This window comes from Arvicola amphibius, chromosome 7 (assembly GCF_903992535.2).
Source record: "Arvicola amphibius chromosome 7, mArvAmp1.2, whole genome shotgun sequence".
NCBI classification, from domain to species: Eukaryota; Metazoa; Chordata; class Mammalia; order Rodentia; family Cricetidae; genus Arvicola; species Arvicola amphibius.
This window is the reverse complement of record NC_052053.1, coordinates 94281137-94351428: the sequence shown is the minus strand read 5'-3', so window position 1 is coordinate 94351428 and position 70292 is coordinate 94281137. Positions and strand designations below refer to the sequence as shown.

Here is a 70292-nt window from a genome sequence, read left to right as displayed (position 1 = left end):
TTGCACGTAACTCAAGAGTGTTCCTCAAGACACCTCAACTCCTCTCTCTATTACTTAACTATACAATATGAGTGCTGTGTAAACTGCATGGTTGTGTTATTATTATATTATGCTGTATTGTTAAATGACAAGAAAGATATGTCCATGTTCCTTGAAGGTGCAGTTTTTCTGAATATTATCCATCCGTGCTTTCTTGAATTCATGACTGTAGAACTCATGGATATGGAAGGCCAGTGTATTTGACAGGGGCCCTAGGTCAGTCTCCTAAACAGGAAGTTTCTGTATCACTCGGTCCTTCCACTCAGGTCTGGGCCTGGAGTTGCAGTGGTTTATAGGAATGGGGCTGACTGGTGACTTCCATCTTCCCCAGGACCCCTGACACCCATCAGCATCCTCTGACCCAGTCTGGTCTCTCCAGTGTCCCCCATAGAGCCCAGAACACATCCATCCATATTGCAATGGGGGGTAGGGCTAGGAGAAGCTCCCAGGCCAGTCCAGGCTGTGGGATAATTTGATATTCAAATCCTGGCAAAGACCTGCTTCAAATTGCTACAAATTAAGCTGATTTTGGCCCTCTGGATGAGGGATTTGCTTCTGTGGATCAGCCTTCCCAGAACTTGATGAGGTCAGATGACAGAAGAAGGGACAAGAGAAAGAGAGAGCCCAGAGGGCTGGGAAATTGCAGGGTGTGGGCAGCCGAGATCCTGTAGTTAGGGAAGATTCCCAAAGGCTCAAAAAACAGCTCTACCGGGGTGGCAGAGCATCTGGTCCCAAATGGGTCAGTGCTGTCCCCCAGATGTCCAGGAAAGCCCAGCCCTTTGCTGTACACAAGGCGGTCAGTGAAAGGCCACCGTCCAAGCCATCCAAGGCAGAGCTGATCACCTCATTTCCCTGGGGAGGAAAGAGGCTCTGAGGGTTGAGATGGGGGTGACTCTGCAGACCAGACTTGCAGTGTGACCTTGCGCCATTAACCCCTCTTATAAGGTGTATTAGCCATGCACACACGGCAAAAGGCACACAGCCAGTATTCTGTAAACACTGGCCAGGGTTCTGGGCAAAGCCTGAGGTTCAAAGTGGCTGAACAGGGACCAGAGCCGGGGATACTCTGGGTCTGTCTCAGTTTCTCAGGGAAGCATCAATCCCCTGCCTTCTCCTCGCTCTGCCTCCCTCCTGAGCAGACACCCCCTCACCCCTGCAGCACCTCATTTCCATCTGCTTGATCAGGGCCTGGACTGTATATTGCAGCAATTTCAAATTGCACCATTAAAGATTTTATGCTGGAGACGTTAAAATTAAAAAGATCTATGTGCAAAGAGTCACAACGAATTTAATCAACTTGATTTAATAGAAAACAGCAAATGGAATTTATGATGCTCCAAAAGACAACGGATTTTTCCCCCACAAAAAAATTATAATAAAAAGCATTTTGTAGAAAACAGAAAGTGGAATATAGAGGAGGGGGGACTCCCCATCTGAGAGTTTACCAGAACCTAATCTGGGGAGAACAACGTTGGCTGGGGCGGTTTGTCTGCTAATCCCAGCTGCCATTAAAATATTAAAGCTAAATCTAATCGTCTCTTTATCCAAAATAAGCGACTTTTGTGTGGAGAGAAAACGTCTAACCCCTTAGGAGGAGAATTAGTCCTAATGCATCAAATGGAATTCGGTCCAGGCTAAGGCGAAATAGGGTTTAGAGGCAAATGAGACGGTAATAGAACTAAAACCCAGAATGACAAATTAAAAACCCTCATTTACACGAATTAAAACGGCTCACAAAAGGGATAGAAGCCCAGCCCTGCCCTCCTCAACCCCTAGGCTGCTTCACCATCCTATGCACCCCCATCACATCACCTAGGTCACTGTCACCCACCTGCAGGTCCCACAGCGTGACCTCATCCTGCCCACCTCTGCCATCCTAGATGTTTCCAGGCTGAAGTGCATAGCATTCTCCGTGCAAACCCAAGCCCAGGCCCCAGAGTCTGACATAGCTTCACCCATATCCTAGTGTGTCCCTCACGGCAGCGAGTGCTTGTTTGGTTTTGTTTGATCGGCTCTCACTATGTGGCTAGGCCACGCTGGCCTCAAACTCATGATCCCCCTGCCTCAGCCCCCTCAGTGCTGGGATTTATAGGCATGCTCCACCATCTCCTGTCAGCTTTGGGAAGTAGGGATTATAACCCCTGTCCTCATGCAACTTCCATCGCCAGCCTTGGTCCCTCAGGGTTATCGCCTGGCCTAGTTCCCATGGACTTCATGAGGAAATGCCATATGGAAAGCTCCAGAACAGGCCTGGTACGTGGCGACCACTTGCAGGTTCTCATTTATGGCATCCTTCAAGACCCCACAGCTGCTCAGACACTGAGATACCTGGGGAACTAGGCCTCTGTGCCTGGGGAAGAGAGAACATTTAGCAAGGATCCCACGGAGAAGCATAGTGGGTGACCAGCAGCCAAATCGGAACACCAGCAAGGAACACCTCCCTGGGTTATCACTCAGAGGGGCCAACCCATATGTTCTGGCCTCTCATCAAGCAGCCCCCTGTCTCAGCGTTAGCACTGTAGCTCCTCCTTCATGCCCAGTCCCCATGGGACCTCCGAGCCCAACTTGCTTGTCAAGCTCTGAGTCTCCTTACATTAAAACAAAATCCTGCTTCTGTGTATCTCAGGAGAGAGACTGTGTGGGCAGAAGTCTCAAGGGCCTCTCCGTACATACCCCATCACGGATTCGTGGAACCTGGGTACTCACGAACCTGACAACTTTCCTCTTCTGAGCCTATTTGGACTGCAGAGAGGAGAGGGTGAGGGACTTTGTGGGCGCTTCAGTTGCATGGTATCCTTGAATCCTCCCACCCCTTGTTTTTGCTTTTATTTCTGTTTTTGTTTTTTTTTTCAAGACAGGGTTGCTCTGGGTAGCCCTGGCTGACCTTGAACTCAGAGATCTGCTGCCTCTGCCTCTGGAGTGCTGATGTTAAAGGTGTGCACCACCACCCCAGGCTTCTCAGCTTCTCAGGATTTTTTTTTTTTTTTTTTTTTTTTTTTTTTTTTTTTTTTTAGCGTAGTTTGTTTTTCTCACTAGTTTTTGGGTTTTTGCTCTTTTACCTAGACTGGCCATACCCCCACTCCAGTCCTGTCAGGTCTTGAGCTTGAAATCTTCCTGTCTCAGTTCTCCAGGTAACTAAGATTACAGACTTGGCGATAGTTTTCTTTCCATCTGTAATGTCTCTTTTCTTTTCTTTTTTTTCTTTTCTTTTCTTTTCTTTCTTTCTCTTCTTTTGCTTGTGGGTTTTTGTTGTTGTTGTTGTTATTTTGTTATTTTGTTTTTTTGTTTTCTAGATAAGGTTTCTCTGTGTAGCCCTGGCTATCCTGAAACCTGCTCTGCAGACCAGGCTGGCCTCAAACTCAGAGATCTTTCTAGGGAGCTGGTGACATGGCTCAATGGTTAAGAACACTGGCTGCTCTTCCAGAGGACCTGGGTTCAATTCCCAGTGTCCATATGACAGCTCATAACTTTCATAACTTTAGTTCCAGTGATCTGTCACCCTCACACAGACACAGATGCAGGCTAATCACCAATGCAAATGAAATAAAAATAAATAATCAGAGATCCTACTGCCTCTGCCTCCTGAGTGCCCGGATTAAGGGCGGGCGCCTCTGCCACCTGGCAGCGTCTTACTTTTCTGCACAAACATGTGCGGTAGTAACAATAAATCTGTGCTTTGTGTGAGGCTTCCTGGCAAGGAACCATTCAAATTCATCTAACTCACAGGCAGGGAATCTGCTATACCAGCAACACCAGACTCAGCAGGGTCGGAATCCCATGATCCCCTGCAGGAGGAAGGCAAGAAAGAAGTGACCATGACTGCTCAGCGAGTGGGCAGAAGAGCGGCCCGTAAGGCTCTGCCCCTCACACGAAGGCTGGAGTGACAGACATTCCTAGTTGTCAACATCTGGAACGGACCAAAGCCCAAGGGCTGGCTGCACCCATGTGGGATTTTTCTTGACCAAATTATTTGAAGTGAGAAGACCCACCTTTAATCTGGACTACAACTTCTGCTGTCAGCCTATAGGAAAGACACAGAAGGAGGAAGCTTGCTTTCCTGGCCCGTTTGCTCTCGCCCTTGCTGGCAAGTTCATGCCTTTCCCAGCATTAGAGTCTACTTCGTCAGGAATCCAGCGTATACTGAAGGCCAACTGAGACATCCAGCCTTGTAGACTGAACAATTACGGGATTCTTGGACTTTCTTTTGGTAGACAGCCATTGTTGAACTAGCCGGACCACAGCCTATAAGACACGCTAATTATTCCCTTTTACATGTGTTTGTGTGTGTGTGTGATATGATAGAATGTATATATGTATATATTATTATATCATTACTATATATTTTCTACCCTGACTAATACAGTGGGGGAGGTGAAGGGGTTCACAGTCACACAGCAATGGTAGGAGAAGACAGGAGGCCCTGGGGCTCAACTGTGCATATAGGTGCTGTATTAGGGTTCTCGAGAGTAACAGAACTTATAGAATGAATATATACATATATGTGTGTGTGTGTCCCTAATAAATTCTAGTAAATTGATAAATTCTAATAAATCATTTATATAAAGGGGATTTATTAGAATGACTTGCAGGTTGTCATCAGCTAATCCAATAATGGCTGCATATAAATGGAAGGTCCAAGAATCTGGTAGTTGTTCAGACCATGAGGCTGAATGTCTCATCTAGTCTTCAGCTTGTGCCGGAATTCCCAAGAATTAAGCTCTAATGCCACCAGTGGAGGAATGGGCTTGCTAGGGTCGGCTACCAGCAGAAGGTGAGGTCCAGATTAAAGGGCATACTTTTGTTCCCACCTCAAAGATCACCATTAGAAGGGGGTCTTTCCACTTCAAATGATATAATTAAGAAAAAAAATCCCTCACAGATGTACCCAGTCTTTTGAGTTGTAGTTAATTCCAGATGTAGTCAAGTTGACAATTAAGAATGGCCACCACCGGTGTCTTCTGAGAGGAGGCAGAAATGAGCCCATAGACAGGTACCCAGGGTTCTTTGCGTGCTGGATTGAGGCACTGGAAAAGAAGGGAGTGACTCTGAGACGCCAGAAGCTCAGGGCCCAGAGCAGATAACCAATGGCCCTGAAGAGACGTGTTTGTGGAGCTGACTTACCCTCAGCCAGATGGGCTTAGTGAGAGGAGACTCACAGAGTTGGGGGGCGGGGCTTCGTGGTGGGCGGGACATCGTGGTGGGCGCCTGCCTAGCATCCCTGCGTTCCATCTCCAGCATAAGCAAAAGAGAGGGCAAGAGAGAGAGCTGCAAAGAGCCTGTCAGCCAGGGGTTCTTCTCACGACTATTCTGAGTTGGGTTTATTCCGTATCTTCATCTTTCTAACTTTCCTCTTTATTCTCCTAGAGCATACGCTCAAGTGACTGTCATTTCTCATTCTTCAGTGTCTTTATGACAGCCTGGGGACAGAGTGGGGCTGTCGAGGTGACCAGACTGGCTGAAGAAACTGGACTTTCGGAGTCCCCTATGACTCAGTTCAAGACCCATCTCTGCCTCTCACTTCCCTGTGTCCCTGGACTAGCCTCTGTCTGAGTCTTCTCTCCAATGGGAGTTACGACAAACAACACGCAGAATGTCTTAACAAAGTTCTCCTTTAGCTGCAGGTGACAAAACCCAACTGAGAGAGAACACTGGAGCGTGGAATGATCTCCAGTAGGGTGCAAGAGACCCTTGAGCTTCCGCAGCAACAGGACAAAGGACTCGTGGTGTCCTGCTTCCCCCAGTTGGGGGTGGGGTTGGGAACCTACCCCTCTACCCTGATGTTTTGGATGCCTTCATCCAGAAAACACAAGTTGACCCAGCTCAACCTAAGGACCTAATGTGATCATGATGGTGTTTGGCTCGGTCTCCCGTCACCTTAACCTCTGCCAGGAGAAGGGCACATTTTGTTCATTATCAGTCTCAGAATGAGCCAGGTGAAGCTGACCTTGAACCGAACCATAGTTTAGGCAAGGCCAGAGTCTTAGGGTTTTATTGCTGTGAAGAGACACCATGACCATGGCCACTCTTATAAAGGAAGACATTTAATTGGGGCTAGCTTACAGTTCAGAGGTTTAGTCCATTATTGTCATGGCAGAAAGCATGGCAGCATGCAGGCAGCCATGGTGCTGGAGAGGTAGCTGAGAGTTCTACATCCGGATCCACAGGCAGCAGGAAGAGACAATGAGCCACAAGGCCTGGTTTGAGCTTCTGAAACCTCAAAACCGACGCTGTAATAACACACTACCTCCAACAAAACCACATCTACTCCAACAAGGTCACACTTCCTAATAGTGCTGCTTTTTATTGACCAAGCATTCAAACATGAGTCTGTGGGAGCCATTCCTACTCAAACCTCTGAGGCCAGGTACCAGGGTCGATTCAGGGACCCTGAGGGAGAGAAGTCCCTATGGTGTAGAGATCATTTGCTACATAATATTTGTACGAGTTGTGAAGTTGCTAAATAGATTCGGTCTTCTTGCTGTACAACCCAACTCATTGTGTCCAAACACCCGTGACACAGCTACTTAGCTGCCCAACTGTGGCCACACTGTGGCTCAGTTTCCTCATCTGTGACAGTAAGAAGAATCAGTGCCAACCCCTTCAGTCTCTCTGTGACTGTTAAATGAGATAATCCATGTATTAATGCCCCACAGAATGGCTGGCACCTAGTAAGCACTCCAATAAATATTAATTGAGATTGAGAAGCGACTGTAAATCTCAAGCACGAATGCTATGTAAATGCCAGATAGTAAAATACCAAGTCAACAGGAATAAATCTCAGGTGGGTCTTCACAAGACCGAAGCGGAGAAAGGCAGGCAGAGGAGCTGTACCTGTGGACGAGAACGAGGCAGAAAAAATAACTAACACGTGTGGGTAGAGGGCTGGGAGCATCTGGATCACCATCTGTAGTCAAGAAGCAGATGAAGGGATTTCTAAGTGATCCTGTTCCATCTCCTGGGCCCTTCCATGAGTGTTTGTCTCCCAGAGCCTGTGAAGAAAGCCAGGGCCAGCATCACTGTCCCCATTTTACAGATAAGGGAACTGAGGCACAGAGGAGTTTAATGATCACCCAGCTGGAAGGACACCTGCTGTGGGATAATGCTCTGGTACCCTGTAAAGATTTGTCACTCATCTTGGTTTAATAAAACGCTGATTGGCCAGTATCCAGGCAGGAAGTACAGGTGTGGCAACCAAACTAGGAGAATTCTGGGAAAAGGAAAGGCAAAGACATAGTCATCAGCCAGATACAGAGGAAGCAAGATGAGAATGTCTTATTGAGAAAAGGCACCAAGTCATGTGGCTAAACATAGACAAGAATTATGAGTTAATTTAAGTTGTAAAAGATAGTTATTAATAAGCCTGAGCTAATAGGCCAAATAGTTTATAATTCATATAAACCTCTGTGTGTTTCTTTTGAACTACACAACTGCAGGACTGGGCAGGACAGAAACTTCCACTCACAGGCACTGCAAGTCAACTGGGATGAGAACCATGCCCATACTGTCATTGGGCAAAGGGTGCTAGGCATCAAGGGAAAGATTCCCCTGAAAAAGCAGGAGGCCAAGGTTGGTGAAGACCAGGCCATGGCCCCCACAACAATAAAATCCATCACAGGACTTTACAACAGTATTTCATGAAATCCACATGATGACCCCATAACTGAGGTTTTGTCATTCCCATTGAGCTGTGGGTGATAGTTTATGCCTATCAGGGTGCCCTCTGTCCCTTGACTAACCCTGTCTCCTGCTAGACCTCAGTGCCCATGGCCCTGCAGTGCTCCTTTCAAGGGCTAGCCTCCTCTCAACCTTCCCCTCTGGCCTGTTTGCCTTCTGGGTCATCCTAAGAAAAATCCACATGGCCTCTCCCTAAAGCCTGTACATCTGGATAGTGTGTGTTCATGTTTTGGTTGCAAGCTTGGTCCCTAGCGTGGCAATACTGGGATGCAGCAGAACCTCTCAGAGATGGCCCTGGCCATAGGGTAAATCATGTCACTGGAGCATTGCCCTCAGAAGAAAAGATGGCAGACCTGCCATCAAAAGAAACTGTGGAGCCCTGTCCCCATCTTTCTTTCTCTCACTTCCTGATGATGGTGAGGTAAGCAAATCTTTCTTTCTTGTATTTTCCCCAGGGGGTACTGCCCAATCGTCAGTTCAAAATCAACAGGCCAGCAATGAAGCATCTCAAACCTGCGCCAAAGTGATCCCTTTCTCTTCCAAGTTCATGAGCTCAGATTTCTTTGCTCTTTAGTTTGTTTTATTTATTCATTTGATTTTTTTTCTTTTGGTTTTTCGAGACAGGGTTTCCCTGTAGCTTTGGAGCCTGTCCTGGAACTAGTTCTTGTAGACCAGGCTGGTCTCGAACTCACAGAGATCCACCTGCCTCTGCCTCCCAAGTGCTGTGATTAAAGGCATACACCACCACCGCCCGGCCTCATTTGAATTTTTGGTTTTTGAAACAGGATCTCACTATATAGTCCTGGCTGTCCTGGAACTCACTCTGTAGACTGGACTGACCTTGAACTCATAGAGATCCACCTGCCTCTGCCTCTTGTGCTGGAATTAATGGTGTGTACCACCATGCCACGCTTCAAGAATTTTGTTACAGTAATGAAAAGCTAATTACAACAGGGGTTCTGCTTTCTTTTCTACTATATTATTGTCTTTTTGTGAAACAGGATCTTGCCCAGACTGCAATCTCTTGTTAACAAAAATAGTATCTTGGGGAGAAGAGATGGCTCTGTGGTTAAAAGAACTGGCTACTCTTCCAGAGGACCCACATGTTGGCTTATAACCATCTGTAACTCCACTCCCAGGGCCTTGATGCCCTCTTCAGGCCTCCACAGGCATGGTTCACATCCACATAAAATAAAAATAAATAAAGCCTTGCCAGGAGGTGGTAGCACATGCCTTTAATCCCAGCGCTCAGGAGGCAGAAGCAGATGAATCACTGAGTTCGAGGCCAGCCTGGTCTATAGAGTGAGTTTCAGGACAACCAGAGCTACACAGAGAAACCTTGCCTCAAAAAAAACCAATATATATTTATCTCCTTAAAATATAAAAATATTATCTCACAGATAGTAGATAACAAATATTTGTTGAAAAAGTACTTGCCAAGCATGGTGGCACATACCTATGATCCAGTGATCCTAGCACTTGGGAGGCTGAGGCAGGCGGGAAGATCTTGAATTTAGGCCAGCTGGGGCTACACTATGAGTTCCAGGACAGCCAGAGCTACATAGTGAGACCCTCTCTAAAGATAAAATAAAATAGAGGAAACCGAGTTACCCTCTAAAAAGTTCCATTACATCCTGACATCTCCTCACTTGGGCCTGCTTTTCTTCATAGTTCCATCCAGCCGGAGACCAGAGGTTCTCAACCTGTGGGTCTTGACCCTTTCCTAGGGGTTGCCTAAGGCCCTTGGAAAACACACAGATATTGACATTACAATCCACAGCAATAGCAAAATTACAGTTATGAAATAGCAACGAAATAACTCTAAGGTTGGAGGTCCCCACCACATGAGGAGCTGCATTAGAGGATCACGGCATTAGGGAGGGTGAGAACCACCACAGTAGGCAAACAAGGCGATGTGTGTGAACAGAGTGTTTTTCCTTTTCTTGAGGGGTGAGAAAGGGCACATGGGGCTGTGGGGAGCTAAACCTGGGAGAGGCGTCTGCCCAGATGAGACCCTCCAGTCAGTTCCGGATGTCCTAGCCAGGGTTTCTATTGCTCTGAAGAGGCACCAGGACCACAGCAATCTTAGAAAGGAAAGATTTAATTGTGGTGGCTCACTTCCAGTTCAGAGGTTTAGTCCATTCTCATCATGGCGGGAAACATGGCGGCATGCAGGCAGATACGGTGCTGGAGCTGAGAATACATGTGACTTGCTCTAACGGCAACAGGAAGTAACCTGAGAATCTGAGCATGGCTGAGCGTGGATGAGGCCCCAAAGTCCACCTCCACAGTGACACACTTCCTCCAACAGGGCCACATCTCCAAGAGTTCCAATCCCTTTGGGGGCCATTTTCTTTCAAACCATCACCATTGGCTGTCTGACAGGGCCTGGGATCTCCTAGGGTCAAGCCTCCAGGTACACCTGACTGAGCAGGAGCATCCGTCACTCTGTGCTTCTGTCAGGATGGTTCCTCACAGCCACAGGAAAAGAGACTTTAGTGACTGACAGGAGACAGCTTTCTCGGGACCGGTTGAAGCATCACCTACTCCTTCCCTTCCACGCCTTTGGACCCTCAGGGAAAACTCTGAAGAGTAGAGCTGACAGCCTGTGCCCCTGGAGAGAAAGGAAGGTGCATCGAGATGGAGGTGTTCAGGGTAAGATGCTCGTAGTAGCCTGCTTGCCTTCTTACAGTCAGTAGTCCTGTCTTGACTCCATCTTCAAGAACAGAAGTAGCCGCCAGTGTAGCACTGCACACTTTTGTCCCAGCATTCCAGAGGTAGAGGAGGTGGGCAGATCTCTGCATTCAAGGCCAGCCTGGGCTACAACAGAGTGAATTCCGGGACAGCCAGGGCTACACAGAGAAACCCTGTCTTGGAGGGGAAAAAAAAAGTTAAAAATCTTTCAAGGTACTTGGGAAGATTCGTTGAGATGGTATGAATAAAGCCAGGAGGCTGGAAAGGTGGCTCCATGGTTGGGAACATTAGGTGTTCTTCCGGGGGACCTGGGTTCACTTCACCAGCATCTGTAACTTCAGTTCTAGAAGATCTAGTGCCCTCTTCTGGCTCCTATGGGCACTGCATGCTCACGGTGCACAGACACATATGCAGGCAAAACACCCAAACCCACTAGGTAAAAATAAATAAATCTAAAAACCATTAAAAAAAATGCACCAGGTGGTGGTGGCGCATGCCTGTAATCCCAGTACTTGGGTGGCAGAGGCAGGTGGATCGCTGTGAGTTCAAGGCCAGCCTGGTCTACAAGAGCTAGTTCCAGGACAGGCTCCAAAACCACAGAGCAATCCTGTCTCAGAAAAACAAAAACAAAAACAAAAAGCAAAACTTAATAAATGTTCATTGTATGTAAATTAAACATGAGTCAAAAGCCCTCCTGAAAGGACAGAGTGTGAGCTTACAGATAGAGCATTTGCCTGGCACCAACGAGGTCCTGCATTTGACTGTTGATGTGGAAAAAAGGAAAAGAAAAACCCTCTCCTGGCATCAGGCTCTTTACTGAACAAAGAGAGCAGATCAGGCCCAGCATCTGAGGACAGAAGGAAAGAGCAGGCAGCTTGGGTGTGGGCCCATCCTCACGCTCGCTCTCTGGGGAGAACTGTCCAGCACGAGAAAGATGAAGTTCATCTCGCAGGAGCAAGCCCCAAACACATAAGAGCGGTTCAGAGAGCACAGCACAGTTCTGGGTGGCAGATTTATAATGGGATTAATGGTTCAAAACCTTCTCCTTTGCTTCCTCGCAGTGTCCAGCCCCTCCCAAAAATGTGTTGCTCGCTGAGTGCTGGGCATTGACTCCAGAACACAGCAGCTGGGGCGAAGGATTTGGCTTAGGGCAGGAGCCTGGGAAGACAGACACTGGGGCCACCCCGACACAGCAAACTCCCTTCTCCCTGATCTCAACCTCTGAAGTTGGTGTTTTATTCGAACAGACCTCCTGAACTCTCAGCATGGCTCAGTGGATTAAATGTGTTAAGAGGCCTGGCAGCCATGAATAATAGCAGGAAGGACTATAATGAATTGAGTCCTCAAAGCCAGGCGCCATGCTCCATGCTGTAAGACTGCCCACTCTGGGGCTGGAGAGATTGCTCGGCTGTTAAGAGCACTTGCTGCCCTTCTGGAGGGCTCACACTTGGTTCCCAGCACTGTCATGGCAGCTCTCAACCGTCTGTCACTTCGGTTCCACGAGGCTCAATACCCCCTTCCAACTTCTTCAGGCACCAAGCATGTAGGTGGTACACACGCATACACGCAGGTAAATATTCATATGTAGATTCTGAAGGGCTGGTTTACTGTGACCCCTGTTTTGCAGGTGAAGAAACTAAAGGTGCAGAGAGTTTGGATGGCTTTCCCAAAATTACTAAATTCTAGAGCAAATTCTAGAGCAAAGGTCAAAACCCAGGCAGCCTAACTCTAAAACCCATGACCTTGACCTCTGTGTGGACCCAGGGTCAGGGGATACAGACCACTCTGGGGTTATCCGATTAGGTGGTTGGTTGGTTTTGTGGTTAAATTGTTTTCATTGATTGTGGCAGGTTCCCAAATTGCCCTTGAAACTTGTGGCAATCCTCCTGTATCAGCTTCTCAAGTACTGAGGCTACAAGCCTGTCCCCATGCCTCTGCTTTATAGGTAAATCAAAGGAAGCTGAGGAAGAAGTTAAAACGACTTTGATGCAAGCAGAGCCAGGATTTGAATCCACTCTGATCAGATTAAACATCTCTGATAGGGCACAGTTTACTTCTCCCAAGACCTAGCCCAAGCTTTCGGGAACAACCTTTCTCTGTAGACATCCTCGATACCTCGCAAATGACTTTTTACGTGCGGGAGTTGAAACGGGGTCTCATTTGACACAGACTGGCAAAACTTGCTGTGTAGCTAGAAATAACTTTGAATTTGTAATCTTCCTATCTCTGCCTCCTAAATTCTCGGATTCCAGACCTGAGCAACCACACCCAGTGGGCAGCTGTGGGCTGCTGATCACCAAAACAGAATGCAGCAGCCCCCCTTACCCTGTACCCTAAAGTCAATTGAGGGTCCCAGCTCCCAGGGTCTCTTTGGCTTCTGGCTGATGCAGGCCCCTCCCTCCACCTGAAGCCTCTGGCAAAGATGTTTCTCGGACAGTCAATGGCTACTCCTGTTTGTAACCTCCTGGGACAGAGTGGTCACTCTTGGGATTGGAGACGTGCAGCTTCGGAAATAAGGACTGGTCAAGAAATTTCTCATCCTTGTCTCCTGGCAAGAGCCACTGCCATCACTCAGTCCCTTATTCTCCATTATTCATGCCCTTGCCCATCGGCTGGCATCTGGCTCAGTGCAGCGGCCTCACAATAAGTCAGAGATGTGACAGATGCCATTAGCATAACCTTTCTATCTCTCCTCCCAGAGCAGGCTGGCATGGAGCATGGAGAGGAGGCCCAGAGAGGTACAGAGTCAAGAGAAAATAGGTTTTTTTGTTTTGGTTTTTGGTTTGTTTTTTGTTGTTGTTGTTGTTGTTGTTATTATTGGTTTTTGAAGACAGGGTTTCTCTGTGCAGCAGCTCTAACTGTCCTGGGAACTCACTCTGTAGACCAGGCTGGCCTTGAACTCACAGAGATCCACCTGCCTCTCTGCCTGCTGAGTGCTTGGATTAGAGGCACAGCACCACCACCCTGCTAGAGAGAATAGTTTCTGACTATGGATGTTGGGGGCTGTCTGGCCTTTACAGCTCACTCACTTGCTGAAGTCTTGGGGAACCCAAGTTTCTGTCTCCACAGAAAGGAGATGGAGATTCCTCCTGTGCCCCCACCCCAAGTCAGCACAACACTCAGCATGGCTGGGAGCTCTGCTCACAGCGTTGTTACGTGAGCAGTTCTGAATTCCATGAATACAGGTGAAAGATACTTTGAAATTGCAGACCCCTGCTAAGCCAACTTCTACATGTGGTAAGCCAGGTGTTTTGGGAAATACACCTGACCCCAGAAGGGAGTTGGAGGCAGGAGGGTCAGGAGTTCAAGGCCAACTTGGGTATGTAGAGGAATTGGAGGCTGTGAGGATACAGGAACCCCATCTCACAAAAGCCTCAAAACAGTAATAAAGCCTTCCACAAAACCAAAATCCAAACCAAAACACATTCCCTACTAGGATGTAGTAGGGACCAAAGACTGGACTAAGGGGCCGGAAGGATGTTTATGCACAGGGACATGACAACATAACAGTTGTGATATGTGTTCTTGGAGTGACTGGCATTCATCTCCCGATGCCTTCTGCTCAGCGAGGCGCCCTCCCTAATCCCAGCTCTCCTGAACCACAGCCGCGTGGCGGGAAGGAGACACCCCACAACAATACTGTTAGCAAGGCCTTGCTGTATTCGGTTTTGTTTCTTTTTCATGTGTTCATGAATTCACCTGTGCATTCTTCACATCTGTGCAAATGTGCATGTATGAGAATGCACACACACTTAGAGAACAGAGGGTTAACCTAGGATGGTTTTGTTTTATTTTTGGGTTTTTTGTTGTTGTTGTTGTTTTGGTTTTGGTTTTTTTGGGTTTTTTGTTTTGTTTTGTTTTGGGTTTTGTTTTTTTTTTGTTTTTTTTTTGTTTTTTTTTTTGTTTTTTTTTTTTTTTTTTTTTTTTTTTTTTTTTTTTTTTTTTTTGGCTTTTCAAGACTGGGTTTCTGTGTTACAGCCCTAACTATCCTGGAACTCACTCTGTAGACCGGGCTGGTCTCGAACTCACAGAGATCCGCCTCTGTCTCCCAAGTGGTGGGACTAAAGGTGTGCACCACCACCTCCTGGCTGTGCCACCACCACCCCAGTGAATGTTCTTTCTCTGGACATCCTGGGTTTTTGGTTTTTTTTTTTAGACAGGATCTCTCCCTAAGACCCAGGGATGGCTGATTAAACTAGACTGGAAACTTAGTTTCTTTTCCTAATGTTGTGGTAAACATTCTGACAGAAGCAACTTAATACAGAAAGAGTTGATTCTGGCTCAAGTTCAAAGACACTTCTGTCTTTGCCGGGGTAATTGGAGGCAGAAGCTTGAAGCATCTGGTCCTGTTGAATCTGAAATCAGGACAGAGGGGATTGATGAGTGTGCCGTGCTGCTTAGCTCCTCCCCTTGTTACTTTTCTTCCTGTATATATAGGTTTTGCCTACATGTGTGTCAGTAGCCAAGGGGGCCAGAAGAGGGTGTTGGATCCTCTAGGACTAGAGTTATAGACAGTTGTTAGCCTCTGCTTGAGTGCTGGGAATCGACTCAGATTCTCTAGAAGAGCAGTCAGTACTCTTTTCTGCTCAGCCATCTCCCCAACCTCCTGACTTAGAGTCCAGGGCCTCAACCAGGACAACATACGGCTCAAAGTGGGAGGGTTCTTCCACCTCAATTAATGCAATGTGTGTGTGTGTGTGTGTGTGTGTGTGTGTTTAAATTAGCCGGGTGATGGTGGCACACATCTTTAATCCCAGCACTCAGGAGGCAGAGGCAGACCGATCTCTATGAGTTTGAGATCTACAAGAGCTAGTTCCAGGACAGGCGCCAAAGCTACAGAGAAACTCTGTCTCGAAAAACAGAAACAAATCACATGTTGGGTAGGAGGGTCCCAAAATAAATAAGACAATCTCCAGTTCTGGAAGGTGATAGAGGCACTAACACTAACTGGAGGGACCATAGCATGTATGGACACATGTTCACCTTGGCTGGTGACTCTTGGAACAGGCTCTGATCTGAAACCTGAAGAGACAGTATAGGAGAAACCAATAGCCCCGCCTCCAACTCTGGAATCCAGCATGCCTACTCGCCAGGTAAAAGTCCCAGGCTGCTTGGAACAGTGTCCCCATACTTCTCATGACGTTTCAGCTGGCACCACTGACAGCCCTTCTGCAGCCAATGGAGAAGGAGGGCATCAAAGGCACCCAACCAAGTGGGGATTACCCTTTTAAACGGGCAATCCCAGTTTCCGTGAACTCCCATGGCCCCTTGCCTTACTTCTGGTTTGCTGCAGAACTCCAAGCTTTTGGCTCAAAGCTGCTAATTGAATGACTAGACGACAGAATAAATAAAAACCATCTATGAGTGAGGTTGGCCACATTTCGTGCTTATTCTATTAAGATCTTCAGAAACACACAGTTGATCAGTCAAGTTGGCCCCAGATAAAATCCCGGCCCTTGGGAGGATAATGCGGGAGAATGAAGAGTTTAAAAATAGCCTGGACTACAGAGACGGATTCTGTCCTTAAAAACCAGGAAGAAAGCAAAAGAAAGGAAGGGCAAGGGAGAAAAGGGGAAGGGAGGAAGCCCCCATACTCGTTGTCAAAGAAAATCCTAGCTGTTCCCCTTTCCCACCAGGGTCTGATCCCCTTCCTGATCCCTCTAAGGTGGCCCAGTATTTATTGAGCAGCTCTTCTGAACTGGGGAGACAAGCCCGACCCACACATCTCCCTCTCTACAGGCTTAATCCAATTCCTGTACCCCCGTTCCCACCATACAGTTCAGGGCCCTCCAGCCTTCGCTGTCCCATATTTGAGTCTATTTGAGGCTGCTGAGTTAAGGGAGGGAGGAGGTCTCCTAGCCTCTAGTCTCAGTCTGCAGCCTATCCCAACGCGCCCCCCACCAGGGATCTATCTCAGTTAACCTTGGGACTGGTCCCAGGCAGGTTATACAACTCATAGCCCCTATCCACTGTGCCTCCTGGAACAACCTCAAACCTAGCTGTTTCACCTAGCCCCGCCCCCCGCGGGATCCCTGCCCAAGGGTACCCTTCAGAGCCCACCAGTCTTGGGCCTGCAGCGCCCTGGCCCCTAGGTGCCGGTGGCGGCGGGAGCTGCCAGCTTTTTGGAATTCCTAATCGCTCCTGGCCCCGGTGATTGGCTGTTCAGCTCTGACCCCACTTGGGCAGCCGCCTGGTTGGATAAAAAGGGAATCTCCTTGGGGCTCCAGAGCATTAGACACCGGAGGGGGCACCTGGGACCAACTTCGCGGAGCGGGGAGCCCGGCGGGGGGGTTGGGGGAGCAAAAGACCCGCGGCCTCAGCCCCTCCAAAGAACCGGGAGATGACGGGGAAAGCGGGGGAAGCGCTGAGCAAGCCCAAATCTGAGACAGTGGCCAAGAGTACCTCGGGGGGCGCCCCGGCCAGGTGCACAGGTTTCGGCATCCAGGAGATCCTAGGCTTAAACAAGGAGCCTCCTAGCTCCCACCCGCGGGCTGCCCTCGACGGCCTGGCCCCGGGGCACTTGCTGGCTGCGCGCTCCGTGCTCAGTCCGGCAGGAGTGGGCAGCATGGGGCTGCTGGGGCCCGGGGGGCTTCCCGGCTTCTACGCACAGCCCACCTTCCTGGAAGTGCTGTCCGATCCGCAGAGCGTCCACTTGCAGCCACTAAGCAGAGCGTCGGGGCCGCTGGACACCAGCCAGACGGCCAGCTCGGGTAGGTGAGGGCGAGGCTGCTTGCCTGCCACTCTGCTTGGGAGAGCCGCATCCCTGCGCCGTCGGCTCTCGCCTGCTGGCCACGACCTCCCCCGGGAGGAAAAGTTCGTGCAGGCCAACAGATCTCAGCCCAGGCCTGGTGTCAGAGGGCCCCGGCCAGCGATCTGGAACTTAGGGTTTTCAAATTCAGCTTGTCCGACCCCTGCTCAGTTCTTGTGAACTAGTGTCTGGCCCTGCTCGATCGCATCGGTGGGTTGGGGCCCCACTGGATGCTGGGCTCCGGGTGGCCGAGTCCTTGTCACATCATCTCCCAGGGAGTTTAGCTGGAGGGCCCCAGCTCTGCTGCTCCGCTGTGGCCTGGGCCTACGCTCCTGAAGCATGATGCTGCTCTTGGGCTTGCAGGACAGAAAAGAGGGGCTGGCCCTGGCCCTTGCCCCTGTGTTCAACGTTGTCTCCCTTTCCTCTCCTCTTCTCCGTTCCAACCCCATGTATTGCTCAGCTGAGGGTCGATTTCCTCCCCCTACGAACTGGGAAAACAAAGCCGCCAAGGCAGCCAAGGGGCATCCCTCAGATCCATCCTAAGCGGCACCCTGTATTGGATCCCAATTTTCTCTGGATCAGGGACCCTGGATGAGCTCCCCTTCGCCCTTTCAGAGCCACTTTCCCTGCAGTGTGTTCTAGCTCACCGGCTCTCAGTTATTCAGATTTTTCGTGCCTTTCTTTATTATGTATTAAATGTAGAAGGGACACCGAAAAGTGGTTTCGTCGCAGGCTCTCCGTCCGTACTCGAACAGAAAAACATTTCGTGGGTGCCACGAAAGAGACAGCGAACCCGCAGTCCCCAGATCTTGCCAGAGCCCGAACGCCCCTCCAACAGTCCCCCCCCCCCCGTTCTTTGGGTCAACTTTTGGACCTGGGACTTGGACTTGGCTATTGCCGCGGGGCAGAGCACCAACCGGGGTCCCTGAGACTTCAGAGCCTGCCTCTTTCTCCCACGATCCGGCCAGCCACCGCGCCTGGGCCTTGGCTTTTCTTGCAACGAAATTTGTTCAAAATTTCTGGTTTCAGAAGCAGACCCGGGAAGGGTCATCCTGGGCTTAGGGATGGGAATGGTCGCCCAGGCCCGGGAGGTCTTAGTAGAGACCACAGGCCCGCGCCACTCTCCTAGGCTGAGAAAGGTGGGGTCCTCACCATTTTTTGCGGCTCTGCGGAGCGCACTCCCCATTCCGCCTCCTGCCTCTCCGCCTGCTTTTCAGATTCCGAAGATGTTTCCTCCAGTGACCGAAAAATGTCCAAATCGGCTTTAAGCCAGACCAAGAAACGCAAGAAGCGGCGACACAGGTAAGGGCCGCACGGTTATTTCTTGTCCCCATCTCTAGCATCCTTCTCCCGGGCCGGGTCACCCAGATTTTGTTCTCTGCGGAGGGCAGATGTGAGGGCCCCCGGCTGCACCAGAGCAAAGACACCTGCGTGGTTTGCCGGAGCCTGTCCTGGGGCCCTGGCACCCGGTGAGGTTGACTGTCAGCCGGAGCAGACGCACCATGTCGGCTTTCTCCTTGTGCTGGAGAACGGAAAGACCAGTTGGGGGCCAGACCTGAGCAGGAAGGGCTTCAGGGCGACTCCAGACCCCTGCACTGATCAGAAAGTCACAGACCCGGTGGGGAGCAGATAAACAAACTCCCACCTTCCGCTGGAGCCACATTCATGCAACCTCGGCCCTGGGCGCCCCGTTCCCCCTAAACTGCCCCTGTCTTGTCAACTCTTCAGTTTTCGGTTGCAATCGCCCCCCCCCTCCACAACCCCTAAAAAAATATTCCCGGGACAGCTGCACTGCCGGATCTTTGCTTTCGGCCTCTGCTGGTTTATGCTACGGAGCGGACCTGCTACCCTTCCGTGAGCCTCAATTTCCTAGTCTGGCAGATGGGGAAGAAAGTGGACAGTCTGGTTCCACCTGCGGAGACCCGGAGTGGGGTAGAATACACTGGCGGACAAACCAAGGAGAGCTGGTCAGCTCTAGGGATTCGTGCGTGCTTCTGGCCTTCTGGGGCAGGTACCATGTGCGCAGACTAATAAGCAAACACATGCACTTATTTTTAATGTGAAAAAAAAAGTCTTTAAATAGACGTTGAGTGTCCAAAGTTAAAGTTCAATGGTCCTAAGAAGTATGCTCCCTCCCTTCACCCTGGAGGGGGGGCAGACTCATTCACTTCAGCATCAACACTAATTCGTTCCTAGTGGAAATCTTGAGATTTTTTTTTTTTTTTTTTTTTTAGCAAAGGAAGGCGAGAGAGACAAGCGACTAAGTTTCTGGGAGCGCGGTTCCCAGGTCCTGTCTCTGCACTCCCCAGCTGGCCAGTATCTTCACTTTTCTTTCTGTCCTGACCAAAGTCGGGGAGGCAACAGGGACAGTTCTTTGGTTTGTGGTCCCTTCGCATCCTCTTCTCTCCCGAATTTGGTCTTAGTCTCTACATTTTCGCTCTCCCGCCCCCACCCCAGCTTCTCCGTGGCTTGAATTTCCCTAGCTTTCCCCACCCTCAAAGGTCATTACTGACTCTCTTTCCTGACCTCAGAACAGACTGTGGCTTAAGGGAACGTGAACTTCAGTTTGGGTCTCTCTTTCCTGCAGGCAGCTTCTGGCTTTAGCTCAGTACGTTTTATTCTTTTCTCATTCCTATTCGATACTATCATGTGTGCATGTGATAGCTGGGGTGTGGGTGAGGGTGAGGGACATTCTGGAAATGTACGGTCTGAGATAACTTTGTGGAGTGGATTCTCTACACCTTTTCGTGGGTTCCAGGGAATCTTCTAAGACTCTAAGGCTGCCCTGCAAGTGCCTTTACCTTAATGTTTAGCCACCCTGCCAGCCCGGTTTATTTTAAACAGAATTTTTTTATTAGTCCAGTTACTGGTCTTAAAAAAAAATCTATTAATTGAAACATTACCTACGCATCTGTGTCCGACAGGTCCTAAAGGAATCTTTTCCTGCCGGACAAGATCAAGGCGGTAGGAGCACTCTGCTCCTGCCCTGGGGTAGCATTGAGAGCCCTAGAGTGAGCACCCCCCACATTCTGGGAGTGCTGGGAAGTGCCGGAAAGGCATTAGGGCATCTCACTCCGCTGCCCACTTAAAAACAAGCGAGGTGTTTTTTGAGCTCCAAGTCTGTACCTAAAGTCTCTCATTTCCTTCACCTGCCACCCTTATTAGCAGAGAACCATTCTGGGTATTGGTGGGTTGGGAGCCAGATAAAACAGTTCAACAAAATCAGAGAACTAGCTACCCCGGGGTCTCTGTCTTTTTCTGGTGCATGGAGGTAGCAGATAATTGGAAAGAAAAATGGCTATGGAATTCATTGGTTGGGGGGGGATAGAAAAATAAAACACACTTCTCTGAGCTTCTGTCGGAGCCCCTGGAATCCTGTGGTGAGAGATGATGGGCTTAGGGGAAACAAAGCAGTTTCAGCAGGACTTGGGGGTAGACTGGGGATGCAGTGGGCGACCCAGCTCTGGGATTTTGTTCTTGGGAAAAATGCAGATCCTTTTGTAAGAGATCCTTGGCTCTGGTGCTGCCTGGAGCAGAGTTTGGGGTCAATGGATGGGAGACGGGACCCTGCTGGAGAGTTTGTGGTCAGCAATAGGAAGACCAGTTCTGAGGTGGGAATGGGGGAAGGTTGGGAAATTTAAGGTTTACTTCTTCCTTCTCGCCTCTCTGCCCCCCCCCCTCTCTCTCATAGTCCTGATTGGCCTCTACTGTGTTGATCAAACTGGCCTTGAACTTGCTGTGTTTTTCCTACCCCATTCTCCAGAGCCAGTAGCACAGAGCAGTCCCCACTGTGCCTGAATTTTGTTTCTTGAGTGGGACTCTTCAAAGTACAGAAAGGCCCTTAATAACCCTAAATGACCCATAGTCAGCTTTCTTCTTAGGCTTTGGCCAGGCCATACCAGTTGTGTTCCTCAGTTTGCCGAATTTTAAAAGGGGCTTGCATTTGGTTGTTTAGTTTGATGATCTGCTCAGGGATCTCCAGCAGAGACAGAGACAAACAGAGAGCTGCAGATCTTCGAAATCCTGAAGAGTTAACTTTTTTCTTTTTGTTTTGTTTTGAGACAGGGTCCCCGGCTAGCCTGGTGTATACCAGACTGGTCTCTAACTCACAGAAATCTGCCTGCTTCTGTCTCTGTAGTAGGATTAAAGGCATTACTACCACAGCCAGACTATGAATTAACTTTCTGTGAATATAAGCATTCCATATATTGCCATCAAGAAAATAGACAAAATAACTTAAAGCCAAACTAGTCATTTTCTATAAGGAGCACGACTTCCCTCTCCCATGTGCCCTGATAATATCCCTGGAGATACTGAAGACCATTCTATATTAACTCAAGAAATGGGGGTTTTATGTGCACTTTTTCTAAGCACTAGGGAAGGGGAGAGCTTAGCAGGGAGACACTGTACAAATATACCCTGTGCTGGTCCCAGGATCCAAATCTCAGAGGATCAAGAAGGGACACGCCACTTTTACAAGTTCTGTTCATAGAAACTGAACCTGTGGACTTGATGGTGAGGGTGTAAGATAAAGGCCAGGTAAATACAGTGGGTGTAAAATCCGTGGAAAGAGTTTGCATCTGTAGTTGGGTAGTTCCTGGTTTACTCTAAAAGGGGTTTGTGAACCCCATGATATCTGAGGCTTGTTCTTTGCACCTTTTCCTGGGGTGAGAGGCTGAAGCTTTCCTCAGTTTCTGGTCATTGGTTTTTTTTGTTTTGTTTGGTTTTGGTTTTTTGTTTGTTTGTTTGTTTGTTTTTTGAGACAGGATCTGTCTCCACATAGGCCGTCCTGAAACTCCGTATGTAGACCAGGCTGGCCTTGAACTCACAAAGATCTGCCTGCCTCTGTCTTCCAAGCGCTGGTATTAACGGTTTATCATCTCTTTAAATGGATCAGTGTGGACCATTCTGGGGGAGATGAGGAGGGGACCGGTAGGTGCATCCTCACACTTACCTGTGAGCAGCTGAATCTGTGTGATGGAAAGTTGGAGGGGTCAGAAGTACGAGTGACTCCATTCTCATTGGACCAACGCTGAAAATGAAGCTGCATTTAGACTTTAAGGAGAATCTTTACATCCCTCTGGTGGGGAGGAGCTCAGGATGCAGGTCCACTGTGCCAAGGCTTTTTTTTTTTTGACAGGGTTTCTCTGTAGCTTTGAAGCCTGTCCTGGAACTAGTTTATAAACCAGACTGGCCTTGAACTCACAGAGATCCGCCTGCCTCTGCCTCCCAAGTACTGGGATTAAAGGCCTGTGCCACCACCACCCGGCTATAAGACTGACTTTCAGTCTTCTAGAATTTTCTTCTTAACATACTTTCCTCCCAGCGTGTTTCCAGAAAGATTCTGAGTAAAATGTTACTTAAGCTAAAGTAATGTCCACCACCAGGATAATGTGGGCCCTCTACCCTGGATAAAGAAGTGTGAATATGTGTTCCTGGTGTGTGTGTGTGTGCGCGTGTGTGTGTGTGTGTGTGTGTGTGTGTGTGAGTGAGTGTGTGGGGGGAGAGAGAGGGGGGAGACAGAGAGACAGAGAGAGAGACAGAGAGAGAGAGAGAGAGAGAGAGAGAGAGAGAGAGAGGAGTTGACTGTGACGGAGGCACAGGAGAGACATAGCCTGCTTTCTCCAGGGTAGGCTCCTCCGAGTTTCCAGGGTTCTGAGTTCTGATCTTGCTCCCCTCAGGACAATCTTTACTTCCTATCAGCTTGAGGAGCTGGAGAAGGCATTCAATGAAGCTCACTACCCAGATGTCTATGCCCGGGAGATGCTGGCCATGAAAACGGAACTGCCAGAAGACAGAATACAGGTAACAGCTGCTAGCCTCTCCAGTCGCCTGGAGACATCTACGTCCCCAGAGGCCAGTACCCATCCTCTCACCATCTATGTCCTTCCCTGAGGGAAATCATTTACCAGTGATCAGTAAAAAATAGTTCATCTGAGACTATTAAGCTGACAGGAACTTGCTGAATACCTACCATGTAAGTGGGCAATGGGTGGACGAGAGTCTTGGTAGATACTAGATACATCCCGCCTGCTCTTTCAAACTGTAGGCTTCCTGTGCTGGGGATGTGGATAGTTCAGTGGAGGTGTGCTTTGCCTAGCATGAAGGAGGACTCAAGTTCTATTCCCAGTCACCTCAAAAACCAAATCAAACCCCAAACCAGAACGAACAAAATGCAGACGGTAGGCTTCCTGAGAGTACGTTGTAGCAGAACCATGAAGAGGCCTGGTGATGAGAGACAGAGCTGATTGGAGTGGGGGGGGGGGGGTCCTGAGCAAGCCTATCATAGCACATGGCTGTTTTAAGACCAGAGTGAGGGCCAGGTGGTCATGGTGGCTGAGAAGGGAAGCTGGCTTTTACCTCTAACCCTAGTCGGCCGGCGTCTCCTCCTCTCTCCTCCCTGTGAAGAAGCCTTGCCCCTTCTCTTCTTATCCCTGGCCACTGTATCCAGCTGCAGCTCTGTGCTATGCTCATGACCGGGCAGCTGTTGTCCCTGCCCACACCTCCTGTTCAGTACTTCTTCCAGGTCTGACCCAGAAAGTGACTGGCACACATGCCCTCTAGTGGGACTCACCAAGCCCCTCCTCCTCTCCTGGGTGGTTGTGTGGTCTGCAGAACCAGCCACTTTTCTGGGTTGGTGTGTCCTCTGTGGGGAGGTGAGGGGCCTCCCAGGCACAGCGTCTTCCCCAACCCAGAAACTCCAGGATACAGGAACATCATGAGGCCAGAGAATTGAGTGGGAAGAGCTGTTTCCAATTAGATCTTAGCCTCTAGTGCAAACTGCTCCAGGAAGGCTAGGAGGGTGGATCCCTGCAGCTCCAGAACTGGCCCTGGTGTGGGGATATTGGTGGGGTGGAGATCAGGTCCTGACTTCCTGCTGCTGTTGCCTGTCCAGCATCTTCCTCTCCATCTCCACCGGAGGTGCTTGGCGGAGGAGAGCGTCCCAGGCGCGTTCTAGAGATGGAAGCAAAGGTTACAGGTTGTTCAGATTCTCCACCTAGAGCACCAAGGAACGGGAATGAGTCCAGGAGCTGTTTTTCCAAAAGAGATTTCCTTTCATGAGACATCAGTTCAGAATTTCAGCTCCACGCTTTAAACACCGACACTAACAATAAACTCAATTATTCATAGGCAGCTTATGCTTATGGCGGAAACCTGAGACTGTTCTCACCAGCTGAGTTTTAGTGGCGGAGCAGAGACCTGGGTGTTGACTCTGAACTGTTTGTGTGTGCATGGGGCCGGGGGGTGCCCTGTAAACCAGGTTTATCCAGTCATCTCCACCCGGCCTTCATTAGCATCAATTTGGCCATTACATGCGGCTTCAAGGCCAAGGCTGTTGTTGACACAGCACAGCTCGTTAGTAAGGAGCCTCTGTCTCTCTAGTATGCTATCTAATCTCTGATTGGCTGTGGTGTGGTGGGCAGGTCTGTTGGAAGCCGTGACCTCCCGGTAACTACGCTACACACGCTCCCAACTGGCCCAGGTTAGCTTTACTAAGACACCTGGAGGTCATCTATAGGGAGAGGTTTGAAGTCACCATAACCAGCACAGGGAGGAGAGGGCATGCATTGCTCTGGGACTGGGACTGCTAACTATGGATGGGCAGATATCGCAGAGATGAGGTCAGTCTTGCCAGTCTCCTGGGCACCACATAGCTAAGTGCTGCCCCCTGCAGGAGTTTATGAGCGATTAAGTGGTTTTGCCCCCAGCAATTTAACCAGGCGGTTTAGGAAATGCCTTGATGTGTACTGGTAACAATTCCAGGTATTTTAGAGAAGTTTTCATGTGCCAAGGGTGTATACAGGCAAAGCAAGGTGACTTAGGGGGCTGGTGACACTGATCCCAGAGCCAGACTCCTGGGTTCACACAGGCATCGCCACCCAGAGCCTCCTTGTACTCCCGGGATTAGAGCTGACAGACCCCGCCCCTTGTGCAGACGCAACAGGCTGCGTGTGAGCGTGGACCCCGCCCTTTGAACTACGTGAACGGAGTTCAGAGCAGTGAGGGACATGTGTCCACGCTCGCTCAGACTCGGCTCTGCTGTCATTAAATCTCGGTGACAAGGGGCAGGGTAGAGACCAATAGCCCTCCTTTAGAACTAGGGAAAAGGAGGTTGGCAGTTTCCTGCGCTCAGTAGCTAGAAAATGGAGGTAACTAGAACGTGGTCTGAAAACCCACCCTCTGCCTCTGCCCTCTGGGCTCCTTGTGTCTGAGGGCACTGAACCCACATCTGGGAGAACGAAGGTGGTTTGAGGTCTGGGTACGTTGACGTGCGGAACTAACTATCTGAAGACGGATGGCTACCACAGCTACCAGTTCAGCACTGTCCCTTGCCTGCTCCAACACTGGGCCAGCAGGGGGCGATGTGCGTGTGCATGCACATGTGTGCCTGTGTGTGTAAGAGATGGGGCATCTTTAGAGTCAGGAGTTTACAGGTAGAATGGAGCAATGATTGCTTTTCGTTTTGTTTTGTTTTGTTTTTTTGTGGTGGTGGTAGCATGAGGTAGAACTCACAGCCTTGGCTGGGTGGTGGTGGTGACTCACTCAGGAGGCAGAGGCAGGCAGATCTCTGTGAGTTCAAGGCCAGCCTGGTCTACAGAGCGAGTTCTAGACAGCTAAGGCTACACAGAGAATCCCTGACTCGAAACAACAACCACAACAAAAGAACTCACACCCTCTTGCATACTTGCCCAGCACCCTCCCCCTGAGCTACCTGAGCAGGAGGCTCTATCAGGATCACCTGCCCCACCGAGCTCTAAGCTGCACTTGATGGGATGGGAGCGTGGGCCAGCTGGAGTTCAGCAGTCCTAAGTAGACAGTTGGGAAGCTTCACCCTTGCTCATCCAAGCCAAGTAAAGCCTCGATATATCTGAGACCTCCTGCCCGGTCTAATGACAACTCAAGGGCACACACCTACTAACATCTTTGTTTCACACAACTTGTTTGTAAAAATAATCATAGTATTTTCCCAAATTCTCACCTTGCTGACGGCGTTGTGATCTGAGCGTGGCCTCTGCTGAATACTTGGCACCGCCCTAGGTGTTCAGTGCCTGGCATTTTGTCACTCAGCACCAGATGAGTCTGGTGTTGATTTCATACCCATTTTTCTGGATGAAGAAACTGAGGGGCTAAAGGTAAGGTTGGTAAGAGACTAGGATTCAGAGCCCAGTTTGACTACTATCCCATGAGATGAAATGGCATTATGTATACCAACCGTAATTAGGGCAAAGGGCAGCGACTGTGGGCCAGGCCTCCTTGGGCAGCTCCGGGCTGGGAATGTAGTGATGTGGTTCATGCTGGGGAAAGAAACATTCTACAAAGAAACATTCTACATCACTACAGTAGAGTTGACCACACAGTTCTCTTTATGAAACAAATTTAGAATATACGTTCTGGAAGCTGCTTCAAGATGTCGGTCCTAGGGAACAGGAAATGGATTTCCAGACTAATTTTATTTTCTCTGAGGTCACGTGTTACTAGAATTGTAAGAGAGGGCTATATATACAGTGTTTGGGTTTTGGTCTTTTTGGAGCTAATGGTAGAACCTAGGGCCGTGCCCATGTTTGGCAAGCACCCTGCCACTGGGTTTTTATTTTTTTTAGATTTGTCTTTAATCTTTTTTATGTGTTTAACTGTGTGCACAGTGTCTGCGAAGGCTAAGAACTGGAGTTTCAGACAGTTGTGGGGCACCATGCGGGTGCTGGGAACTGAATCCCAGCAGCTGGTGCTCTTAGCCACTGAGCCATCTGCCCCACCCCCTTGGCCCTCTTTTAAAACATATATTTTTTTCTTCTTTAAATTTGATTCTTGTTTTCAATTTTTGTGTGTGTTTGGGTGTGCTTGTGATATAATGCATGTGGGTGTGGTGCATGCATTCGGGCGTGTTCTCAGAGACCAGAAAGGAGTCCTATCACTCCATGTCTTATTTCCTCCAGACAGGGTCTTTCCCTGAATTTGGAGCTAGATTGGCACCCAGCCAGCCTCAGCAATCCTCCTGCCTCAACCTTCCAGGTTCTATGATTATAGGCAAATGCCGCACCAGGTCTGGCTCTGTTCTCTTAACTGATTATTCTGTTATTGTTCTTCCTTCCTTCCTTCCTTCCTTCCTTCCTTCCTTCCTTCTTCCCTCCCTCCCTCCCTCCTTTCCTTCATTCTCTCTCTCTCTCTCTCTCTCTCTCTCCCTTCCTTCCTTCCTTTCTTTTTTTCTTTTTTCCTTCTTTCTTTCTTTTTCGAGACAAGGTTTCTCTGTAGCTTTGGAGCCTGCCCTGGAACTAGCTCTGTAGACAAGGCTGGCCTTGAACACACAGAGATCCTCCTCCCTCTGTCTCCTGAGTGCTGGGGTTAAAGGTTAGTGCCACCACTGCCCGGCTCTATTATTGTTCTTAACGAGAGAAAGGTACCCTAGTATAGAAAAGCATCCGTGCAAAGTGGATGGATATAGTCACACTGCTAGTAGCAAATTATTGTGTGGGAAAAGTGAGTATGGGTTATCTGGCTAACATTATTCTACTCTGGCTTTTAATTTTTTAATTTATTTTTATTTTTAGACCTGGTCTTGCTATGTAGCCCAAGCTGGCCTGGAACTTGAAATCTTCTTGCCTTACCTAAGAGCTGGGATACAAGGGATGTATCATCGTACCCAGCTTCCACCTAACACTTCTAACTTTCCCTTGCCTGGAGACCACTTTTTTTTTTTTTTTTTTGTTTTGTTTTTCAAGACAGGGTTTCTCTGCAGCTTTTTTTTTTTTTTTTTTTTTTTCAGAGCCTGTCCTGGACCTAGCTCTTGTAGACCAGGCTGGCCTCGAACTCACAGAGATCCGCCTGCCTCTGCCTCCCGAGTGCTGGGATTAAAGGTGTGCGCCACCACCGCCCGGCTTGGAGACCACTTTCTAACAGGCACGGTTGGAGCTAAGCATGGTGGCCCATCTGTGATCCCAGCATTTGGGAGGCTAAGCCAGCAGGAGCTAGAGTTCCCCCATAGCCTAGGTCCCATCGTCAAGGCCAGACTTGGAAACATAGTGAGACTGTTCATCCAGCCCTCAAAGTTCCATCCCAGAAGTTCACAGTAGCTGTCATGGTGGGAAAGGGTTTGTAGGATCCTGGTTTAGTATGCTTACTAATATCTGTTTTATGTATACAAGTATATATGCATGTAGGTCTGTGCACCATGTGCCTGCCTGGTGCCCTCAGAGGTCATAGAGGGTATTGGATCCCCTGGAACAGGAGTTACAGGTGGTTATGAGCCACCACGTGAATGCTAGGAACTGAACCCAGATCTTCTATAAGAAAAACAAAGCTCTTAACTGCTGAATCAGGTCTCCATTTCCTCATTTATTATTTTTGCAGTGCTGGGGATTAAACTCGGGGCCTTGTGCATCCACAGACAACTTTGTAGAATACTCCCATGGCATCCCTATACCCGCTGATCCAGATTTAATTGATCTGGAGTAGGGCTTTGGTGTCTGCATTTCAAACCTTTTCAGGTCATTGTGTTTTTATGCAGACGGTGTAAAAACACCAAGTCTCAGGCTTAGGGTAGGGTTGTAAGTGGGCTAACAGAAGCAGAAGATAGTGTAGTTTGGGGTGACGGAGGTGAGGAAGGAAGGAACTTGTCATGGTGGATAGATGTTCGGTGCAGATTCCCAGAAATGTGGGCAGAGCTGCCCCCTAGTGGTCATCAGCGACCATGACAGGTTTGATGTTCTAGCCTTGAACTGGACGGGATGGAAGAAGTCAGTGAAATAAGTCCGGCGGGCGCAGGAAGCGTTAGGTGCGCTGAGGAGCCTGAAGTAGAAAAATTGCTGTAAGGTAGAATAACAACATGAGTTAGAGGCCCTCCGTGGCTACCTGCCATTTCTCGAAAAGCCCCTCAAAATCAAGGTGTCGTGCTACATATCATAATTCCGGGGCTTAGGAGAGGCGGGTGGATCTCTGGGAGTTCCAGGTTAGCCTGGTCTACAGGGGAAGTTTCAGATCAGTCAGGGCTTTGTACTGAGACTCTGTTTCAGAGGGGGGAAAAAAGTCAGGCATTACAGCAAACCCCTTTAATCCAAGCACTCAGGAGGCAGAGTAGCAGATCTCTGAGTTCAAGGCCATTTTGGTCTATAGCCAAGGCTCCATCCAAAGAGATACCCCATTTCAAAATAAATATATAAATAAACAAGTAAATAAAATAAAAGAGTTAAAGTCTAGTCTGCGCTAACCTGAGGCCCTATCTCAAAACAAATTAACCCCTTATACACACACACACACACACACACACACACACACACACAAGATGCTGAGCGGCTGTGGAATGTTAGGCTTGTGTTAGCAATAACCCCAAATTCATCAGCTTCCAATCAGAGAAGAGACTGGATGCCACATGGCCATTAAGCCAGACATAAAGGCACCTAAGGAGCCTGGAAGGCAAACAACAGGGTGTGATTGTCCCTGGCTACAAGGCAGGCACTTGGGAGGCTGAGACCAGAAGACAGAGTTTAAAGACTTGGGTTAGAAATGCCGCCCAGTCGACAGAGTGCTTGCCTGGGTGCAGGCCTGGGTTCAACTCCCAGCATCACATAAGCCAGGCCTGAGGTTTGTGGCTGTAATCCTAGCACTGGGTAGGTAGAGGCAGGGTGGTCAGAAGTTCAAGGTCATCCTTGGCTACAGCAAGAGTTTGAGGTCATCCAGGGATGACGATGACATGAGACCTGGTCTCAAACAACAGCAGTGAAAACAAACCAGGGGGCTGGAGAGATGGCTCAGCAGTTAAGAACACTGGCTGCTCTTCCAGAGGACCCAGGTTCAGTTTCCAGCACCCACAGGGTGGCTCATAACTGCCTGTTACTCTAGTTTCGGAGGATTCAACATCCTGGCATCTTCTGACCTTGAAGGACATCCTGCATACATACCTGCAGACACTCACAAGTACACATAAAAAGAAAAATTAATCTTAAAAACAAAGCAGGGCCAGGCAGTGGTGGTGCACGCTTTTGATTCCAGCACTCAGGAGGCAGAGGCAGGCAGATCTCTGTGAGTTCAAGGCCAGCCTTGTTTATAGAGCAAGTGCCAGGACAGCCAGGACTGTTACACAGAGAAAGCCTTGTCTTGAAAAAGAAGGAAAAGAAAAGAAAAGAAAAGAAAGCAAAAACAAAGCAGGATTGTTTAAAGCCAACGCAGGCTACATAGCAAGAACTTGTCTTAAACAAAAGCAAACCCTGCAGGGTGTGGTAGTTCATGCCTGTAATGGCAGCATTCGGTGTGCAGAGACAGAAGGCTTGGGGTTAAAGGTTACCCTCAGCTGCCTGGGGAGTTCAAGGCCAACCAGATTTTCCAGAGTCTTATCAAAACAAGCAAAAGGCAAAGGCTGGGTCACAAGGTGACAAATACTCAAATAGCATCTATCCTGCAAAATGTCACCTTTAGTGGGGTGATCCAGGGAGGAGCCCTGAGCGTGTTGTCCTGTGGGAGTACTAGGGTGGGGCTGCAGGGTGGGGCCTATGTGAGGAGCAGGAACAAGATGAGTCAAGGGCCACAGCTATAGCTGCTGGTACTGGTCTCTTACGGGAGGAAGACTTGATAGAGCTGCCTGGCTGGCCTGCTTGCTGTGTGCCCGGAAGCAGAAAACAGGCATCAGTGTGGTGAGGAGTCCTTCCTTGAGCTGGTCACCTGGGAGCTCTGCCAGCTGCAGCGACGACCACACCAGCTGCTGACAGATAGCTAGAGACCACCTGAATGCTGGGCTTCCTGAGTGCTGCCGGGCTCCACCTCTGAGGGGGTTTGTATCTGGAAACCCAGGCTCCTTCCCAAACCTCCAAAGCCTCCCAGTGAGCCTTTGCTGGGGACTCCAAACTTGGTGGCCGTTTGTGTCACTTGGGACCCTTGTCAGGCGCTCTGGAAGGCAGGATGCCCGTCTTCCCTGGGACCAGGTTTCCATGACAGAGGGGCTATCTGTTTTAGAAAGTAGAGCATTAGGAAACTCGAGGGATTCTTGGGGGCTTCTCAGAACCAAGACTCAAATGGAAAAGGGGCTGCTATGAACTCTGCAGGGTAAGGAGGCAGGGGGAGGCCCCTCTCTGTGACCCTAATGCTGGTGCTAGAAAGAGACTTAGTCATACAGCATTGTGCACAGAATTCACCAAGCGTCAGGTTGGTTCCTTCTAATTCTTGCTACATGCCAGGCATTCCCCAACATGTTATTTTTATCCCCCGCCCCGACAAACACACAAGCTTGCCAGTTGAGAAGCAGGGAACTCTTGTGAGTGGATGTGTGTCCAAAGACACAGGAGCCACCTCCAGTGAAGACACACTGAGATGTAGACACATCTGAACCAGCTCTGGGCAGGTCAGACTTTGCAGATCTGTTGCCATTTGAGCCTGGACTATACTGGAAACCTAGAGTTTCAGCATGATCTGCTTGGAGCTTCAAATGCCACGAGAGCGGGTGTCTGTATGAAAAGATGAAAGCCCAGCCTGGGGATGGCTCAGCAGCTCAGAGTATGTACTTCCGCAGGAAGGCCTGGATTCAGTCCCAACACCCACATCAGATGACTCGCAACCCCCTAGAACTCCAGGTCCAGGGAATCCGATGTCTTCTGGTCTCTGTGGGCAGGCGTGCACACACATACACATACATTTAAAAAGGAAGGAAACCCTCAGGTTTGGAAAGCAGCTTGACGATAGAACATGTGTAAGGTCCAGGTGCCATCCCAGGTACATGGAGATTATAATTTCCAGGTGCATGGAGGTTATAGCCTGAAAGTTAGCTAACTCTCCCCTTTCTGCCTTCGATAGCACCCCTGTCCTCTGTAAGTCCAGCTTTGCTAACGGACAAGTGTGGGAGGACAGAGGGACAGGAAATGCCATTGATTAACCTGCCCTTTGGGCAGACTCCCATTGATTTTCTGTGTCTCCTTTGAAGTAATGGTAACTAGCAATAATTGAGCGCCATCTGTATGACGAGCACTGACGTTAGGCCCTTTCACCTCTCTCATTTAATCTTCAAATAATCCCGAAATGCAGCACAAGTGTCCTTCATTATCCAAGGGGGGTAGTTCTAGCCTTTCTCCCTTACCTAAAGAGACAGAGCCCCTGCCCAGCATGTGTTAGTGGCTTCTATGGTTACCATGGCAAAAAGAGAGCAAAGAATTTGTACATAAGGAATGTATATCCTCATGTATGCTTTAAATCATCTGTTAATTATAATATATAATTGATGTAAATCCTATGTAAATAGGTGTTACACCGTGTTGTTTCGGGGAAAACAGCACACACACACAAAGCATCTGTAGGACTAGAGAGATGGCTCAGTGGGTAAAGGGTTGCTGTGCAAGCAAATCTGAGTTCTGATCCCTAGAACCTTTGGGAAAGACTGGTGTGGGGCATGCACCTGCGATCCTAGTGGGGCATACATGCACCTGTGATCCTAGTGGGGCATGCATGCACCTGTGATCCTAGTGGGGCATGAATGTACCTGTGATCCTAGCAGGGCATGCACCTGAGATCATAGTGGGGAATGCACCTGTGAGCCTAGTGGGGCATGCACCTGTCATCCTAGTGAGGAATGCACCTGCAATCCTAGTGGGGAATGCACCTGTGATCCTAGCGGGGCTTGCACCTGTAATCCTAGCAGGGCATGCACTTGTGATCCTAGTGGGGCATGCATGCACCTGCAATCCTAGTGGGGCATGCACCTGTCATTCTAGTTTTGCAAGGTGGAGACAGGATTGTGTAGAGTTCACTGGCCAGACAGTCTATCAATCAGTGAGCTCTGGGTTCAGTGACTGACCCTGCCTCAAAACATAAGGTGGAGTGCAATCAAGGAAGGCAGATGACACCAACCTCTTGACCTCTCACATGTACATACACGGGTGCTTGCACATGCACACACACTCATAGACCATACACACACACACACACACACACACACACACATCTGTACTTATTCTTTTTTCAAACAGATTTGTCCTCGGTTGTTGAATCCACTGACATGGACACAGAAGGCCAATTGCATTTTTTGTCTGAAGAACTTAAGATCACCCAGCACCTTTCAGTTCTGATTGCTTTGGGCTAATTTTTTAAAAAGATTTTAAATTAATTTAATTTATGTGGATGGATGTTTTGCTTCCATGTATGTCTATGCACCACATGTGGTCCTGTGCCCACAGAAGAGGGTTCTGGACCTCCTGAAGTTATAGACAGTTGTGAGCCACCATGTGGGTGCTGAAAATGGAACCTGGGTCTCCTGGAAGAGCAGGTGGTGCTCTTAGCCTCTGAGCCATGTCTCCAGCCCCAAGTGTAGCGAGTTTTAAGCTCTGAGCACTTGCCAGTTGCTCCCATCAAGACAAGAGACGGGGAGCTATGAAAACGGCTCCCTCATCCCTCAGCCGCTTCTCTCCAAGACAGCTATCATTTTGATGCCAACCGCCCTAAAACAAAATTGTTTTGGCCGGTCCAGGTTTCCTCCATAAATTGGAGCCACATCTGGTCTCACAGAGAGCCAGGTGGTCCAGGAACTCACAACTGAGGGTCCGGGTTCGAGCCACCAGCTGGCAGTGTGTTCCCCTGGGAGAGAGTCATGGGCAAAAGTTGATCTCCACAGTAGTGATTCATTTGCCAGAAGAGAACCAGGAAAGGGGTTCTGCTTATGAGCCCAGAATGTATCTGTAAAGCCTGTATGTACACCCCTTCTTTAGTACCTAAAATCTTCTTCCCACCCAATAGCCCTGCCCCTCCCCCAGCACTTCCTGGACCACCCAGGGGTCACACCTTCCATGGAGGGCAGCCAGGAGGGCTTTGTCATCTGCACAGTCCACAGTGCCTTCTCCAGAATCCCGCAGTCCAAACTGTGCTGTCACTGGGGGGTGGGGAGTCTGTAATGATTTTAGCATCAAAGCTCACTTGGTGGTGAAAGCAGACCTTGTACAGTTTATGGGTATCTCTCTGTGGGTGTGGGTGTGTTTGGCTGCAGAGACTGGTGGATATGGTTATGCGGTACTCAGAGAGGAGTGGCATCAACGTATGGTATATATTTCCTTCCTTCTTTCTTGATTTTTGAGACAAGGTCTTATTTGACCCAGGCTGGTCTTGAACTCCTCATCCATCTGCCTCTACCTCCCAAGTGCTGGGGTCACAGATCTATGCTTCCTTGACTGGCTACATACACTTTCTTCAAAGATTCGTTTTTGTTTCTGTGTGTGCCGGTGCCTAGGTAAACCATAAAAGGGCACTGGATACCTCTGCAGCCAGAGTTACAGGAGGTTGTGAGCTGTGTAATGTGGATGCCGAGAACTGAACTTGGGTCCTCGGAAGGAGCAGCGCAGCTTGTAGATTAACTACTGGCCATCTCTCCAGTCCAGGCTACATATAGTTTCTAAAATCCTGGATAGCCTCTGGCTGTAGGGGTTCTGTTTAAAGAATTATGCCCTCGATGACTTCCAAAACACTGTGCTCCCACGGAACCGGCTGTCTCCTGGCCTGCAGGCATATATGTGGCTTGTTTCCATTCCTAGTTTTGAAGGGTAGAACCTGTCCCTATCTATTCTACACTGTCGCATCTGAGGGGTGGCGGACACGAAGTCATTTATTTATACTTGTATACAGATTGGTCCTTTTAGAGTTTGCCTCTGCTGCGAGAAGGGAGTTTGGAACAAGTGGATACTTGGCAAACAGATGGGAGATGAGACGAGTCCCAGACAAACCTCGTGCTCGGATAGGGCAGCCAGACACCCTGGAGAACAGGCAGGCAGCCTTGGACCTAAACACAGAGGGAGGCCAGGGCAGGACAAGCAGGCCATCTTCATGGCTCGGGACTCTGATGCACAGAGGACGGTCAACGTGTGGTCCATCACTTGTTTTTAAGATTTATTTATTCTGTACACAGTGTTCTATCTGCACGCCAGAAGAGGGCACCAGATCTCACTGTAGGTGGTTATAAGCCACGATGTGGTTGCTGGGAATCAACCCAGGGCCTCTGGATGAGCAACCAGTGCTCTTAACCGCTGAGCTTTATATGAACTTTATGTGAACTCTTTCCCTCTGAGTTTCCCAAGCGTTGGGGTACCAGGAGGAGGTTTTCTGTCTTTGCTCCCCAGATCTAAACAGGAGCAGCAGATTCTAATAGGCATGTGACAAAAGTGTGTCTCTCCAGCAAGTGCCACCACCCAGGAAGGGTCCAGCAATGGCTTTCTAAAGCTTTTGGTCATTGGGAGGGCAGAAGAATCACAGCTTCTGAGACAGTGATGTTCCCATTTTTATTTTTATTTTTTTTTGAGCCAGTCTCACTATGTAGCCATGGCTGGCCTAGAACTCACTCGGTAGATCAGAATGGCCAAGATCCACCTCCCTCTTTCTCCCCAGTGTTTGGATTAAAGGCATGTACCACTGCATTTGGCCCTTTCCTGTTTTTAGAGGCTCCTGGTTATTGCAAAAGAAGAGGTCCCCAAACATGGCTTTGTGCATTGTGAAAGGGACGGTCTTTCGCAGGCAGGGAATCCCAGTACCTAACTGGATGGGCAGCATCAGGAGCGTCCCCTGCTGGGTGTGGTCGGCCCTACTCCAGACCGTGCTGCTAAGGGACGATCAGCGCTTACTGCGCCACCTGGCGGCGATGGCGGGAAGCGCCTGTGTGTGCGGCCCACCGAAGCCCCGCGTCCGAGCCTTGACTGCCAGCTGCTCAGGCAGCAAAGGGTTAAGCTGTCAGCGATGCGAAGTTAAACAGGTGTCAAAGGCGCCCCATATATCTGCAGATTGAAATCAAATTCTTTGCCGTATAAAAAGATAAATTACCCAGGCGCTGCCGCGCGTCCCACTCATCACGCCAGCGCCAGACGGCAAGCAATTTTTTTTTTTTAATGTGCTAACGACCTAATCAAGCAATCAAGTCGGAGAAGATTGCAGAGTGACCGGGGCAGCCATCTGCCGGCGAGCCCCGCATTCATTTCCGCGCCCCCGCATCGGGCGGGGGCCGGGGAGGGAGCTGCCGGGGAGGAAGAGGGGGAAAATCCTAAACAAATTAACACCCAATTTTCCCCGTCTAATTAGTTAAATGAGAAGTGTTTGGGGTCTCCCGGGGAAGGGGAGCAGCTCACGGTGAGGCGATCACTGCCTCCCCAGCATTAATTAGTGCGGGTCAATGCCGTAGCTCCCGGGAGAGAAGCCGCTTTAATTTCCCGTGATATTTCAGTGCCTGAGGCCCATCGATTCAAACTGAAATTAACTTATTTTTCAATCAGCCCAGGGCTGCCCCTGGGGGTGACTCTTCTTTTGCCGCCTCCTGAATACAGCAGGAGCAATTTTTCATCAAAAGCTGATACCTTGGCCGCCCAGGGCGGGGGAGGGGCCCACAGGGAAGGGCGGGGGCGTCAGAGGCGAGTAGATGAAAAGCCCCCAGGAAACTGGTTTTCTGTTCCTAGTTTCCTACCCTGCGATCAAGATGGGACCAGAAGCGCCAGGGGGTTTCCAGGCCCACCGGTTTCCCAAAGGGTATCAAAGACAAAGCTAGGGAAACTCTGGGCTCTGTCGGCAACTGGTCTCAGGAAGGTCTTGGGATGAGACATCCTGATCCCCTGAATAGGGCTGGATTCCTGGATCTCCCCCTGGCAGGAACCTGCAGTGGAATGGGGGATGTAGCTCAGTGATAGAGGGCTTGCCTAGCATGGGCCAGCCCTGGGTTCCATCCCCAACCCTGCAGATGGTGATGATGAAGCTGCAGCTATGGACCCCAAGGGACCCCAGTGTTAAGCTTATTCAGCCCGTACCAGTCAACTCTGGGCCAGATAGTCTCTGGGATGTTACCTACCAAGTCCTCTGCTAGGTCCCTATCGTCTCGGGCCTAAGGCGCTAGAGAACATCATGTTCCTTTCCCGACTCAGGAATGTCACCCACCTTTCTAAAATTCCATTCTAAGTTAGGCCTGAAATGGGGGCAGCAAGGTATGTGGGAGGTGATGGTGGCACAGATGGGAGAAGTCAGGAAAACGTGGCAGATCAGTACCCAAGAAGTCTACTACCTGCTGCCAGACCCCCAGACACACTCTTGCACTCTTCCCTGACTGTGGCAGGAAACAGGGCCAGGGAAATTGCTCTAAAAAAAAAAAAAAAAAAAAAAAAAAAAAAAAAAAAAAAAAAACAAGCAAAACAAAACAAAATCCTTATTTCATTTAATGCATATGTGTGTTTACCTCCATGTATCTCCAAGCATTTCTTGTGTCCTGGTGCCTTCACAGGCCAGAGAGCATGTCAGAGCCCTGGAACTGGAGTTACAGGATGTTGTGAACTCATGTGGTGCTGGGAATCAAACCTGGGTCCTCTGGAAGAGCAGTTAGTGTTCCTAACCACTAAGCCATCTCTCTGGTCCCTGGAATTTGTCATTTTGCAAACCAGAGGGTCTGTTACAGGCATGGCCTGTGGGTTGGACAGCTATGAAGGTGACCCAACACAAAATTGTAAATTTAATTAAAACATGATAGAATTTAGGCTTTTTGGGGGGACAGGGGTGTTGAGATAGGGTTTTTCTGTCTATGTAGCCTTGGCTGTCCTGGAACTCATTCTGTAGACCAGTCTGGCCTCGAATTCTCACAGATCCGCCTGCCTCTGCCTCCGGAGTGCTGGGATTAAAGGTGTGCATCACCACTGTCTAGCTGGCTTTTATATTTTTATTTAAATTTGATTGTGTGGTAGTCAAGCCAGAACTTCATAGATAATAACACCAGGAGGCAGGACACACCCGTACACTGAAGTGTGAGCGTCTGCAAGGTCCCTTGCACGTGTGCGAGCATTCTACCTGCACACTGTGAGCCATACCGGATGCTGCCCACCTGCAGAGCCTCCTTTGGAAACACCCTTAGCCAATCGTCCTAGGCAAGCTTTGATTTAAAACAAGAAATGGATCCGTGTTGCCCACGATCGTCTCATCTTGATGCCATCCTCCCCGAGACTCTGCGACTCCGTGGAATAGGAGAGCTGGGTCAAGAATCCCCTCTGAGGCAGGGCGGGGTGAAGGCCTCGGGCCTAGGGTTTCTCAGAGCCCAGCTCTGCCCGTTTCTCTGCACTGCCAGGTTTGGTTCCAGAACCGCAGAGCCAAGTGGAGGAAGAGGGAAAAGTGCTGGGGCAGGAGCAGCGTCATGGCTGAGTACGGACTCTACGGGGCCATGGTCCGGCACTCCATCCCCCTGCCTGAGTCCATCCTCAAGTCTGCCAAGGACGGCATCATGGATTCCTGTGCCCCGTGGCTTCTGGGTAAGAGCCCGCACCCTCCCTGGGGCCCTGCCCCTGTGGCAAGGAGAGCAAGCGGGCTCCGGGGAGAGGAAACAGAACACCGGGTAGGGAGGCCTGAGGTAGTGACCCAACGGGAGAGAGGTCTTCCAAGCAGGCCACCCCATCTTTCTGGGGCCATCCTTTGTACCTACCTACTGGGTGTCAAGACTCCCATTCTGGAGTCACTGGCTTCTTTGATCCTGTGAAGAGGATGTTGCCCTCGCCCTAGACTTGTCCTCCTTCCTCTGTGACTAAAAGTGAGCTTATAGTGAATGAAATATCTCCCTTTGTGGGTTAAGCGGACTCCTGTGTCCCTTTGGCCACCTCTCTATTTTTACCCAAGAACTTCTTTGCCCCAAACCTCCCCATCTTCCACCTATCAACTGCGATCCAGACATCAGCTTATTTTAGGGTCTTAAGACCTGGAATCCTGTGATAAAAGGCTAGGGGAGATGCCCTGAAGGAACAGGACAGGTTGGAGGTTGGTGCTCAAGCCCAAGGGTTTGGTGTAGAGCACTTTGTGAAGGCCTGGCTCCCCACCAGCCACCCTCACCACCCCATGACCTGGTTCAGCTGTGGGACTTGACTGTGGTGTGTGAAGAAAGGCTTCCTGCTCCTCCTTAATTCTGGCCTCTCTCTCTATCTTTGCTGTTTTCAGTTCAAGATGGCTTTCCCAGGCGCTTTTCTAAACCCGAATACCAACAATTCTTTTTAGGGATGCACAAAAAGTCGCTGGAGGCAGCAGCTGAGTCAGGAAGGAAGCCTGAGGTGGAACGGCAGACCCTGCCCAAGCTCGACAAGATGGAGCCAGAGGACCGGGCCCCAGATGCCCAGGCTGCCATCTCCCAGGAGGAACTGAGGGAGAACAGCATTGCGGCCCTCAGAGCCAAAGCTCAGGAGCACAGCACCAAGGTTCTGGGGACTGTGTCAGGGCCGGACAGCCTGGCCAGGAACGCTGAGAAGCCAGCAGAGGAGGAAGCCATGGATGAAGACAGGCCAGCAGAGAAGCTCAGCCCATCACAGCTGGAGGATATGGCTTAGGTCAAGAAGAGCTGGCTCTGGAACCCGGAGACTCTCCTCCTCTCAGGGCCTGTGGTGCAGGGAATTCTCTCCGAGGCGAGGCCAGGCCTGGCTTCTATCTCTTTTCTACACCACAGGCCCTTGATTACCCCAGCAACTCTAGCCACAGGCCAGTTCTGGCCGTAGTTTTTGACTATGCTGAGACATCCCGGACCTACTCCTGACTTTCGAACTTCCTCTTCCTCATCCTAACAGCCTGCCTCTGGAGCCTTCTTGCCACCCCAGCGTCAAGGTCCAGTCACTCCATCCCTTGGTGACTCTTGGTTGTCCAAGCCTACCCCTTACTCTCCGCTGTCTAGTCTTCTTTTACAGCTTGGGGACTCCACCCGCCCATCCCTAAAGCCTGCTGCTGTAAACCCACAGCTTGGCGCAGCTGTGACTTGAACCTGCACACCGGCTCTGGTGTCCTGAGCACCCCAGCACTCAGCAGGTCCCCTCCATCTCCATTGGTTCCTTCTAGCAGGCCTGGACCTTGGGTCCTGCTGTGTGAATATATCGCTCTGTTGGTCCACGCGTAACCTCTGCATCTTCCGCCCTACCCACCAACGGCCAGAACCAAGACAAAACAAAGCAAGTCTCAGACTGGGTTTCCTCTACCCCACCCTGTCCCATGCCACGCTGTGGATCACCCTCAGGCTCTTTCTTATACCCAGCTTGCCCTATAGGTTCCTCCTTGGCAGAGGTAGCAATACCATAGGTATTGGTGGACAGGCCCTGCACCCTGAGGGAGGGGAAACTTCTCGCCAATGCCGTGGCTCACTGAATTGTGCCCCAAGGCCTGTGTTTCTGAAGCACCCTGGCTCTTCTGCCTAAGACTTTGACCTGCTGTTTAAAGCTTCCTTCTGCTAGAGCCCCTGAGATACCAGTAGTCTCAACCTTCCTAATGCTATGACCCTTTAATACAGTTCCTCAGGTGGTGGGGACTCCCAACCATAAAATTGTTTCACTGCTACTTCATAACTGTGATTTTGCTACTGTTATGAGTTGTAAATATCTGATATGCAGGATATCTGTATGGGACCCCTGGGGGGAGGGGTTTGCGACTCATGGGTTGAGAATCTCTGTTGTGGCCTATTGGCTCACACGTGCCTGCTTTGGAGAAACATGGTGCAGCTTGAAAGCCACAGACCTGGCTTTACCTTGACCTAGGCATTCCTAAAAGGTCTAAAAACCTAAAGCGGGCCTGTGCTATACATAATGTGTCACGGATGTGCGACAGGAAAGATACAGAGGAAAGCTCGTAGGAAAGTGAGGCAGGTGGCCAGTAAAAAACCTACACATAGCTGCATGCCAGCTGTATGCCCAGAAGCATGCCCGTAGAGGAGGAGCCATGCTGGACTGAGGGGCTTCTGCCTGCAGAGGAGGGGCGCTCTCTCCCCGCCCCACCCCCGTCTTTATATTGGCAACAGGGCACACAGCCTTATGGAGTCCTCTGTCCCTGGATTCCCAGGCCAACCACAAGACTCCCTTTACCCCGTGAGGTTAGACATCCCAACCACCTTTGCAAGGGCTGCTTCACAAGAAAGGCCCAAGACAGTGAGTTGTGACTTTTAATCTGTTTTGACTGTTGGTTTCTTCCTCATTCTGCTCATAGAATGCTCTCACTTGCGAGTCTTTGTCTCCTTCCCGGTTGAGATGTTAGACTCTCACCCTGGTGTGTAAATAATGTACATAACATGAGAAGGAAGAAACTGGATATTGGGGTGTTTGAAACACTGAACGGTCAGAACTTTTAGGTATTCAAAGCATAATTTCTGTGCTGTTTTCTGTAAAGACACAAGCAAGAATAAAATTCATGCAAAGACTGCTGGAAATGGAACCAGGTGTCCTCTCTAGGTGGGGCAGTAGCTTCCGTGTGTTGGCAGGTGGCATAAGAGGTAAATCCATAAAAATTTTTAGTTCCAAACTAGTTTCTCCCTTACAAAATTACTCCAGACTCCAACCAGGCATGGTAGCACATGTCTTTAACCCCAGCACTTTGGAGGCAGAGGCAGGTGAATCTCTGTGAGTTTCAGATCAGTCAGGCATACATAGCAAGTTCCAGGACAGCCATGACTACATTTTTTTTTTAAAAAAAAAAAGGCAAAACAAATACTCCAGACTTCAAGAAATAATGGAGTAACTGGTTTGTCTCTAGATGCTCATTTCATACCATATCCGAGTGGCACTAAGTCATTGCAAGCCCAATTTCCCTATAGGCCCCTGCTCATCCCCACACAGAAAGGAGACGTTATTTTTTCCCTCTGTGCTTCTTTCTACCCAGGGCTGTTTCTCTGGAGATCCCTCAGTCCACATTCATTAGTCCACACCTGCGTTTGTGTGTCTCGCCTCAACCTTCACAATAGCAAGTAGGAAAGGTGCATGCATCCAGTGACACTAAGCTCCTGCCAAAGAGGAGGGGGACCCAGAGAGATGTCCCTGCAGCCAGGCGGAGGTGGTGCACGCCCTTAATACCAGCACTTGGGAGGCAGAGGCAGGCGGATCTCTGTGAGTTCCAGGACAAGCTCCAAAGCTACAGAGAAGTCCTGTCTCTAAAAACCAAAAAAAGAAAGAAAGAAAGAAAGAAAGAAAGAAAGAAAGAAAGAAAGAAAGAAAGAAAGAAAGAAAAGGAAGACCCCTGCTGCTCAGTTCTAAGGACCAGAGCTCAGATGTCAGCACCCATTATAACCAGCCAGATGCCTTGCAAAATGCCTGAAACCCCAGTTCTGAGGGATTTGACACTCTTTTCTGGCCTCTGCGCCCAAAGGTTTGAGCACACCCCCACACAGACACACAGAAACACATATACAGACACACACCACACAAACACAGAGACACATACCACACAAACATACACACACCACACAAACACCTACACACAGACACACACCACACAAATACACACAGACACACACCACACAAACATACATAGACACAGACACACCCAGATACCACAGACAGACAGACAGACAGACAGACAGACACACACACACACATTTAATAAAAGAGGAGGACGAAAGTGAAGAAACAGCGTCCAGAAGATGCAGAAATTGCCTGTGCACAGCTGTGCCCCACGACGTGATGATGTCTTGGGTGGAATCATGAAATGAGAGAGAGCATGAGCAGACTAGATAGGTGGTATTTGCACTCAGGAAATCTCATAAGATTGTTTCAAATTGGCTCAAGTCGTGGAACTCCCTGGCAGAAGAGATTGCTGGCAGCCCATCAGGCTGAACGACAGGAGAGGGAAGTCTTCAGACGACCCTGATTAGACCCAAATGTGGTCCTCCTCATCCTGAGGCTGAGGGTGCACATGGGAACCAACTGTCTCCTACATGGTGAAGGGACAAAACGTGTCCTGCCTGCGTGGGCTCCCTGTGCACCCCTCAGTCTAGGAAGGCCTTCCCTCTTCCCACCCACCCCCACCCTCCAGGAAAGCATGCTGCCACTCCCCAGACCTGCCCTTCAGTCAGGACTCACGACCTCCACTCTGTCACAGCACCTGGCGTTTCCCCTGTCACGGTGTAAGCTTTAATTTGCAACTCTATCTTCCTCACCAGATTGATTTCCTTAAGGGTAGGGTCTACATCTAATTTATCCTTTTATCCCAGGACCCGTCAAAGGGCCTGCTACTCAAGCATTGTTAGGTGAATGGATGGATGGATGAATGAATCTATAACTTACTCATTGATAACTTAATGAGACTTATTGAGCATCTAATGTGTGTGAGCTCCGATACATACCAGCATCGCGTGTGTCTCACTGGGCAAGGCACTGGGCAAGGCACTGGGCGGTAGTGTCAGGCAGGGCAGTCCTGAGTGCCTGTTCTCCTGGAGGTGACAGTCAGGGGAGAGACACTGAGTCCAGTGACCTCCCGAGTGTAAAATAACAATGGCCTAAGGTCTCAGACGCATAAGGGGCCACAAAACCAAAAAAAGACAGTGACCCGACCATCTCAGGGACCGAGGTCAAGGAGCTTCACCTTTGAACTTCTTGCCTTTTAGCATCTGCTCTCATAGCTCTGGACGGACACTGGGAAAAGCCCTACAAAGCCACCATGCCAAGGTCTGAGCCTTGGCGCTGCTCCACCCCTAGGCAGATCTGGGTGGCAGACACCCGAGACAATCGAGATGATTGGGAGATGCTAGCAATCCTCTTGGACAGTCACCCTGGACCTGGGAAGAGATAGGGGCTGGCTACCAACAATCAGCAGGAAACAGGCTTCTGGTCTCCAGATCATCAATGGCAGAGAAGCTGGGCCGGAAGGGCAGATGGCCAGGCACAATCGGGGCAGACGCTGCTCAGGTGCAGACCAGGTAACTCCATCCCCGGAAGGGCTGAGGCCCTGGGGCCACAGGCCCACTGGCTGGCCATAGGAAGCACGAGAAAGTGATGGAACGGGCAGGAGGGACTGACTGATGAGGGCTGTCCGAGATGCTGCACGGCCTCGGCAGGGATAGATGAGGAGGAGGCCAGCTGGGCGCGGGGTGAGTGGTGTGTAGGGAGGGGGTGGAGTGGGAGCTCCTGAGGGCAGGGGCTGCGGCTCGGAGCAAACACTACCAGGAGAGATCTGGTTCGTGTAACCACCAGAATCTGGTTTCCACTCCATGCTGGCCTCTCCAGCCTCACCTGCACCCCCACCCCACCCCACTGGGACCTTAGGGTCTTTCTCTTGCTCCGAGAGAGACACAGACCTTGGGTACTGTACCTAGCCCGTCGATTATGACTAAGGAGGCATAAAAGTGCCAGATGTGAATAATGGGAAACTGTGGGAGAGGTGCTGGGAACGCTGGACCCCAGCTCTCAATTCTTCTGGAGAGCCCGGTGTGGAGAGCACCTGTAACACAGCCCTCAGCAGGTGGCATCTCTGGATTAGAACAAGTGCCAGACCCGCCCCTTACCCTGTCTCTCTAATCCCTAGGTCTCTGGTTACCAAGTTAGTCCCCTGGCACCCTCTGGTCAAAAGCCAGTGGCCTCTTGTCCTTGGGCCTCCCTGGGGTCCTCTCCCCCACCTCTGCCCCTCCCATGCTGTCCCTCATCCCAGGCATCAGACAGTCTGTTTAGTCACAGCTGAGCAGAACCAACAGTACTTCCCTCTATTAACTCCCCACTATGGAGCAGTGGTTCTCGCAGATTGGCAGCCTCAACCCCCTCTCTACTCCTCTCCGATGTGCCTGGGACCCCTCCATTAATCTCCATGGCTTTGCTCCCAGTGTGGCTGAGCTAGCCTGTGTGGACCTCAGGGAGTCTCTGCTGCAGGAAAGGGGTCAGGACCAGTGAGGTAGGTGGCCTTATTGGTTTAAGGCTGGAAAGATACAAGCTGTCCTCTAGTACAACAGGTGGACACTACCTTCCGTGGTATTTTGAATGAGAATGATCCCCATAAGGCTCACATATTTGGATGCTTGGTCCCTAGTTGGTCAAACTGTTTTGGATTAGGGGGTGTGGCCTTGTTGGAGGAGGTGTGCCACCGCGGGTGGGCAATGAGGTTTTATTTTTCTCTGTGGCTTTGGAGCCTGTCCTGGAACTAGCTCTTGTAGACCAGGCTGGCCTCGAACTCACAGAGATCCACCTGCCTTTGCCTCCCGAGTGCTGGGATTAAAGGTGTGTGCCACCACCGCCCGGATGGCAATGAGGTTTTAAAAGTTCAGGTCCAGTCTGTGTCTGTCACTGTGTGTGTGTGTGTGTGTGTGGTGTCTCTCTCTCTCTCTCTCTCTCTCTCTCTCTCTCTGCTTCCTGCTTGTGGCTCAGATGTAAACATGCAGCTACTGTCCAGCGTCATGTCTGCCTGCTACCATGCTCCTTGCCATGAAACTCACCCTCTGAAACTGTAGGCAAGCCTCCAATTAAATGCTTTCTTTTAGAAGTTGCTTTGGTTATGGTGTCTCTTTGCAGAAGCAGAAAGGTCACTCAGACACTCTCCTGTTCTTGCTTGGGGTCTCTTGACCTGGGAGGGGGTGGTTGAGCAAGGCAATATGGTGGCCTCCAAGGCGAAAGGGAAGCTTCCCTTCAGTTCTGATAGGTGAAGCAGAGCAGGTTTGTATGTGGTACTGGGGATCAAATTCAGGGCTGGAACCTGATTAGAAGCAGAAGTGGTTCATGAAAAGCCACTCAGTGACCTGGAGAGGTGGTTCAGTGGTCAAGAGCACTTGGTGTTTCTCCAGAAGACCCGAGTTCAAGTCCTAGTGCACACCGGGCAGTTCCTAACCATCTGTAAATCCAGCTCCATCTGGAATCACACACACACACACACACACACACACCCTTTAAAACAAAGTGGCTCAGCTAATTACAAGGACACGGGAATCAGATGGACAACACAAGAAATTGCCAGGACAGTAATAGACACAGAGTGTGCTCAGATCAGTCTCCAAAGGGTCTCTTCCCCATTCCCATGTCTTTGTACCTCATGATATGCTAAGTATGGCTCAGTAGTAAGTCTGCCCATGGTTTCCACGTGTGCACAAGGAGCAAGTGTCTGGGAAGTGGGGCGGGGAGGGGCAGAGCAGCGTGAAGGACAGGGCAGGGGACAGACTTGGGAGCCAGGCACAGAGCCCTCCCTCATCTGGGGATTTCTATGCCCATGCCCGGGGTTCCCATGAGCACAGTGTTGACTGGAGGTGGGAAGAATATCAGGCTGGATCCAAAAAATTGAGTTTAATAACTGCAAACTCTTCCCGTCAACGTCTCCAAGGTTGGCAGACTCATCTACCATGACACCGCCTCACAGGGCTCTGGCCACGGTCTGAGGGCCATGGTGAGAAATGATCTGACAAACTATTTGCCCTGGAGTGTGTTCAGAGTTCTACTGATTGAATTCTTTTTTTTTTTCCAGATAGGGTTTCTCTGTAGCTTTGGAGCCTGTCCTGGAACTAGCTCTTGTAGACCAGGCTGGCCTCGAACTCACAGAGATCTACCTGCCTCTGCCTCCCAAGTGCTGGGATTAAAGGCGTGCGCCACCACCGCCCAGCTTTGATTGCGGCTTTGATTGAATTCTTTAGTTATCATTTTAGTTTTGTGTTTTGGAGACCAGATTGCATACAACCCAAGCTGGCTTCAAACTAGTTCTGTGGTGAGACGCCAGATGCTCCAGCCCCATTCTCCCGAGTGCTGGCATTACAGGCACAGCCTCCACAGCCAGTTTGGTTTTCGTTTGCTTCCTTCCAGTAGCTGGTAGAGTGGCTACTACGCCACACCCAGACAGCAGGCTTAGGCTCCTGGGACTTTTTTCTTCAGTCTCTTTTCTTGTTCTTGCTTTTCTGGCTCCTTTCTGAGATACCAGCAGAGGAAGAGAAGTGGACGGAAGACTTGTTGACAGAGTAAAACTGACAGAACCTAGGTGTGGGCTGGACCAAGGGATGAATGGGTGTCATAAGAATGGGCTGCTCTGGGAGCTGGAGAGATGGCTCAGAGGTTAAGAGCATTGACTGTTTTTCCAAAGGTCCTGAGTTCAATTCCCAGCAACCACATGGTGGCTCACAACCATCTATACTAAGGCCTGGTGCCCCTTTCTGTCATCCAGGCAGAATACTGTACACAAAATTTAAAAAGAAAAGAATGGGCTGTTCTGTTGGATGTGGCACATGCCTTTAATCCCAGTACTTGGGAAGCAGAGGTAAGTGGACTTTCTTGAGTTTGAGACCAGCCTGGTCTACAGAGTGAGTTCCAGGATAGCCAGGGCTACACAGAGAAACTCTGTATCGAAAAACGAAAGCAAAATAAAACAAAAGAACGGAAGTACCCTCAGAGATGAAGAGTGCTCGTTCCAAGTGCACACGCATGCACGCAGGCAAACACACAAACGCACGTGCACACGCGCGCGTGCACACAGTGGCTCACAACTATCCCTAACTTCAGTTCAAGGGGATCCAACCCCCTCTTCTGACCTCCACAGTTACCAGACACACATGTAGTACAGACTTAGATACAGGGACAACACTCAATCACATAAAAATAAAATGAATTTATCTTTTCAAAAATTAAAAAAAAAAAGACTTGTCCTGGGCCGGTTGTGGGAGTGCACATCTTTAATCTTCACAACAGCAGGAAAAGGCAGGCAGATGGAGTTCCAGGTCAGTCAGAACTGCATAGTGAAACCCTTGAAAACTGGGGTTGAAGTAGGCGGGGCCTCTTCCAGCGCAGGCAGCTGATGGGACAGTGGCACTGCTTATCCTCATGGGATAGGCCATCAGTGAGAGTTTCTGTCGCTCTGAGGCAGTGGTTCACAGCCTGTGGGTCCCAACCCTTTCACGGGAGTCAAAGGCCCTTTCATAAGGGTCGCGTAAGACCATTAGAAAACACAGATATTTGCATTATGATTCATAACTGCAGCAAAATTAGTTATTAAGTAGCAACAAAAATAATTTTATGGTTGGGGTCCCCACCACACGAGGGACTGCATGAAAGGGTCGCAGCAGTGATTGAGAACCACCGCGCCAAGAGAATACCACAGGAAATAGAAGCTTATTTCTATATACTATATTATAATAAAATATAAATTATAAAACAGAAGTTTATGCAGGAACTGGCAAGCTGGGCAAGCTATGACTGAAGAGGTGCATCTGAGAGGGGCTTCTCCCTGGGGCACAGGACGTAAGGCAACAAGGAACAAGGCAGTGGGTGGAAAACGAGAGAAAAGAGACAGAGGCGGGGGTGGGGGCAGAGCCACCCGCCTTTACAGTTAGCCCCGCTGTACTGTGACAGCCCCAGTGTGTTCAGGAGGGCATCGCTCTGGACCTAATCCCCTCTAAGGTCCACCTCCGGGCCAGGGGGATGGATCAGTGGGTAAAGGTGTCTGCCGGCCAAGCTGACCATCTGAGCCCAATTCTAGGGACTCGTGTGAGGTAAGGAGAAAATGGACTCCTGAAAGCTGACCATGACAGCATGGTCACACGAGTGCACACGCATGCGCGTGTACACACACATACAAATAAAAGCAGATCTTTTAAAATTTTGTTTAAAGGTCCCATCCAATTTGGGCATGGTGGCATAATCCTTTAATCCCAGCACTCAGGAGACAGACGTATTTCTGAACTCAAGTCCACAACTGGTCTAAACATTGGACTATTCTGGTCTAAATAGTGAATTCCAGCCTAGCCAAGGCTACATAGCAAGACCGTCTCAAAACAAAAACAAAAGCTGGGCTGTAGAGGCACACGCCTTTAATCCCAGCACCTTGGGAAGCAGAGGATGGAGGATCTGAGGTTGAAGCCAGCCTGGTCTACAGAGTGAGTTCCAAGACAGCCAGGGCTGTTGCACAGAGAAACCCTGCCTCAAAAAAACAAAAACAAAACCACGGAGAGGATCTGGAAGGAGATCAAAACATACTGAATGAAAAAAATTTAATAAATTTTTTAAAGTTTTTTAAAATGTCCTATCCCCCAGCACTGGGGCAATACATATGTATATAAACACACATACTTACAATAGAATACAAAAATCTGGCAACAACAACAAAAAAAAAGGACTTTGGGTTCAATGACTTTATTTTATACTTTTGAGGTTTGCCTATTTAACTTATAGGGGTCTTATTATTTAGCCCAGACAAGTCTCAAACTCATGATCTGCCTTGCTGTAATACAGATTTTTTTTGTTGTTGTTGTTGTGGGGAGGAGAAACAAAAACAAGACAAAACCCATCAACCTTATTTTAGCTGGTAAGGAAAAAGAGATGATTTTCTTCTGAGTTAGATAATACAGACAGCTGGGGATGTAGCTCCACGGTAAAGCACTTGCCTGGGAGTCATAGGCTGCAGGTTCAATTCCCAGTAATGAAACAAACAAACAAAAGATAACAAAGAGAGAGGGTCCCCAGGGTCAGTGGTCCAGGCACTGGCCACATGTGCCCTCTCCAGGCTCTGGTGGAAGGCGAGGGACACAGGCTGAGGGGAAGCGCCCGGCAGGTAGGAGAGTATCCCTCCACACCGTGAAGGACAAGTCTGGAGACTCAATCAAAGAGACCACTCTATGGTAGAGAAAAACCACGTTTTTATTGTTTATTCTTTTTTTTAAAAAAAAGTTTATCAATTTATAAAATTTAAGTGGTTAATTAGAGTTTAAAAAATCTATCGCTGAATTTAGTCAGCGTACTTGAGTCCCACAGCCGTCTCATTCAGATCTTTCACTTTTTAGGGCATTCAGTTTTTCTTCAGCAACCATTATCTGAAGTCATTCATAAAAAAAATCACAGGAACAGCACTGGGGAGACCTCAGTGTTCCTTGCGGGGCCACGCCTGGCAGGGCCAGAGGCTGCTAGGGTTCCACACAGAACCTGAGGTGAGTCTGAGGCCCCTGGCCTCACCGGTCTTTGCCGTCTGCCCTGGACACCGCAGGCCTACCCAGGGCTTGGCTGTCCTGGTGCATCCATGTTTGGCTTCACTCCATTTTGACTCTGGTCAGTTCCCACCGTCCTCCTCCATAGAGTTTCAGAACCCAGGAGTGAAACTACAAGAGATCATTGCCCCATGGAGGTCAGATGGCTGCCAGGGCAGTCATCCAATCCCTCTGCCAACCAGCGCCTCGTTTGAGGGGCCTCTGGCCTGGCCAGGCCCAACCTCTGTGTTCTTCTTCTTCCTCAGGCCATCCCTGTGACGTGGGTACCTTCTCAAGGCTGGGCCGATGTCCCACGCTGATAAATGTCATCCCCAGTTGCTGGCCAATGCGATAGAGCTCACTCTCCACCTCCTCTGTCAGGGCACTGGTGGCTTCATCAAGCACTGACGGCACACGTGGTGGCAAAGGATCACAGACCTACCCTTGCCCACTCTGTCACTCCTCCGACCTGTATTCACCCTGGGGTGTGGAGGACAGACAGCTGCCCTGGCTTAGAGGATCCCTGCCCCAAGGAGAGAACTGTCCAAGAGAGCCACACCAGGATAGAGAACACACCTGTGGGCACTGCCCAGGTCTCTCAGCTGCCTACAGATAAATAACACTGTGCCCCAGGACTGTATAATCCAGGACATCCATACCCGCCACACATATATGTCCCTGCCAGCCACAGCTTGGGCAGAACCCAAAGAGCTATAATCACAACCCCTCTACCTGAGGCTGCAACGGCAGGAAGTTTAAGAATGGGTATTTACATTCTCAGGACCATACCAAAGGGCCAAGCTCATCACAGACAGGGGACACAGGGATGCCTCATCACGCACAGGTGGATGGGACCACACGCTGTGAGCATCTGCGAGTACACACAGCACCTGGCGCCTGCACCCACGGCGTGCACCTTACCTGCGTACTTTGGCTGCAGGTAGAAGAGGCGAGCGAAGGACAGTCTTTGCATCTCCCCTGGTGACAGGACATCATACCTAGGAAAAGTAACCAGAAGGGAGCCCTTGAAGGAGGTGGCGACTTGACTTTTGCCAACAGGTCTTGAAAGAAGCAAGCTCACTGCAGAGACTGGTTGAAGGACAGAGGCCCTCCGGCTTAGCCACAAGGCAGGTGAGGCCCAAACCGCACCCTAGATACAGATCCTGAACGGGTGGACCAGCCCAGCATCTGGCTGTTGGTGACAGGAGTCATTCTATCGCTTTGCAGGGCTGCTGGGACCCACTGTCTTCATGGAGGAGCTGCCTGAAATAGCTCATCCTTACCAGTTCCAATCCACCTGCTGGTCCAGACCTCCAGTCCTTGCCACCAAGCTGGACTGTAACAGAGGACATAAAGTTAGGGTCCACACCTGTTTTCTGCAGTCCTAGATCCCCACCTCAAATGCTGACACAGCAGTGTTTTTACCAAGGTGGGCGTTGTCACCTGTACTCCAGGCTAGCAGGAGGACGGTGACAGAAGAAGCAGACAACACTCATCAGCTCTGTTATTGTTTTAAAATTTTCCACAGAGGTGAGATAGCTCAGTGGTTGAGTGCTTGCCATACCAGCCTGCTTGGCAACCTGAGCCCAATCTCTGAAACCCAACATACACAAACACACCCCAAAATGAAAATAATATCTCTACAGAGAGCAACAGCACAGCGCCTTACTGCCTGTACCCTGTCTGCCGTTCCTACTGCCAATGTGTAACTCCCCATTTGCCCCAGTCTCGGGTCCAGAAATGGCAACAGCTCTGCTGGCCAGCAGCTACCTGTGGCCAGTGCGCTCAGGTGAGCCCGAGTCCCCAGAGCCCGTCCCACTCACCAGGCCTGCCAACTCCAAGAACCTCATGATCCTCTCATCATCAGCAGAACCTGCAAAACAGAGGCTTCTTCAGCACACTGGGGCCTCAGGCAGGCAGGATGGAGGGCACTCATTCCAGCAGGGGCAGACGCCCCAGGACAAACCTCAGAGCAGAACGGCCCGTGAAGGAATACTTGCTTACTTTCTCCAGTGGGTGTCTCTCTTCAGGAAAGGAAGACAGGGCAAGAGGAGGACCCCAAAGTACTGAGCAGATACAGGATAACGAACAGCCTGGCTAGACAGTCTTCGGGGGGGGGGGGCTACCCAGGCAGAGCAGGGACAACTGGGGTGAGAAGGCAGGAGTTGAGGCGAGACAGCTCACCTGAGTCAGGGTAGATCTCCTTCAGGGGATATATCACCTGGAAACAAGAACAGCTCTGGCTAGGACAGGTGATAAGAGCCAGCTGCATCCAGTCCCACCCCTTAGCATCCCTAGGAACCACCCACAGAAGCCAGACTCCTCCCCACCTAAGCAGAGGGGTAACACCAGCCTGAGGGCCCTGTAGGAGAAACACAGATGTAACCAGTGGAGCAACTGTAGCCTTCAGAAGGGTGTCTGTGAGGCAAGAGTCTTGGAACCTTCTGAGCGCAAACTCTAATGCCCAACAAATGGGTAACTAGCTAGACACCCTAGGAAGCGCCTCTGGGTTCAATAAATACCGCATAGTATGTTCTCAGAGGCTGGGAGCTCCCAGGCACGGGCACGTTACTGGCCCTAACCTCCTAGGGCCTGAGGGCTGTCACACTGTTAGAAGTCCTGGATGTAAGTGGATGGAATGAGGTTGGAGGGATGGACCCCTGACCCTGCTGACCTGCTCCCGAAGTGTCCCATCAGTGAAGAACGGCTTCTGTGGCAGGAACAGCACCCCGTGGGGCCCAAAGTCAGCCAGCATCTGCACTGAGCCTGCAGAGCCCACAGGAGCCGCCATTGGGAGACCTCGCAGAGTAGGTGCCTGCCTTTCCTCTCATCTCACCCACTTCCCACCATGCTGCCCACCGGGGCCAAGGCTGCATCGGGGTCAGGGAGGGCTGGCTCACCCTTCATGCTCTCCCACAGGCCGCCCAGCACCCGCAGCAGGGAGGTCTTGCCGGTGCCCGTGTTGCCTGTGATGAGCAGACTCTGACCCTCACAGATCTTCAGGCTCAGGTCCTTGATCAGGGGCTTGTCGGAGGAGGGGGCGAGGATGGAAACCCGGTCAAGCAGAAAAGCTGTGTCTGATGGCTCTGTGACTGGCCACCCTGGGGCCCTAGGGCAAAGAAGGGAGGTGGAAAGACAGGCCGTGAGGGAAGTACCAGGTAACTGCTCGGCTTAGAAGCATCACCTTTGACCCATCAAACTCAGACACTGACGTTTCAATCCTCATACCTCAGGGTGTAAAGCACGAGATGGGATGATGTTAAAACAGGCTGTCAGAGTGGACCCCAGGGACAGGGCTTGCAGAGAGGCCAAGTGACGACAAACGCGGAAGTAACCATCTGGGAGCCAAGGTGACTCGGGAGAAACCAAACTCACCCAGTCTAACCTAAACCTTGAATTCCGAGTCTGCAGAACTGTGAGAAAGGTCCTGTCATCTAAGGTGGCCTGTGGCAGAATGTCATGGCAGTCTACGAATCAGCATGAAGCTGGAGCTGGAGCACTGACCAGTGACCCAGTGTGACCAGCCCTACGTGACTTATCTTAATCAGTCTTGGCAGCCATGAACGGTGAAAGTTGCCCTGCTTGGTTGATAAAAAAAAAACAAAAACAAAAAACCTCCCCAGCTCAGATGGTTAAGTGACTTGTCCAGGACTACACGACTTCATTCTAGTATTAGTGGGGATTTGTTCGTCTTTCTGTTGTTTGCATAGCGCAAGCCATCCTGGAACCTGCTATGTGGATCGGGCTGGCCTCCAACTCAGAGATCCTCTGCTTCGGTGGCCTAGGATTAAAGGCATGGGTCACGCCCGTGTCACTCCCAGCCAGATTTCCGTTTTTGAAAGGTGGCAACTGCCCAAGCACTTTACAAGGATGACAACTGATTTTTACTTCTGAGGAGGAAGATTTCATTACTATCCTCTTTGGAGATAAAGGAAATGATCCTCAGAACAGTTAAGTAATTTGCCCTTGAGATGAAACACTGCGGGACCCCAGGGATGTGCGAATAAAGATATCTCTGGGTCCGAGGGAGGCACAGAAACAAGGGGCACCCTGAGAAAGGTAAGTGGCGGGCTCAGCGGAAAGAAGAGATAAGGAGGACATCATTCAGATTTTTGTTCTTCTTTTTTAAAAAAAAAAAAAACACAAAGATTATTTTTGTCCTGTGTGGTGCATGCAAGTGTGTGCATATGTGTGCATTCACGTGGGATACCAGAAGTCATGTCCTGTGTGTTCCTTCTTAGGTCTAAACCTGGAGCCCACTGTTTGCCAGTGCTGACCAGATTCTGAAGCCTTGAGATCTGCCTGTTGTCACCATCCTGCACTAGCATTAAAGACACACACCGCCACACCTGGCTTCTGTGCAATCACTAGAGACTTGAACCTGAATCCTCAAGCACTTTACCCACTGAGCCATCTCCCCAACCCCTCTTTTCTTTTTTATTCATTTATTTTCTATATTTTTTATTGACACATTAATAAAATAATATTAATATTTATTTTATTTAGCCAGGGTCTCACCATGCAGTTCAGGGTGGTCTTAAACAATCCTTCTGCCTTAGCCTCCTAGCTACGGGGATTAAAAGTGTAAGCCACCGTGCCTGGCTTTTTGTTTTGTTACGGTGCCAGACAGAAGGTGTGCACATCTGCTGGAGAATGATGTAAATCTATACAACGGGTGCCAGGACGAAGGTGTCAGCCAACAGTGCACACTTATAATGCACTTGCTACAACATGAAGATTGCTTCCACCTACTCCTTATCTCTGCTGCCCGGCTGGGAAGGGGCTCCACGTTCACACCAGCTGGTGATCACTGTGTTCTTCCACCCGCTCCTTATCTCCGCTGCCCGGCTGGGAGGGGGCTCCGAGTTCACTCGAGCTGGTGATAATCGTGTTTTTCCACCCACACTACAGCTCGGTACTCACTTGCTCAAATCCCAGTCCCTCTCGCTCAGGCTCTCACAGTCTTGGGATTTTCGGGACATGTCCAGCAGGGCCTCCTGAAGCTCTCCAATCCTGGGCAAGAAGGAAGAACTAAGGCAGGATCTCGACGCCAGGTGACGGGGAAACGCCTTCCTGTCTCCCGCCCACCTGCACACAGTGGGATTCTGTCCTTCCACACTCCGCTCACCTGTGCGTATAACCAGCGACGTCTGAGAATGTGGTGGACAGGTCAATGAGCTGGGTGAAGCAGTTGATGAGGTAGATGCACACAAAGGCATTCTGGTCAGGACAGAGAGCAGTGAGTGCAGGCCCCGGGTACTGGGCCACAGGGAAAGGGTTTATCAGAAGCGACCTCACCTTGCTGACCAGGGTGCTGAGCTCTGTGGGGCTCAGGTCTCCATAGATCCCACTGAAAATGGGGATTGCGATGACAACGTAGCTCAGAATGCTGCCCAGATAGTCAAAGGTGTTGATACCAACTGTAGGAAACAGATTTCGTGAGACCCAGGAGACACCCATGTGTTCTGCAGGGGAACCCTCAAGATGTGGAGCAGGAAGTCAAGCAAGGTCACACTTCCTCCGGATGTCATTCCCCTAGGATACCCACAGCAAAGGCAATGGCTCCCCCTGGTTAATCCTTTCAGTAAAAGGATCCCTAACCCGTAGGGTAGTGATCAGACCACCCCCATCCTGTGGTCCCACCTCCCAGGGCCCCTCTGCCTACTGTACAGCCAGAGCTCCCTGGACATCAGCTCTCTCTGGGTTTGAAGGAGTCTCTGCAGCCTGCGGTCCGTTCTCATGTGTTCTACGAGCCCAGCTCTGATGGAAAAGAATGAGATGTCTCAGGACCTGCAGGAGCGCAGCAAGGCTGGGGCACCTTCACCCCCACCACAGCCTCCTTTAGCGATCAAGCCCATGCTTGCTCCTAGCCTTAGACACTCTTCCGTGAACATCCACAGCTTGAGCCCCATGACTCAGTTTGTGGTCATGAACTCTGAAGTTGGCCAGACCTGGTTCAGATCCAAAACTCTGGCTGGTTTCTGCTAAAATAACAGTTATATAAGTTTCTAACACCCTTTCTTACTTTACAATTGAACCAGTGACAGCTGCATAGTACGTTAGATCGTGATTTAAGAGTTGGGGGGGGGGGGCTGGAGAGATGGCTCAGCGGTTAAGAGCATTGCCTGCTCTTCCAAAGGTCCTGAGTTCAATTCCCAGCAACCACATGGTGGCTCACAATCATCTGCAATGAGGTCTGGTGCCCTCTTCTGGCCTTCAGGCATACACACAGACAGAATATTGTATACATAATAAATAAATAAATTTAAAAAAAGAGTTCTATGGGGGCACTGAAAAAAAGGCTCAGCCCTTATTGCTCTTATAGAGGACCTGGGTTCAACTCCCAGCAAGTACATGGCAGCTCACAGCTGCTTGTTACTCCGGTTCCAGGAGATCTGACTGCCTCCTCTGACCTCAGTGGGTACCACACACACACGGTACAGATATACAACTCCACAACACCCAGCAAGACACCAGGCCCTTGGCTCCAGGAAGTGTAGATGTGACCTTCTGTGAGGAGCCTACTCCCACCCCCATGCTGCAGAGACAGAGAAAGCCACTCACAGACAGCAAAAGAGACAAAGGTAAGGCCTCAATCAGGATGAAGCCACCCACTCATGTTTTCCCTTGGTCATCTTAGAACCCATATTAGGCCACTGAGACTAATGAAGCCACCAGTTTCACAAGCAGTCCCTGTACCCAAGGACAGCGAGAAGGCTGGGGAGAGGTCACAGTTAAGCGTGACAAGCTCTATTGCACCAGGAGGGTTGTAGTCTTTATCTTTCCCTTCCTAATACTAACGTGGGGAGAAGGTGAACTTCCTCTGCTAGGCTCACCTGTAGAAAGCAGCGGGCTCGGCATTCACTCGGATCTGCATGTGCTTGAACCTAGGTAGAGAGAAGGCAAAGGTGCTGACGCTGGGAGCCATGGATGGAGAGGAAGTCCACACCCACACAACATAGGGTCCAGCAGCTCTCTGTGGACTGTGGCTGCCTTTCCCTGGGCTGTCACAAGGGTGAAACCCCCAGGGCTTGGGTGGGGCAACAGGAACTGTACAAACAGTGCTGACTTCAGCTTGCAGGAATGGGATGGGTGTATTTTTTGCCTACGGGACCTCCTTCCCTATGCCTAGCTTAACCAAGGCAGGAAGCGCAGGGCAGGGGGAGGATGTGGAACAGCTGCTGGCCCAACAGACTGGGCAGCTGGACCACGAGCTTGTGAAAAGGCCCCCAGAGGGTGCTGATGCTGGGCAAGCCACACCTTTCTCACCGCGCCACATGCATGATGTTCCTAATTCTCACAGTTCTCTCAACAGACAAGTACATCATTCACTTCAGAGATGACAGAATGGAAATCTCAAGATGCATATGACACCCATTTCCTCCAGGAGATTACACATGGCTAGTAGCTGGCACAGCAGCTACCTGGTCCCTCACTCTTACCCGAGAAGACACACCTAAAATCCCCCTCCAGCTTCTCCTGCTGCACCAGCTTCGTCACAATGGGCCCCATCAAAGTCTTGTTCACCATGGTTCCCAGGATGAAATATCCAAAAATGCACACAGGCCCAAGCCAGCCTGTGCTGAAAGACAGAAACGGAGGGTGAGAGGGGTTGTGGGATGCCACACACATAGCTTGGTGAACATCCTTCCTGCCTCGTCCCTCTCAGGTAACCCCTGTTGGAGCTCTGCACCCCTGTGTCATCTGACACCTGGCTAAAGCTACTGAGCCAGAGGTGAAATGCCCCAAGACCAAAGAGGGGGCGGGGTCATGAGCACGTGAGCTGGGAAGCCTCCCTGAGGTGCGGGGTGGGAAAGATGAGCCTCCCTTGGACCCTGCCCTGCCCTGGGTGTGGGAGACTCAGGCTGAGGAGGGCCCCTGGAGAGAGAGGCTGCACCTTTGGAAGCACTGGTACGTGTAGTAGGCCAGGGTGAAGGGGGAGATGATCAGCCGGCTGGTCATACTGCTGAGCTGCCTGCAGAACCGCTCCACGTCCTGGCTGATGCGCTGGTCCCTACAGCCAACAACACAGAAGAGGAGTTGAGCCCAGCGAGCCGGGGACCTCCACTTCCAACCCTGACTGACTCAGACACACAGTCCTTAGACTCTCACCAGGATTCTAGACTGCTGTCTCGATTTACAGAGAAAAACAAAACAAAACCATCAGAAGACCCATGGAAATCTGAGGATAGAGCTGTCTTTCTGCATGGTAGAGAACATGCTCTCCTTAATCTCAATCCTCCCTTATCCCTACAGACCAGGGACGACTCCAGGTCAGGGCTGGTTGTGACAGCTTCACCAGGGCTGAGTCACCATGAAAAGCCCATCTTCTCAGGACCTTCCCTGGGAAGCTCAGCTTGAACTAAGGAAAGGTCACCCCGGGCGGGCAGCACCAGCTGTGGCTGGTGAGTGAGGGGGAAATCCCACAGGTTCCATCTCACCACCAGGGCCACAGTGACCCCTATTCCCACGAGCACTTGGGCAGGACAGGCTGCCTGCAATGCCTCATCTCTAAAATTTCAGCTTATGCTGCCGCACTTGATGTCAGGTATGATGCTGGCCCCACCAGGGACAATGTCAATTCACCTCACCACATCCTTTGAGACAGGACTATCGTGATCGTCATTACAGGAAGACGAAGACTTACTGAGCATAAGCACTAGAGGCAGGGCAGTGACAGACTAGGGATCTAAAACCTAGGCAGCAATAGCAATTTTCTCTTCCTTCTGCTCTCCTGCCCCGCTGCTAATCCAAGAGCTTGTTGCCTGGCAAGGATGCTTCCTACAATTACTTCATTTCAACTCAAATATTTGAAACGGGCTAAAAAGAACTGCTCCTAATTGCTTCGTTTTAGCTCCCTATTCTCAGCCCCACCATCTCTCTGCAGAACATCCTCCCTACACAGCTCTGGGCAGCCACACTGGCCTCCTGAAGACGAGCGTGGCCAGGAGTCTGCAGGACTAAGCTGGCCGCACAGAGCCATCAGGGGGTAGCACGGATGGAGAGGGATGCCTACGGATTATCGATGTCATCCCGCAGCACGTTGAGGGTGTAGTACACTCGGGCCCGGAAGTACAGGTTGTGCAGGTGCTCGGTGAGGTCCTTCCTCCAATTCACATACAGCAGGTTGCAGGTGAACTGGTCAAAGCTCTTCAGCTGTGCACAGGGTGGGAGAGGGGAAGGGAGGGGAAGAAAAGATGGCTTCCTGCGATTCTAAGTTCAAAGCTCAGAGCTGGCAGGAGCTTCTGCTGATGAGGCAGAAGTCACTCGGCTCACTTCAGGATTTCAAATCACGAGATTTCCCTTCCCCATTCGCTCCCATGCCTGCTCCTTCAACAAATCCCAACAAGCTTACTAAAGGCAAGCCCCATAAGCCCCTTTCTGCAGTGTGTGTCTCAATTGAGAGCAGAGCTGCAGCTGGAGACAGGGAGTCACACGTCTGCTCCATGTATGAACTGCTCCTCTGCCCCCAAGCATGGAAGAGGCCTCCACATATCTGAGGTCTTACTGACTGAAAGCACACCCAAGTGGTCACCCAAGGACAAGAAAGGGCAGCCCCAGAAACTGCTGCTAGTCCAGCCTGATGGAGGCTGGGTCTTGGGAGAGCCTTGCTCCATCACCTGCCATTCTTGAAGAGCCTCACGCTGAGCCCTAGGGAAATGACAAGGAGTTCACAAGCCAGTAAGGAGTGTGGCAGCAGCTGTCAACAGAGAGAGCAAGCACACACGGAGACTGGGGTTGAACTTGATGGAGGAAACAAAAGAAAGTTCAGGAAGACATGAAAGAAGTGCCAATAAAGGTATCTTGATAAACAAGTAGGGTGTCGCTAACTCACGTAGTGGAAGGACAAGAAAGAAGCAGGCGAGAAGGCTGGAGGTGTGACACCACTCGGGCTGAGCCACAGCCTCAGCTGCCAGAGAAGTAGCAGCTCTCTGGCTGCAGATGCGGGTTTTAAAGTGTGCTGAGTTCCCTGAAGCGAGCGTTCTGGGATGGGAAGGGACACTGACTATTTCTCTTGAGTGTTAAACCTGAAAGTCTATCCCAAATAGGTCAGTAACAAGATCAAGGCCCTGCCTCAGGTTCTGTCCTTCAGGGAAACTGTTAATTCCCAGAAAGTGGCAGAAACACACCCCGAGCTTGGTTCCTGCTTCCTGAACATTAGGTGCCACCAAGCATTCCCCCAGACAGGAGAAAGGGACCACAGGGCCAAGGGGAGTCCTTACGGTGGAGTTGAGAACAATGAGCATCACGGCCAGGAAGGTCAGGGCCTTAAATCCATCCAGGTCTTTGCTTCCCAGGACCCCATAATACTGACTGGGGATCAAGCCAACTTGGTAGATCACCAATTGCTCTGTGGGGAGGGAGAGGAACCAGAAATCAAAGGGGGAAGGAAAGACACTTCCTCCTGCCAGAGACAAGGAAAGGACTCCTAAACCCAGGAATCCCATCCCCCACAGCCCACTCACTCACCCAGGAGGGTCACACACAAGAGCGTCATGAACATTAGGACATTCTGTGATGACCAAGAAGGAAAGAAAACCTTCTGTATCCTCAGGAACCGCTGGACAAGCTGCAGATCTATCCTGGGCCTGCAGATGTCAGACATGGAGAGAAGGCTCAGAGGACAGAGCCTTATGGGAGGTACCCAGCTTAGCCTCATTTTTTACAGGTCTGGGCTTTGCACAGAGAATGGCTTATGGATGCTGAAGATGGTAGGGCTAGAGGACATCAAAGCAAAAAGTGACACTACTAACCTAACAGAAGCAAATGTGGGGAAAAAAAGTATTTTAGTGGAGATACCTTAATAATGATACAGTGGGAAGACATTTCTTAGAAAAGACCCCAAACCGACAAACTATACAGGGTAAAACTGATGGGCTTAATTTACACTGAAGTATTTTTATTCAACACAGTACCACAGATTTTGATTAAATGAGAAAAGGCGTTTACAGAACAAAATTAGTAAGGAAGGACAATCTGGAGCATGCAAGGAATTTCTGCTAGTCAGCTACTTCCTAGGAAAGTGGGGAAAGAAGATAAACAGTCTGTGAAAGGGGCACTCTACACGCCTAGTACGTGTATTAAGTCAGCACAGTGTGGTTGACAAGATGTCTCAGCTGGTAAAGTGTTTGTATTTAAGACATGAATTCCATCCTCAGGTCCCAGTGCGGAAAGAACCAACTCCTTAAAGTTGTTTCCTGACTCCATACATGTGTCATGGCACACACACACACACACTCACACACACACACACTCACACACAAAATAAAAATAAAGTTAGCACAATAGAACACTATCTTACACACATCAAATTGATACATATTGGCAGGGGGACCTAAACAATACCAAATAGTGGGGATGGAAATAAAGAGAACCAGAACCTTTAAATACTGCTGTCAGGAAGGATAAACTGGTTGTGACCACTCCAAAGAGCAACCTTGTAGAACTAACTACAGCTCGGCATCTTATCTCCAGGGTGGACAGCCCAGATCAAAATCAGCAACATCTACCAAGAGATAACTGCAGGAATACCCATCACAGTATAGTGCACGGTGCTTGGTATTGGAATCTAGGTGCGCATTGCTAGGGAAATGAGAGGAATAGTCTAAGTAATAAGGGTGATACCAGGCCACATTTAGGAGTGAAAACTCATATAGGTTTTGAGGATGACCTCAAAACCCAAAGCTCGGTTTTAAGTTTTTGATTTTTTTTCTTTTTTCTTTTGTTTTAAAAATCACAACATATAAACTGGACAGTAGTGGAGCACGCCTTTAATCGCAGCATTTGGGAGTCAGAGGCAGGAGGATCTATGTGAGTTAGGGGCCAGCCTGGTCTAAACATGCAGTTCCAGGACAGCTAGTGCTACACAGAGAAACCCTGTATTAAAAAAAAAAAAAAAAAAAAAAAAAAAAAAAAACCAAAAACACACCACAAAAAAAAAATCACAATATATTGTTTACATGAACTCAAAATCTATCTACTTTTTTTTAAGATAACATGACAATTTAAGTGAAGGTGTCTGAAAAAATTAATACACAGGGTGGGGGTGGGAGGGCTCCGAGGAGCGGACTGGGATTGAGAATGCGAACCAAGGAAGAAATCTACCAATAGAGGGGTGTCCTCAGTTCCAAGAATGAAGCCGAGTCAGCACCACTCTGTGAAGCTGGGGTTCCAAAGAGCGCGGAGAACTGAAAGGAGAGTTGCAAGAAAGGACCCGACGGGGACAGCAACCCCTTCCCCACTGCCCAGAAGGGCGTCCTCGTCAACCGGCTGTCCTCACCAGCCCTGCTCACCTGGCGCCAGCTCGGGCTGCGGGCCCTGGGACCGCCATCACCGGGATGCGACCGATGAGCCAGCAGTGCCAGCCCCCTGCCCACCCCGGGCAGAGTCCGCCGAGCTCGGGGCCCCGCCCCGGAGGAAAGGGGAGGGGCGCCAGCGACCACAGAGACGCGGGAGATAGAGAGGACGGCTCGGGCGCCGCGGCCGCTCCCGGAAGCGCAGGCTTTCGGAAAGAGCAAGAGAATAGCCAGAATTTATGGCGCTGGCCCGGCGGCTAGAGCGTCCCCTCTGGGTCGGGGAGGTTTCTTTTGACAACTGGTAGTTCGGAATGTAAACATCTCCCAGAGAAGGCAGCGTGATCTTAAAAGAAATACATATGTGAATATGTATATGCATATACACACTACACACGCCGGGTGAGCTCATTAGTCCCAGAACGATTTACACTTTTTTTAAAATATATATTATTTTATATATATGGATGTTTTGCCTGCATATATGTCTGAGTACCACGTGCGTGTCTGGTGCTTGCAGAGGCCAGAAGAGGGCATCGGAGTGTGTCTGTACTCAAGTTACAGACCCTGAGCCTCTGAAAGAGCAGCCAGTGCTTACAACCGCTGAGCCGTTTCTCTAGGACGTTCCCGAAAGTGAATTTTTTTTTTCTTTTTTGGTGGGAGAGGTGGAACAAGGGTCGAGACAGGGTTTCTCTGTGTAGCCCTAGCTGTTCTGGAACTCCTCTGTAGACCAGACCGGCCTCGAACTCAAAGAGATCCACCTCCCTCGGCCCTCGTCCCCCCCCCCCCCACTCCTCCTTCCCCCTTTCCCATTAAAGGCATGCACCACCACCGCCTGGTCCGAAAGTGAACTTTTTTTTAAAAATTTTTTTCAATTTATTATGTATACAGTATTTTCAGTGGCCAGAAGAGGGCACCAGATCTCATTACAGATGGTTGTGAGCCACCATGTGGTTTCTGGGAATTGAACTCAGGACCTTTGGAAGAGCAAGCAGTGTTCTTAACCACTGAGCCATCTCTCCAGCCCCCGAAAGTGAACTTTTAAGTCAGGAAGATGTAGCACAGTGGTAAATGGCTTGTCTGGAATACATAAGGCCCCCAGTTCAGTCCCCAGCACTACAAAAATAAACATATAAGTCAGTTTTCCAGCCAAATATGGCTGTGCAAGCCTGTAATTCTAGAACGAGGCGGTATAAGCAGGAAGATCAGGAATTCAAGATATGCCTCAGTTACACAGAAAGTGCAGAGTTCATGACCAGCCTGGACTGCAGGAGACCTGCCTCAAGGAAAACATTGGGAAGGAGATTCTGACTTAATCATTGCTGTTTTCAATAATACTAAGTAATAGTGGGGTTTGGTTTGTTTGGTTGGTTGAATGGTTTGGGTTTAGTTGTTGTTGTTCTTTCGGTCTTTTTTTTTTTTTTTTTTTTTTTTTTTTCAAAAACAGGGTTTCTCTGTACAGCCCTGACTGTCCTAGAATTCGAACTATCTAGGCTGGCATCTAACTAAGAGATTCACCTGCCTCTGCCTCCTGAGTGTTGGGGTGGGGGGGGTGCCACCACTGCCTAGCTGATGTACTGCTAAAAGATGAATGGATGGAATTCGTTATCAACTGACTGACTAAAGTGCCCAAAGAGAGATTCAAGAAAACAATAAAATATCTCCCAGAGCCCCACATTTGAATCTAGATGTGTCTCCTTACTATTCCTCAATCCTTATGGTTGTTAGGCCAGATCATGGAGTACCCCCAGAACCCACCAGGAGACCAAGTCCTGTGTGTAAAAGCAAAGAGCTTTATTCTTACACAAGTTTGCAAACTTGGACTCCGTGTATCCTACGTATCGGAGTGATCAATCAGAGAGACCCAGTCAGTTGGGGTTGGGTTTTTATAGTAGCAAAAGTAGGGGGTTTCTAAGGTTCAGGGCTCCTGGTTGGCTGACATTTGTTTAGGGGTGTCCTGGGGGAAAGTGACGGGTGTGTGCTGGCAGGCGCAGGGTAGCCTGGCCACACATGGGGCCCAGGCCGCACAGCTGCCATAACAGGCAGTACCGGGTTCCAGGTAAAGCCATAGGCTGGCAGTGCCCTGGAGCAGACCATCCAAAGGAAATTCCTAACATTCCAACCGTTGTAGATAGGCTCACCTTTAAAAAAAAAAAAAGAAGAACTCTCAGGGGCTGGAGCGATGGCTCAGTGGTTGTGAGCACTTGCTACTCTTGCTGAGGACCCAGGTTTGGTTCCCAGCACTTATGTCAGGGGGCTCCCAACTTCATGTAACTCCAGTTCTAGGGAACCTGATGCCCTCTTCCAGCCTCTGCAGGCAGTCCATACACATGGTACACATATCTACACTTAGGTACACATAATGATGAATCTTTAATAATTTTTTCTCTACTTTTATAATGCATTTGTCCTTAAGCCCATACAAACAATAAATAAATGAAATGATATACAGATAAGATCATGCTAGGAAAAACAACCAGCTGTCAAAGGGCGGGTGCATGGTCCACGGTCCATGCTCCATGGTCTACACGCTGAGATTGTTTTTAGTCCCTGTGACATTTTGCTTTGTTTTTGAAGATAGGGTTTCTCTGTGTAGCCCTGGCTGTTTTGGGACTCAATCTGTAGACCAGGCTGGGCTCTAACTCACAGAGATCCCCCTGCCTTTGCCTCCCAAGTGCTGGGATTAAAAATCTATGTTACTTCAAGAAGTCCATGACCTCAGGTAAATCTGCTCCGAAGAAGCATAAGGCCTTAGATCCAATTCCAGTACCTCAGAGAGGAAAGGGGGGGGGGGGGGCGCAAGGTCGACCAGCTGTTAAATCCTGTTGGAAAGGTTCCTGGTGAAGCCTGAACTGTCCACTGACATTGCCTTGAGGAGCTTATCAGTGTCCATAGAGGCTGAACGAGGGTACAGACAGTTAAGAATTGTGCCATAAAAAAGGGACAGATAAAGTGCCAGTAGCTAAGCGGAGAATACAGAGTCGGATATTACACATGCGCAAACCACAGGGAAGAGATTCTGGGAGGGAAATGAGTGGTTGTCACTCTCCTTTGATCACTTACTAAGCCATGGGAGCTATGTTGGGCTTTTTCTTTCTTTCTTTCTTTCTTTCTTTCTTTCTTTCTTTCTTATTTCTTTTCTTTTTCCTCTTTGAGACAGAGTCTCTTTATGTAGCCCTGGCTGTCCTGGAACTCACTTTATAAGCCAGGCTGACCTCAAACTAACAGATCCACCTCCTGAGTACTGGGATTAATGGCATGTGCCATCACCACCTACAAGGTGTTGGGCATTTTATTGGAATCATTTACTTTAATCTGTAAAACTGGTTATTTGGTTACCCCCATTTGACATGGAGGAACTGGTTCTATAACCTCAGTCATTGGCTCCTAGGTGATGGAGGGCTGGGGATATAACCAAGACTTCTGGCTTTGGAGCCCATCACACTGTTACTTCCGTTTTCACCTGGACTATTTCTTACTCCAAATTTTTAACTCCTGGCCGATATTGATGTCTTTTACCATTTATTTCCCCCATTGATAGGAAAACATAAGAACTGGTCTTTCAAGATTCAGCTGAAAGCCAGGTGTGATGGTGCATGCCTTTTGGGAGGCAGAGGCAAGAGGATTTCTGTGAGTTTAGAGGCCAGAATGGTCTACGTAGTGAGTTCCAGTCAACCAGGACTGCATAATAGTGAGATTCTGTCTCAATACAAACAAACAAAACCAACACACAGTAGAAGGGACTTGAGTTTACACAAATATTACATGCATAGTTGGTATTCTGAGGACCCTGGAAGCAATCCCTGACAGACACCAAGGGACAACTGTGTGTGACAATATAACAAGCTGGGAATAATTAATACTGAGAGTGCAATAGCCAGGCATGATGGTGAGTGCCTGTAATTTCAGTCTTTGGGAGGCTGAGCAGGCAGAAATTCTACTGGATGTGGTATACACATTTGTAATACCTAGCATTTGAGAAGTAAAGGCAGAAAGAATTCAAGGCAAGCTTTAGCCTCTTACTGAGTTTGAGGTCAGTCTGGGCATTATATAAGACCCTGTGTTTAAAAAAAAAAAGAAAGAAAACAGGAGGGTGGGGTGCTGGGGTTGAAGCTCAGTGGTAGAGAGCTGGTCTAGCATGTGTGAGGTCCTAGAGTCTATTTCTAGTATTGTCAATGGAAAAGTACAAATTCCTGAGTATGTGTGTGCTGACAGAGTATATGCCGTGGAGCGTGTGCGGTGGAGCGTGTGCCGTGAAGGGTGTTCCGTGGAGCATGTGCTGTGAACCATGTTCTGGTGGAGCATGTGCCGTGGAGTATGCGCCATGGAGTATGTGCCGTGGAGCGTGTTCTGTGGAGCATGTGCCGTGGAGCGTGTGCCATGAAGCGTGTGCCGTGGAGCATTTGCTGTGGAGCGTTGCCGTGGAGCGTGTGCTGTGGAGCGTGTGCTGTAGAGCGTGTGCTGTGGAACCGTGGGACGGATCTCCAGTCATGTAAAGAAGAGGGGACAGCAAACACGCAAGTAAAGTGAAAAGCCTTAGGTTAATTTCCCCACACAGTTTTCAGTATATTAGTGCAAATAGGTTTCCTGTTTTGCAAAGAACTGCATATTTCCAGCACTTGGGAAGCCGCGGCAGGAAAATCACGACAGTTTAGAGGCCAGCCTGGGCTACACGGTGAGTTCCTGGCAGGTAGGACCACATAGAATCCAAACACTTGTGTGGCAGGGGAGATGGCTCTGCAAGTGAAGCTGTCAAGCCTGGCAGCCTGGGATTGATTTATGACACCCATTTACAACTCTGCAAGTTGCCCTCTGACCTTCACATCTGCATAATGGCATGTTCACATCCACACACATCACGCGGATACACGCACACATACATACATACATAATGTAATTTTAAAATTAAAAATTAAAAAACCAACAATGTCATGCAAGAACTCCATGGCTCTACTACTGGGAAATCAGGGTACTGGAGACTCGGAATCCCCTCGTATTCCATCACTGATCAATTGGGTCAGGTTCCCAAGAAAATGTGCACAATGCTTGAGAAACGCTACCCTAAACATTATGAGTTGCTTATGTTCAGTTCAAAGTGCAGTGGGCGTCCTGCATCTGTCTAGCTCTGGGAACCTTCCAGCTGGGTGATCTTGGCCAGGCTGCACAGCTCCTTTGAACTTCTTATCTACAAAGTGGAGAAGTTGGGACATTCCTCACTGTGGTGAGAGTTAAGTAAGATCTTCATGTAGAGGTGTTTAACACAGCAAATGGCACACGGAGAATGCCCCATAATGAGCTATTAGAATTCATAACTTTCATTTTCATTTCTCTTTCTCCTAGAGCAGTTAAGTATAACCTAAAACATTAGATTTCCATCAGCTTCTCAGAAATGCATCAGCGAACTGTGAGTTAAGAGGAGTCTGGCCTGTCTGGCAGCTGTCTGGGAGCTGGAGTCGGCCCTGGGTCCCAAAGAGAAGATTAGCGACACTAATTTATCAATCAGATGGCATTTCCTCAAGGGGGCAAACCAGGAAATAAAAATAACAGTGTGCTTCTTGAAGAAACCACTAGGGGGAGCGTGCGCATTTGGGACCAGACCTGGGATACAAGGCAAGATGCAGGCTTTCCACATTTTGAGAACAAAGCAAGGCAAAAAGAAAGCCCTGGGCACTGCCGGTTTCCAGAGGGACCGTGGAGCCCCAAAATGCCAAGAAAATCAGTCTAGATAGGACCGTTGCCTGCGGTGCATCAGTGAGAAGATGGTGGGGAAAGGAGACACCACTGCGGTGGGCCAAGAAAGGAAAAAGATGGGTAGGTAGGCTGACAGCGTTCTTAAAAAATTAAATTGTATTGCAAATTCCAGAGTTCCAGAATGTATAATGATCCCATCACCAGAGGTGATACATGCCTCTAATCCCCCCTCCCCCCCGCAAAATAGGGCTGGGGATATAGCTTGCTAGAAAAGCGCTTGCTTCCAATGTGAGGCCCTGGGCTTGCTCTCCAGCTCTGCAAAAGAGAATAAATTAAACTAATGGCCTCAATTTGGGGGAAGGAGAGGCAGAAGGGTCAGGAGTTCAAACCTGAGTTGTTCTATTTATATGACAGTACTCTGGAGGGAAAAAAGATGGCAGAGAACTGGAATGTGGTTTAGTAGTACAGTCCTTGCCCAGACTGTGAGAGGCCCTGTGACCGATGTAATTAAAGGATTTCTGAAGCTTTGGAAATGAGGTTGTTCAATGGGGTCTTAAGGGACCCTCTTCTACTCTGCTCTGCTTTTCAGCGACTGAGATTCTAGGGTGGTTCTAGACATGCCTTAGATGGGGTTACAATCCGATAGGAACCAGAGGGTTGCCCGCGGGGTTCAGGACAGGTCTTTAAATGGGGTTTCTGGTGAGCCCTAGAAAATGGCAAGTTACAGCCGGGGAAGCAGAAAGACAAATGCTATTAACTGTGTGGCGATTCCTGTTTCTCAGCTGGTGAGAGGCATCCATCAAACTCTGGGATGAGGGGCTCCTTCCCTCATCTCAACACAGCTCCCCATCTTTATGTCCTGCCTTATTAGCACTGCAAAGCTGCAGGAGAATCAGGAGTTCAAGGTCAGCCTGGAAATGAAGAGCTGGGGACGAACGCAGCAGTAGGGGCCTTGCCAGGCATTCACAAGGCCCCAAGCTTGATGCTCAGCATGGCAAACAAAGCAAAACCAAGTAAGTAAAATGAACTGTGTGGAGAGGAACACCTAAAATTAAAGTACTCAGAAGGTGGAGGCAGGGGGATCCTCTGCTACACGGGAGTTCAAGGACAGCCTGAGCTACTTGAGATCCTAGCTCAATAAACCAAACCAGAGCAGAAGATGTGTCTCAGTGGTTAAGGGTGTTTACTGCTCTTGCAGAGAATCACAGTTTGGATTCTGGCACCCACAATGGGCGGCTCACCACCGTTCCTGGGGTTCTGACACCCTCTTCTGAGCTCTGTGGACAGTGGATGCATGGGGTGCACAGACACGCAAGCAGGCAAAACACTCAGACACATAAAATTAAAAATAAAAATGAGGGCCGGGCAGTGGTGGCACACTGGGGAGACAGAGGCAGGTGGATCTCTGTGCATTCCAGGCCAGTCTGGTCTACAAGAGCTAGTTCCAGGACAAGCTCTAAAGCTACACAGAGAAACCCTGCCTTGAAAAAAATAACAATAATAAATTAATTAAAAATGAAAGGGGCTGGAGAGATGGCTCAGAGGTTAAGAGCACTGGCTGCTCTTCCAGAGGTCCCGAGTTCAATTCCCAGCAACCACATGGTGGCTCATAGCCATCGGTGATGAAATCTGGTGTCCTTTTGAGATCTGGCATGCAGGGGATATATGTAGGCAAAACACTGTAAACATAATAAATAAATTTTTAAAAAATAAAAATAAAGGGGCTGGAGAGATGGCTCAGTGGTTAAGAGCACTGGCTGCTCTTCCAGAGGTCCCGGGTTCAATTCCCAGCAACCACATGGTGGCTCACAACCATCTGTAATGAGATCTGGCACCCTCTTCTGGCATGCGGGCATACACGGAGGCAGAATGTTGTATACATAATAAATAAATAAATAAATCTTTTCAAAAAATAAATAAAAATAAAAAAGGCCACCTTTCTGGGAGGGACAACCTCCCTAAAAGAACACGCCATTGCAAAGGATCCCCTTCATCCCACTACAGAGAAGAGAAAATACAAGGCAAAATGCCTGTACACAACCCCGTTTCTATTCATGGATGTGAAATACCCAGGATGCTCTAAATCGTCAGTCTGTAGCCATGCACAAGCTATGTATGTAGGCTGCCCCACTATCCTGTTAGCCCATAAGGGGGAAAGCTCTGGGGAGGGGAGGGCAAGGGAGGACAGGACCGATGTAACCTGGAGGATAGATGGCCAGCCAATCTAGCCCAAACAGCAAGCTCCAGATTCAGTGAGAGAAAATCGCCGTATTTCTGTCTCAGAAAACGTGGCACAGGGGCTAATGGGGTGTTTCAGCTGGTAAAGACACTCCTCAAAGCTTGAAAATCAGATCTCAATTTCCAGGACCCATAAAGATGCAGAAGGAGAACTGAATCCACAAAGCCAACCTTTCACACTTCCTTCCACACGCATGCTGATTGCTGATGGGCATCCTGTGCATGTCATATGCATGCTCTCTCGCGCTTGCTCACACATACACTTTTTTTTTTTTGAAATGGTAGAGAGATGGGCTTGGTTGCACATGCC

At 49.6% G+C, this 70292-nt stretch overlaps 2 protein-coding genes across 3 annotated transcripts; one reads left to right on the top strand and one right to left on the bottom strand.

The window, feature by feature from the left end:
• Positions 1–16747: 16747 nt before the first annotated feature.
• Positions 16748–39432, top strand: Vsx2 (visual system homeobox 2). Of its 2 annotated transcripts, none has more exons than XM_038338164.1 (5): positions 16748–17117; positions 18373–18457; positions 22837–22960; positions 38193–38373; positions 39107–39432. In XM_038338164.1, the coding sequence occupies exons 1-5, from the start codon at positions 16748–16750 to the stop codon at positions 39430–39432; spliced, it is 1086 nt and encodes a 361-aa protein (XP_038194092.1). The 2 variants fall into 2 exon arrangements, with proteins under 2 accessions (XP_038194092.1, XP_038194091.1); XM_038338163.1 differs by having other exon boundaries at positions 39050–39432.
• A 9984-nt stretch (positions 39433–49416) lies between these two features.
• On the bottom strand, positions 49417–62178 carry Abcd4 (ATP binding cassette subfamily D member 4). The gene is made up of 19 exons (XM_038337384.2): positions 62054–62178; positions 60231–60349; positions 59984–60111; positions 58777–58916; positions 57658–57774; positions 57217–57342; positions 56597–56647; positions 55426–55520; positions 55059–55180; positions 54889–54980; positions 54684–54773; positions 52661–52869; positions 52435–52526; positions 51945–51981; positions 51584–51633; positions 51044–51096; positions 50682–50758; positions 50049–50164; positions 49417–49892 (listed from the first exon to the last, which is right to left on the bottom strand). Exons 1-19 carry the CDS (start codon positions 62089–62091, stop codon positions 49824–49826), a joined length of 1821 nt encoding a protein of 606 aa, XP_038193312.1. The 5' UTR covers positions 62092–62178; the 3' UTR covers positions 49417–49823.
• Positions 62179–70292: the final 8114 nt, after the last annotated feature.

What these genes read in the sequence shown, in the direction of transcription:
- Abcd4 (XM_038337384.2), bottom strand. Translation starts at nt 62,091, where the DNA reads ATGGCGGTCCCAGGGCCCGCAGCCCGAGCTGGCGCCAG. An exon ending in ATGGGACACTTCGGGAGCAG is followed by an intron (nt 51,982 to 52,434) that starts GTCAGCAGGGTC and finishes TCTTGTTTCCAG; the next exon opens with GTGATATATCCCCTGAAGGA. An exon ending in GGAGATCTACCCTGACTCAG is followed by an intron (nt 51,634 to 51,944) that starts GTGAGCTGTCTC and finishes TCTGTTTTGCAG; the next exon opens with GTTCTGCTGATGATGAGAGG.
- Vsx2 (XM_038338163.1), top strand. Translation starts at nt 16,748, where the DNA reads ATGACGGGGAAAGCGGGGGAAGCGCTGAGCAAGCCCAAATCTGAGACA. An exon ending in CAGCCAGACGGCCAGCTCGG is followed by an intron (nt 17,118 to 18,372) that starts GTAGGTGAGGGC and finishes CCTGCTTTTCAG; the next exon opens with ATTCCGAAGATGTTTCCTCC. An exon ending in CTGTGCCCCGTGGCTTCTGG is followed by an intron (nt 38,374 to 39,049) that starts GTAAGAGCCCGC and finishes TGCTGTTTTCAG; the next exon opens with TTCAAGATGGCTTTCCCAGG.